General features: G+C 47.5%; 3 non-coding genes across 3 annotated transcripts; all 3 read left to right on the forward strand.

Moving 5' to 3' along the window:
- The first annotated feature begins 6712 nt into the window (after nucleotides 1-6712).
- Nucleotides 6713-6841, forward strand: LOC141175122 (small nucleolar RNA SNORA13). The gene has a single exon (XR_012253014.1). It is a non-coding gene; the product is annotated as a small nucleolar RNA SNORA13 (small nucleolar RNA).
- A 19988-nt stretch (nucleotides 6842-26829) lies between these two features.
- On the forward strand, nucleotides 26830-26959 carry LOC141175111 (small nucleolar RNA SNORA13). Its single transcript, XR_012253013.1, has one exon. It is a non-coding gene; the product is annotated as a small nucleolar RNA SNORA13 (small nucleolar RNA).
- A 1750-nt stretch (nucleotides 26960-28709) lies between these two features.
- On the forward strand, nucleotides 28710-28838 carry LOC141175078 (small nucleolar RNA SNORA13). Its single transcript, XR_012253010.1, has one exon. It is a non-coding gene; the product is annotated as a small nucleolar RNA SNORA13 (small nucleolar RNA).
- The last annotated feature ends 43251 nt before the right edge of the window (nucleotides 28839-72089 follow it).

Here is a 72089-nt window from a genome sequence, read left to right on the forward strand (position 1 = left end):
ACCTGTCAGCACTTGTCAATCACTTTTCCAAGTGATGCTAGCATCACTTAGAAAAGCGCTTGACAATACGCATGAACAGTAAACATGCCAAAATGATTGATTTAGGCGGGAAAAACGCATGCAAATTACGCATGCATTTTTCCCGCCAGGGAGATGCAGAAATGAAGCAGAAAATGTCTGCTTCATTTCTCCAACGTGGGCACATAGCCTGAGTTTCGGAGGAGCACCAAGGTGGTAGAAACGGGAGCATTAAGCAGGCTGTCATAGTAAACCGTCAGTGATCGTGTCAGAGATCGCAGATGGAAGCTGGCATTCCATTTAAATGCTGATTGTCAGAGATTGACAGCAGAAGTTAAATGGTTAACAGCAGCTGCTGGAGCTCATTACTGGCTGTTAGAAACAGATATTTAATATATTCCATATCTCCGTGTAGAGAGAGCCCAGCTCCTGACCCCATTCCACATGCCATCATCCCTGCAATCATGTACATGTATGTGATGTTGTGTTACAGGGTTAAATGGAGCTTCATTCAAATTATTAAATTGGAATAGCCCAGTATGAGCCAGGAAGTCACATGACTCGAAAGACAACCAGAGCCATGCTGAAAACCTGGGGAAGATGTCATTTGGTGAGAAATGAAATAAAAAAAATTAATGGGAGTGCTTCTTTAAGGAAGCTACCAAAATAATATTAATGTCTCTGCATAGATTTACAAGGTAAATGCAGTTGATGTACTTATTGCTGTGCCTCAGCATGAAATAGACTTAAAGTAGCCATGTGAATAAACCCTTATGTGAGATCACAAATATTATGTATTTAATTATTATTTTTTTTTTAAAAGGTACAACACTGTAGCAGTCACCTACAACACAGGAAATCATTTTGTGTGTTTCCACTGCATGAATGATAATCGGGAGTGGAAGTATTATGATGGAATAGCTGAACACTTCCGCCCAGGTGACGGCGTAAAACTTGTGACTCCAGAATTCTTGAAAACTGTTTTAAAACCTGGCGTTACACCCGGACATATTATTTTTGTGAGGCAAAATGGCGATAAACTCCATAACTAAGAAGAAATATTAGTTTGTTAAAATAAAAGTTCTCTGCACATGTGGTTGTTGTTTTATTTACAAAATGATCATAACTTTGTATTTAGATTTGAGAGTCCTCAGTGGTTGATACCTTTTAATGGCTAACTGAAAAGATGGTAACAAATTGCAGCTTTCTAGACTACTCAGGCCTCTTCATCAGGCTAGTATAACATGAAATCTGAAGAGTCACATATTTATATACAATAGGACACAGAAATAATGCAATACATGAGACAAGTGACGTGAAGCAGAACTTTGAGTATGGGAGAGGGATAAACAAATGTGGCCGTAAATATTGGAGCAGTTCATAGATAAGAAGTGTGAAAGTTTTATTGTCCTGTGATGCCCATTTTGATGCCCAGAACCCATTTGGGCCAGGCTGGAGTGACCTGAATTTGATGTAGGCCATCACTATGTATGAAATATTTGTGTGAGATCAGTGGCCCAAAGTCATTTAAACCCTGAAAAACACCAGTTACTTATTCAAATCTGTGAAAAGTGGCTATTTGCCCACTTTGATGCCCATTTTGATGCCCAGAACCCATTTGGGCCAGGCTGGAGTGACCTGAATTTGATGTGGACCATCACTATGTATGAAATACTGGTATGAGATCAGTGACCCAAAGTCATTTAACCAATGAAAAACACCAGTTACTTATTCAAATTTGTGAAAAGTGGCTATTTACCCACTTTGATGCCCATTTTGATGCCCAGAACCCATTTGGGCAAGGCTGGAGGAACCTGAATTTGATGTGGGCCATCACTATGTATGTAGTGGCAGTGTGAGATCAGTGGCCCAAAGTCATTTAACCCCTGAAAAACACCAGTTACGTATTCAAATCTGTGAAAAGTGGCTATTTGCCCGCTTTGATGCCCATTTTGATGCCCAGAACCCATTTGGGCCTGTCTGGAGTGACCTGATTTTGATGTGGGCTATCACTATGTATGAAATACTGGTATGAGATCAGTGGCCCAAAAGTCATTTAACCAATGAAAAACACCAGTTACTTATTCAAATCTGTGAAAAGTGGCTGTTTGCCCACTTTGATGCCCATTCTGATGCCCAGAACCCATTTGAGCCAGGCTGGAAGGAAATGAATTTCATGTGAGCCATCACTATGTATGTAATGGCAGTGTGAGATCAGTGGCCCAAAGTCATTTAACCCCTGAAAAACACCAGACTTATTCAAATCTGTGAAAAGTGGCTGCTTGCCCGCTTTGATGCCCATTTTGATGCCCAGAACCCATTTGGGCCAGGCTGGAGTAACCTGAATATTATGTGGGCCATCACTATGTATGTAGTGGTGGTGTGAGATTAATGGCCCAAAGTCATTTAACCCCTGAATTCTCTCACCTGTGTAATACTAAGGAGATCTTGAAAACATGACCTGTGAGGATGGAGTTTGGGAAACACTGGTTTTTATGGTCTAATGGTACGGCCCCTCTCCCTTCTTCACAGATGCAGCCCGAAATTAAATAGGCGTGATCAGCGGCTACTTCCTTTCTCTATGAGAACGTGGTGCCGGCAGGTGGTGTGAGGGCGCGGAGGAGTAGAGCACGTGCTCCAGGCATGGCAACTCCAAGTAGAAGAGTCAGAGGCACTATCTTTATGTGTGCCTTGAACACAGCGGTTCCTGGCCGGGGACGGAGCGGCTCTGCTGTCCGTCCCTGAGGCTGCACCGCGCCATGCTGTGGAATCTGGTTACACCGCACCGTGTAAGTTGTTCTACACCTCTGTAGCTGCAGGAGAGGACATACTGGCATGTGGTGCCCAGTGTAAGGGGAGGCAGCGCTGCCCGTGGTGTACACAGGCTCCTGGGATCTGTGATGCCCGCTATTTACCAGGGTTTACCACCTTTTGGTGATGAGCCTTGTCCTTGTATCGCACGCAATGTACACAGTGTGTGCACAGGGGCTAACCTGTCTGCAACCTCTCAAGGCTGTATGCTTCTGCTTCCTCTAGGTCAGCTGGCAGTGCCATGGCTCCATTATGTCCCCCTGTTTCCTCTAGATCGGCTGGCAGTGCCATGGCTCCATATGTCCCTCTGTTTCCTGTAGGTCGGCTGGCAGAGCCATGGCTCCATTATGTCACTCTAGGTTGGCTGGTAGTGCCATAGCTCCATTATATGTTACTCTAGGTCGACTGGCAGTGCCATGGCTACATTATATGTCCCTCTGTTTCCTCTAGGTCGGCTGGCAGTGCCATAGCTCCATTATATGTCCCTCTAAGTCGGCTGGCAGTGCCATGGCTCCGTTGTATCCCCATTTACTCTAGGTCGGCTGGCAGTGCCATGGCTCCATTATATGTCCCTCTAGGTCGGCTGGCAGTGCCATGGCTCCATTATATGTCCCTCTGTTTCCTCTAGGTCGGCTGGCAGTGCCATGGCTCCATTATATGTACCCCTGTTTCCTCTAGGTCGGCTGGCAGTGCCATGGCTCCATTATATGTCCCTCTAAGTCAGCTGGCAGTGCCATGGCTCCATTATATGTCCCTCTAGGTCGGCTGGCAGTGCCATGGCTCCGTTGTGTCCCCGTTTCCTCTAGGTCGACTGGCAGTGCCATGGCTCTATTATATGTCCCTCTGTTTCCCCTAGGTCGGCTGGCAGTGCCATGGCTCCATTATATGTCCCCCTCTTTCCTCTAGGTCTGCTGGCTGTGGCATGGCTCCATTATATGTCACTGTAGGTCGGCTGGCAGTGCCATGGCTCCATTATGTGTCCCTCTAGGTCTGCTGGCAGTGCCATGGCTCCATTATATGTCTCTCTAGGTCTGCTTGCAGTGCCATGGCTCCATTCTATGTCCCTCTAGGTCCTGCTGGCAGTGCCATGGCTCCATTATATGTCCCCCTGTTTCCTCTAGGTCGGCTGGCAGTGCCATGGCTCCATTATACACTGTGTGCAGAATTATTAGGTAAGTTGTATTTTAGAGGATTATTTTTATTATTGATCAACAACTATGTTCTCAATCAACCCAAAAGACTCATAAATATCCAAGCTTAATATTTTTGGAAGTTGGAGTGTTTTTTTTTTAGATTTGGCTATCTTAGGAAGATATCTGTTTGTGCAGGTAACTATTACTGTGCAGAATTATTAGGCAACTTAATAAAAAACAAATATAATCCCATCTCACTTGTTTATTTTCACCAGGTAAACCAATATCAGTGCGCAAAATTTAGAAATAAACATTTCTGACATGCAAAAACAAAAAACAAAAAAATGAGTGATCAATATAGCCACCTTTCTTTATGATGACACTCAATAGCCTTCCATCCATAGATTCTGTCAGTTGCTTGATCTGTGTTCGATCAACATTGCGTGCAGCAGCCACCACAGCCTCACAGATACTGTTCCGAGAGGTGTACTGTTTTCCCTCCCTGTAGATCTCACATTTTATGATGGACCACAGGTTCTCTATGGGGTTGAGATCAGGTGAACAAGGGGGCCATGTCATTATTTCTTCTTCTTTTAGACCTTTACTGGCCAGCCACGCTGTGGAGTAGTTGGATGCATGTGATGGAGCATTGTCCTGCATGAAAATCATGTTTTTCTTGAACGATACCGACTTCTTCCTGTACCACTGCTTGAAGAAGTTGTCTTCCAGAAACTGGCAGTAGGTCTGGGAGTTGAGCTTCACTCCATCCTCAAAACGAAAAGGTCCCACAAGTTCATCTTTGATGATACCAGCCCATACCAGTACCCCACCTCCACCTTGCTGGCGTCTGAGTCGGAGTGGAGCTCTCTGCCCTTTACTGATCCAGCCTCTGGCTCATCCATCTGGCCCATCAAGAGTCACTCTCAATTCATCAGTCCATAAAACCTTTGAAAAATCAGTCTTAAGATATTTCTTGGCCCGTTCTTGACATTTTATCTTATGTTTCTTGTTCAAAGGTGGTCGTTTTTCAGCCTTCCTTACCTTGGCCATGTCCCTGAGTATCGCACACCTTGTGCCTTTTGATACTCCAGTAACGTTGCAGCTCTGAAATATGGCAAAACTGGTGGCGAATGGCATCTTGGCAGCTTCACGCTTGATTTTCCTCAATTCATGGGCATTTATTTTGTGCCTTTTTTGGCCAAAACGCTTCTTGAGACCCTGTTGGCTATTTGCCATGAAACGCTTCATTGTTTGATGATCACGCTTCAAAAGTTTGGAAATTTCAAGACTGCTGCATCCCTCTGCAAGACATCTCACAATTTTCGACTTTTCAGAGCCCGTCAAATCTCTCTACTGACCCATTTTGCCAAAGGAAAGGAAGTTGCTTAATAATTAAGCACACCTTATATAGGGTGTTGATGTCATTAGACAACACCCCTCCTCATTACAGAGATGCACATCACCAGATTTACTTAATTGGTTCTAAAGCCTATGCAGCTTGGAGTAGGACAACATGTATAAAAAGTATCATGTAATCAAAATACTCATTTGCCTAATAATTCTGCACACAGTGTATGTCACTCTAGGTCTGCTGGCAGTGCCATGGCTCAGTTATATGTCCCCCTGTTTCCTCTAGGTCAGCTGGTAGTGCCATGGCTCCATTATATGTCCCTTTAGGTCGGCTGGTAGTGCCATGGCTCCATCATATGTCCCTCTAGGTCGGCTGGCAGTGCCATGGCTCCATATGTCCCTTTAGGTCGGCTGATAGTGCCATGGGTCCATATGTCCCTTTAGGTCGGCTGGCAGTGCCATGGCTCCATTATATGTCCCTTTAGGTCGGCTGGCAGTGCCATGGCTCCATTATATGTCCCTTTAGGTCGGCTGGTAGTGCCATGGCTCCATTATATGTCCCTCTAGATCGGCTGGCAGTGCCATGGCTCCATTATATGTCCCTCTAGGTCGGCTGGCAGTGCAATGGCTTCGTTGTGTCCCCGTTTCCTCTAGGTCGGCTGGCAGTGCCATGGCTCTATTATATGTCCCCCTGTTTCCTCTAGGTCAGCTGGCAGTTCCATGGCTCCATTATATGTCACTCTAGGTCTGCTGGCAGTGCCATGGCTCCATTATATGTCCCCCTGTTTCCTCTAGGTCGGCTGGCAGTGCCATGGCTCCATTATATGTCCCTATAGGTCGGCTGGCTGTGCCATGGCTCCATTATATGTCCCTCTGCTTCCGCTAGGTCGGCTGGCAGTGCCATGGCTCCATTATATGTCCCTCTAGGTCGGCTGGCAGTGCCATGGCTTCGTTGTGTCCCAGTTTCCTCTAGGTCGGCTGGCAGTGCCATGGCTTCATTATATGTCCCTCTGTTTCCTCTAGGTCGACTGGTAGTGCCATGGCTCCATTATATGTCCCTCTAGGTTGGCTGGCAGTACCATGGCTCCATTATATGTCCCTCTAGGTTGGCTGGCAGTACCATGGCTCCATTATATGTCCCTCTAGGTCGGCTGGCAGTGCCATGGCTCCATTATATGTCCCTCTGTTTCCTCTAGGTTGGCGGGCAGTGCTATGGCTCCATTATATGTCTCTCTGTTTCCTCTAGGTCGGCTGGCTGTGCCATGGCTCCATATGAAGGTCCCCACGTTCCTGGTCGCCTGCTGATACCCACCAGAAATAAGCGCTCCGTGGCTTCCTGTGGGGCTGGTACCGCTCTGGTAATGTCCAGTTACATCATTCCTCTGCTGTTTGATGCCCTCTGCCTTTGTGTTGCCCATTTACTGTATAATTGGTAACTGTGGTGTCAGAAAAGGCAGAAAGAAATGCCATCATGGCTGCCTGGCTCTGGGAGGTCTTCTCCCTGGGTATTTAGCTGTTCTGGGATACTCCTGTACCATCTATTGTGGCACCACAGAGGGTCTGGTTGCCATAATGGTAGAAATACCATGTCTGGGAGCAAAACAGGAGTTTCCTGGTCAGGGAACACACAGAGGAGCGAGGAATACACGGGATCCGAGTCGCCAGCCATACGGGTGAGCACAGCACGTCTCACTCAGGGACGTGGGCTACACACGACTATAAGCGGGATAGCCAAAGAGTACAGTCAGAACGGCAGGCCTACAACTCCACCTGGCCAGGGGGATTCTAGGATTGCTCCCAGACTTACCAGGCCCTCATCCCTAGCAAGTACTCCCGTTGGGGCCTATATAATTACCACCAGTAAAGACCCTAGGACTGCACTGCAAAGACTCCGTATTATTATTACTGATCCAGGCACTATCACCACCATCATCCATACATGCTGCCCTGAAGCTCCACTCTTCCTGTGGGGAGTCACATCACCTTGCTGCACACACCATCAGCTTCAGTGGACTGCTCCGCAGCGGCGGTTCCCAATAACCGCATCCCACAGGTGGCGTAGTCGGACTATACATAAACTACCCTGGTTTGACCGCCCTGGGTCACGGACCGGGTCACCGTCACGGTGACTACAACCCCCAGCATCTACAGGCCCGGCTCTGGGTACCCCAAGGCCCAGGGGGCGCATCAAGTTTGGCGTAGTCGGCAGGATTGCGTGCCCGCTACCACCGGGTACTGCGCGCCTTCACAGACTGTGTCGCATACCGTGGTGAAGATTTCCCGCCATCTGTCGCCGTTTTCCCGCCATCGTCCGCCATTTTCAAGTCACCGCGCGGGAAGAAGAGGGGCGTGATCGCTGAAAACGTGCAAAGTCCAAAGCCCCGCCCCACGCACTGACGCAGCGCCAGGTCCTGGAAGGAGCCACAGTGAGCGCTGACGTCAGAAGCATGCGATGCCAGGTCCTCGACGGAGACCATCACCTGCGGAACTGCCGCCTACGGAAGAAAAGTGAAAGAAGGTAGGCCACGGTTCGCTAGGGGGGAGGAAGACACCCGAAATGGAGGGAACTTCAACCACCAGCGCGGCCGCTGCCGCGGTAATGCCATTCACCATGCCTTATATACCGGGGGCAGCGTGGTTGCTCCAGTACTCAGGAGAGTCGCACAACCTGAGTGACTTCAAGGAGAGACTCAGCAGTTTATTTAAAGTATACCCCCTGTCCGAGGAGCAGAAAGTGAGCATCCTTATAAGCCATCCTTATGGTGCAGCCCAGAGAGAAGTAAAGTCCTGGTCAACCAGGGAAAAAGGGACTGTAAAAGAGATACTGGCCTGCTTAAAGGACACTTTTGACACCCATACTACCGCAGAGATAAAGATGAAGTTTTATGGGTGCAAACAATGGGCACAGGACAGTGTACGGGACTATGCTTTAAACCTGCAGGAGGCGCTGAGGGCCATCAAACAGGTAGACTCTGACAGTGTGATGAAAACAGACTGTTAACTGAACAATTTATTGAGGGTTTACTGTCCAGCGCCCACCGAACCCAGCTGCGCATAATGGCTCTGCAAAACCCTGACTTAGACTTTGCTCATTTTAAGGACAGGGCCATCCGGGTGCTACGAGAACCAGCACCAGGTGGCGCTACAGCTCACCGCCGCCCAGCTATCACCTACCACCAGGAGGTGGCACCCTTTTCCCCGGAGCCTGTAGGAGCTGATGCACAGACTCTGGACAATGCCCCGTCTACAGACCTGCACCATCAGGTCCAAGAGTTAACTAAAAGTGTAGCTGCACTAACCAAAACTGTGCAGTCCTTGCAGGTGTCTCCCAAAGCAAAGATCCAGCTGGCTTCCAGTCCAGAGGACGTCCCATGGCACCGACAGAAGAAGATTCCACCATCCAGAGGGAGGAACAGCGACCGCTACGACCAGGACGTACAACCCATCTGCCTCCGCTGCAACCAGCCAGGACATTATGCAAGGTACTGTCATTTAAACGAGCAAAACCTGGGGCAGCTGGCCAACCCCCAGGCATAAGACCACCAGGCCCATCAAGCTGGCGAGACAAATATGTGGGAGGACGACCGGTCCTACCTGTCGTGCTGGATGGCTTTCCAATGAGCGCGTTGCTGCACACTGGATCCCAGGTGACCACCATCCCCTACATTCTTTTCAAACGGTACTGGACTGACTCTGACATCACCCGCCGTCCAGATGAACATTTGAGCTTTTATGCCAGCAATGGTCAACCCGTACCTCAGGTGGGGTTCAAAGAAGTGACCATAAAGGTTGGCAAAGTCGAACTGCCAGCACAAGGACTGATTATTGTCGACATTGATCGCCGAGAAAGTCATCCCATGATAACCTTAAGCACTAATGTCATTGAAAATTGTCTTGCAGAAATAATTGTCTTGTTACAGCAGGTTGCGGAGACCGCCAGTTCCAGCCAGCAGCGGGTTCTACAAAGAGAGATCAGAGCTCTGATGAAAATACAACAGGTAGAACTGTCTGGTGGTGAGATTGGCAGTGTTAGGATGAGTGACCCATTCCCTATTGCCATGCCCCCAAGAAGTGAACTGCTGATATGGTGCCGGGCAGCCATCGGTCTAAGGGGTAGAGATTACCAGGCCCTGGTAGAGCCTGTCTACTCTGACAGTAGGCCCACCATTTTGACAGCCAGGGGGGTGGTTGATGTCCGCCATGGAAGAGTGCCAGTCTGCATCCTGAACATTGGGGAAAAAGAAGTCCATTTTTCCCGGTATGCCACCCTGGCCAAGCTATTCACCGTCAACCAAAATTCTATAAAGACAGTGGAACCCTTACCTCCATCCAAACAGGCGGAGGATAATGGCTCCAAGGGACAGATGGAGGACTGGTGCCAGAAGCTGCATGTGGGCACTGACTCCACCCCTCCACATCAAAAACAAGGAGTATACCGGGTGGTCCAGGAGTATGAGAGGGTCTTCAGTAAACACCCACTCGACTTCGGGCAGGTAAAGGGGGTTCAACACCATATCCCCACGGGAGACCATCCACCCATTAAAGAAAGGTACCAGCCTGTACCGCCAGCACACTACCAAAATGCCAAAGGGATGTTACGAGAGATGAAGGAGGCTGGGGTAATAAGAGACAGTTGTAGCCCCTGGGCACCTCCATTAGTTCTTGTAAAGAAAAAGGATGGCACAATGAGACTGTGTGTAGACTACAGGCAAATTAACCGTATAACTCATAAAGATGCATACCCGCTACCCAGGATAGAGGAGTCACTAGCTGCGTTAAAATCTGCTAATTATTTCTCTACCTTGGATCTTACTAGTGGGTATTGGGAGGTTCCTGTAGCAGAGGCGGATAAGGAAAAGACCGCATTCACCACCCCGATGGGCCTCAGCGAGTTCAACTGCATGCCATTCGGGCTCTGCAACGCTCCAGGAACCTTCCAGCGGTTGATGGAGTGCTGTCTAGGACATAAGAATTTCGAGACAGTCCTCCTGTACCTGGACGACGTCATAGTATACTCCAAGACATAAGAGGATCATCTGAAGCACCTGGCGGAAGTGTTTGAAGCCCTGGCTGGCTTTGGTCTGAAGGTGAAGCCGTCTAAGTGCCACCTGCTGAAGCCCAAAGTACAGTACTTAGGACATGTGGTAAGCGCTGACGGTGTAACACCAGACCCCGACAAGATCACTGTAATCAAGGACTGGCCGAGACCTTCCACCATCAAAGAAGTGCGGCAGTTCCTCGGGTTGGTAGGCTACTACCGAAGGTTTATACCAGGCTTCACCAAGATGGCGTCACCCATGCAGGACCTCCTGATAGGCCAGTCCAGGAAGGCCAAGAACCAGAAACCACCATTCAAATGGGACAAGCTGGAAGATGAGTCCTTCACCAGGTTGAAGAAGGCCCTAACAGGAGACGAGTTCCTGGCCTACCCTGATTATGGCCAACCCTTCATCCTCCACACGGACGCGAGCAACGTGGGACTAGGAGCGGTGCTGTCCCAGATCCAGCAAGGCAGAGAAAGGGTGATAGCCTGCGCCAGCAGGAAGCTCCGGCCCACAGAAAGAAACCCAGAGAACTACAGCTCCTTCAAATTGGAGTTCCTTGCCATCGTCTGGGCTATGACTGAGCGCTTCAAGCATTATCTCGCCTCTTCCAAATTCACTGTGTACACGGATAATAACCCGCTGACACACCTGGACACTGCAAAACTGTCACGCTGTCTCAGTATACTGGAGGTAGGGGGCCTAAGCTGACCCTAAGCTGGGGCCCTGACTAATCCCTCAACCTGGAGGTACTGTTAAAGGTACAGAGGTCCAGGCCGCCAGCGTAACCGCTACCTCCTGAGGATCCCTGCACCTAAGTAATCTAGTCCTGAGAAGGACCCCGATCACAACAAAAGGGGACAAGAAATAATATGCCCACACACAGTACTTAGACGAACGAGACAGTACAAGGGAAAAACCAAAACCACCTTGCATACAACAACTACACAACTACAACAGAGGGAACACCAACGGGAAAGGAGATAAATGATAAAGCGAGGAAGGGAAAAAACACTCCAAGTACACTTATCTCAGAAACTCCAAACACCACGATCCGCTCTGTAAGTCTGAATGAAATGCTTTCACCGACACTTCCCAAACAGACCAGCAGGCATTTGAAGGAGTCTCACTACAGAAGTATTGATTGCAGCTGGGCGAGGCTGGACCTCGTCTAGCACAGAGAGAGAGAGAATTAACTCCCTCACTGCCGAAAAACACAAAGCACCAACAAGTCAGCTGCGAGAAGTCAGGCTGTGTACTCGTGACGATCTTCGTGGCGACACACCCGTGACAGTACCCCCCCTTCTACGAGGGGCCTCCGGACCCTCAGGGCCAGGTTTATCCGGGTGAGTCGTGTGGAAGGCCCGAACTAATCGGTCTGCGTTAATATCCGACGCAGGAACCCACATCCTCTCCTCAGGACCATACCCTTTCCAATGAACCAGGTACTGAAGGGACCGGCGATTAAAGCGTGAATCGATGACCCTCGATACCTGGAACTCCAAGTTACCATTGACCACCACTGGAGGGGGAGGTAAAGGTGACGGTACCACCGGCGCCACATACCTCTTAAGCAATGATCTGTGGAACACGTTGTGAATTTTAAACGTAGGGGGGAGGTCAAGACGGAATGCCACCGGATTAATAATAGAACTGATTCTGTACGGCCCGATGAACCTGGGACCCAGTTTCCAGGAGGGAACCTTAAGTTTAATATTCCTGGTAGACAACCATACCCGATCGTTCACACTTAGGTCCGGACCAGACACTCTCCTCCTATCAGCCATACGTTTGTATCGGTTCCCTATAGTATTCAGATTCTTCAGCACCCCTCTCCATACTGAAGCGAGTGATGAGGAAAATCGTTCCTCCTCAGGAACCCCCGAAGAGCCCCCCCTACTGAAAGTACAAAACTGGGGGTGAAAACCATATGCCCCAAAAAACGGGGACTTACCAGTAGACTCGCTCCGCCTATTATTAAGAGCAAACTCTGCCAGAGGTAAGAAAGAAGCCCAGTCCTCCTGGTTCTCTGACACAAAACACCGGAGATATGTCTCCAAGCTCTGGTTCATACGTTCCGTCTGACCATTGGTCTGAGGATGAAAAGCCGATGAGAATGACAAATGCATCCCCCGCCGTGCACAAAACGCCTTCCAGAACTTGGACACAAACTGAGACCCCCGATCAGACACCACCTCGGAGGGTACCCCGTGAAGCCTCACAATCTCCCCAATGAACACCTGCGCAAGAGTTTTAGCATTAGGGAGAGCCGGAAGAGCGATAAAATGTGCCATCTTGCTGAACCTGTCCACTACAACGAGTATGACCGTTTTACCCGAAGACGGAGGGAGGTCCGTAATAAAGTCCATAGACAGATGAGTCCAAGGACGCTCCGGGATCTTCAAAGGTAAGAGGGCCCCAGACGGACGGGTATGTGAGGTCTTAGAGCGCGCACAAACCCCACAGAACGCGACAAAAGTTACCACCTCCTTATGTAAGTTAGGCCACCAAAACCGACGCGAGAGGAGATCCACAGTTGCTTTACTCCCCGGGTGTCCTGCAAAAACTGAGTTATGGTGTGCCTCGATCACCTTTTGTCGCAACTGATCTGGAACAAACAGTCTCCCCGGAGGTCCAACAGGGGCGTCCCCCTGAGCCTCCAATACCTCCTCCTCCAGCTCAGAGCATACTGCCGAAACCACCACCCCCTCCTGAAGGATAGGAATCGGGTCGTCCGTATTCCCGGCCCCAGGGAAACTACGAGATAAGGCATCCGCCTTTACATTTTTTGACCCAGGACGATATGTAACGACAAAATTAAACCTGGTAAAAAACAATGACCACCTAGCTTGTCTGGGATTCAGACGTTTCGCGGACTCCAGATATAGCAGGTTCTTGTGATCGGTGATGACGGTGACCGGATGGACTGCCCCCTCCAAAAAATGGCGCCACTCCTCAAAAGCTAACTTAATGGCCAAGAGTTCCCTATTGCCGACATCGTAATTCCTCTCAGCGGACGACAATTTTTTAGAGAAAAAGGCGCACGGATGCCACTTACCAGGGGACGAACCCTGTGACAATACTGCTCCCACCCCTACCTCGGAAGCGTCTACCTCTACAATGAATGGCTGTGACGCATCAGGTTGAATGAGTATGGGTGCCGAGGCAAAACATTTTTTCAAGGAGGAGAATGCTTGACAAGCCTTGTCAGACCACCTAGAAAAATCCGTCCCCTTTTTAGTCATGTCTGTGAGAGGCTTAACCATGGACGAGAAATTACGAATGAACTTCCGGTAATAATTAGCAAACCCCAGGAAACGTTGTAGTGCCTTAAGATTCTCTGGCCGATCCCACTCAAGAACTGCCCGCACTTTCCCAGGGTCCATACGAAAACCGGACGCTGAAACCAGGAAGCCTAAAAACTGGAGTTCCTGTACGGCGAACACACACTTTTCCCATTTGGCATACAGTTTATTATCCCGCAAGATCTGTAACACCTGCCTAATGTGCTCCTGATGAGACACCAGATCCGGCGAGTAAATTAAGATATCATCCAGATATATGACAACAAACTGTCCCACCAGGCGGCGAAAAATGTCATTAACAAAGTGTTGGAACACCGCCGGGGCATTAGTCAGACCGAATGGCATGACAAGGTTCTCATAATGCCCCTCCGGAGTGTTAAACGCCGTCTTCCACTCATCCCCCTCCTTCATCCTAATCAGATTGTACGCCCCCCTGAGATCCAACTTAGAGAACCATTTGGCGCCCACGATCTGATTAAAGAGATCGGGAATAAGTGGGAGCGGATACGGATCTCGGACCGTAATCCGATTAAGTTCACGGAAATCCAGGCAAGGGCGTAGGCCTCCATCTTTCTTCTTAACAAAGAAGAACCCCGCAGCCACCGGTGAAGATGAAGGTCTAATATGCCCCTTAGCCAGACTTTCTGAAATATAATCCTTCATGGCCTGCCTCTCAGGACCAGAAAGGTTATACAACCTAGCTTTAGGTAACTTGGCCTCAGGGAGCAGTTTTACAGAACAGTCATACTCGCGATGAGGAGGTAGTTCCTGACACCCTTTCTCCGAGAATACATCCTCAAAGTCCGCCAGAAATGGAGGTAAGACCCAAGGAGTAACCGCACCGATGACCGTGTTCATGCAGTTTTTATTACAGAATTTACTCCATTGGCTTATCTCTCTGGTTTGCCAATTAATAACCGGGTTATGCTTAGCTAACCAGGGAAGGCCCAACACTATAGGAGTGGGAAGACCCTCCAACACGTAGCAAGACAACAGTTCTTTATGTATCGCCCCCACTTGAAGTTTTACGTCATGCACAGCTTGCAAAAAACTTCCCTGACCGAGAGGCCTGGCATCGATCGAGAATATGGGGATGGGTTTAGCCAACTCACTCAATCGCATACCTTGAACCCGGGCAAACCGAGCATCAACCAGATTAGCCCCGGCCCCACTATCCAGAAGAACAGATATCCTCTCAGTTCTCGTACCCACCACCACCTCCGCCGGTACGAGAAACTGAGACGAACCTAGGGACGAAATACCTACTCCCAGATTGCCGTCCACCACACAACCTGGGATCAACAGTTTTCCGATGACTCTTCACTCTGCAAGGGACAGGATGGACACCCCCCAATAAAATGTCCCTTTCTCCCGCAGAAGAAACACCTTCCTGTCTTATGGCGCACCACCGGTCCCCTCTCCCGAAATGATGTCCCTCCTAATTGCATAGGCTCCTCTGGACTGACCAGGGGAACCACCATATGAGGGGACCTTGTAGGAAGTGGAGTCATCACAGGGCGTAGAGTTATCCCGCACCTCTCCCGAAGCCGTCTGTCAACGCGAATAGCAAGGGCCATAGCGGCTTCCAGTGACGCGGGAGAGTCATACTGTGCCAACACATCCTGTAATTTGTCGGATAAACCATGACAAAACTGGCTCCTAAGAGCCGGGTCATTCCACTGGGTGTCCGTGGCCCACCTACGGAACTCCGAACAGAATTCCTCCGCCGGACGATCTCCCTGCTGGATCCTACGTAACTTAGACTCAGCAAGGGAGATCTGATCTGGGTCATCATATACGAGTCCCAGAGCAGCGAAAAACCTATCCACTGACTGGAGAGCCGGGGAGCCCGGGGGAAGAGAGAACGCCCAAGATTGTGGGTCCCCTAGTAGGAGCGAGATAACAATTCCCACCCTTTGTTCTTCACTCCCCGATGACCGAGGCCGCAGCCGAAAGTACAACTTGCATGCCTCCCGGAAAACAAAAAACTTGTCCCGCCCCCCAGTGAACCTGTCAGGGAGAGCTACTTTAGGTTCTGGTCCGGCTTGCTCCTGAGGATGCAAAACCTTGGACCTAACGTCCGCCACCTCCATGGACAAACTCTGCAACTGCCGAGCTAGACCGGCTACTGGATCCATGGTAGCTGGAGAAAAACTAAGTGGGTCGGTGAAAATGTCACGCTGTCTCAGTATACTGGAGGTAGGGGGCCTAAGCTGACCCTAAGCTGGGGCCCTGACTAATCCCTCAACCTGGAGGTACTGTTAAAGGTACAGAGGTCCAGGCCGCCAGCGTAACCCCTACCTCCTGAGGATCCCTGCACCTAAGTAATCTAGTCCTGAGAAGGACCCCGATCACAACAAAAGGGGACAAGAAATAATATGCCCACACACAGTACTTAGACGAACGAGACAGTACAAGGGAAAAACCAAAACCACCTTGCATACAACAACTACACAACTACAACAGAGGGAACACCAACGGGAAAGGAGATAAATGATAAAGCGAGGAAGGGAAAAAACACTCCAAGTACACTTATCTCAGAAACTCCAAACACCACGATCCGCTCTGTAAGTCTGAATGAAATGCTTTCACCGACACTTCCCAAACAGACCAGCAGGCATTTGAAGGAGTCTCACTACAGAAGTATTGATTGCAGCTGGGCGAGGCTGGACCTCGTCTAGCACAGAGAGAGAGAGAATTAACTCCCTCACTGCCGAAAAACACAAAGCACCAACAAGTCAGCTGCGAGAAGTCAGGCTGTGTACTCGTGACGATCTTCGTGGCGACACACCCGTGACAAAAACTTGGTGCCCTGGAACAAACATGGATGGCCCGACTGTCTAATTACGAATTCACCATCAAGTACCGGGCTGGGCACAAGAATGCAAACGCAGATGCGCTGTCCAGGATGCCTAAATTGCCAGACGGGGGAGAAGACCCAGAGGAGCTGGAAGAGATATAAATCCCCGCGTTCCACCTCCATGGGATAAAGCAGTTCTCCCATTGTGTGAAGAACAGGTGCTCTGCCAACAGAAAAGCCACGTTCAATCCATTGCCCCACCATGGATGGGCAGAAACACAAGACAGTGACCCGGCTGTCCGCCTAGTCTTGCTGACACAAGCTGATTCATACCCTGATTCAGATGCTCCAGAAGAGACCAAACAGCTGTGAAAAGAAAAGAGCAAGCTGTTCATCTATGAAGGGAAGCTGTGTCGAAGAACTGTCAACTCCCGGACACATGAGCTGGTCTGGCAGGTAGTAGTCCCGAGGCGAGATGCGTCTATGGTCCTGGAAGCGTACCACGATGGAGCGGGACATTTTGAATGGAAGAAGCTGGAAGTCATGCTACGTGAACGGTTCTATTGGGTTGGCATGAGGAAAGCAGTCGAGAGGTGGTGTCGAGAATGCGGACCATGCAACCTGAGAAGAAAAGGCCGTGACAGCCATAGGGCTCCCCTGCAGCCCATCATCACCAAGCAGACACTCGAACTGGTAGCCCTGGACCATGTGAAGCTATCCCCGAGCAGGTCAGGCTATGTCTACGCTCTCACCATCGTAGACCACTACTCCCGGTTCCTGGTAGTAGTGCCAGTCAAGGACCAAACGGCTCAGACAGCAGCCAGAGCTTTCCAACAGCACTTCTGCCGCCCGCATGCTTACCCAGAACGTGTGCTAACTGACCAAGGTCCGGCCTTCGAAGCGGAGGTATTTCAGGAATTCTGCAACCTGTACGGCTGCAAGAAGATCAGGACAACGCCTTTTCACCCCCAGACCAACGGGATGTGTGAAAAGATGAACCAGGTGGTGATAGACCTACTGAAGACGTTGCCCCTGGAGGAACGCAGCCTGTGGCCAGAAAAGTTGCCAGACCTGGTGGATCTCTACAACCACATCCCAGTGAATACCACCAACTGCACACCAGCTTACCTGATGAGAGCAAGACCTGGTAAGCTGCCCATTGACCTGGATATGGGAGTTCTGACGAAACAGGACGCCTCACCAGACACAGATTGGGACACAGAGCGGCAACAGCAATACCGTAAGGTACAGGAAAGTATTGAAAGAAGTCTGTCCCAAGCAAGAGAAAGGCGAGAGAGGACTTACAATCAACATGCACCTGCTGTTCCCCTGTTACCTGGAGAGCAAGGCCTAAAGAAGAAGAGGCGACTCCACAAGTTGGATGACCAGTGGGAAAAAGAGCCGTACACCGTTCTACCCTCAAACCATGATAACACCAAGGTGTGCCTCATAAGTAAGGACGGAGGTGAGACAACAGCAACAGTTTCCAGAGACCACCTGAAGAAATGTCCCGAGCAGCTACAGCATGCTGAAGAAGGCCAAGATATCCCTCAACCTGCAGAGGAAGTGGAAGAAATGGTCAGCACAGTACTCGGAGAATTTCCCCGGTCATGGATGCAAGTGAATAATGCCATTATTGTGCCAGTCCTTACATTTCTCCAACCAGCCCCTCAAGAAGCTGTGGAAGTCCCAGTAGAGTTGGAAGAACCATTGGCCCAGGAGACAGAAGATTCCTCATCAGCAGACCAGGAGAATCTACCCTCTGCTAGTAGCGAGCCTGTCGTACCCACGGTAAGCCAAAGGATCCGTAGGAAGCTGCCCAACCTACCAGAGACACTTCCAAACACCTGTAGTGAGGTGAACATTGAGCCCACCACACCAGGGGTAAATACAGGGGACCAAGGTAGAACACAGACAGACAGTGTGTTACGTAGGTCTACCAGAATCACCAGAGGTCAGATCCCTGCTCGATGGAGAATTTAAAGTGTAATGTATAACTGTATTATTGCAAATGTTTTATGTGTGTATTAAATATGTTTTTTCCAGTTACCTAACAGGGTCCAAAAAGACTTTCAGGTTATGGACAATGGATAACCAAAAACTTTACCTTGTAAATAGTTGCACCTGGAAAGTGCCCCTTTTGTGCCAGACCACAGAACAAAAACCCGTGGAGGTGGCTGAAGACGTGGTCCAACATCCGGATCATCAATGCCCTGTAGCCACCCCAGGGCCTCCGTGGAGGGTTTGGTATGGGTCCTTCAAGCTACACCTTCAGTGAAATGGACACCTGGTTACGGATGATACCGTGACCTAAAAAGACAATAATGCCTGTAAATATGTTCATGTATTGTATATTGTTACCTGTTGTTTTTGCAAAATATGCTCAGTCCCGGAGTACTGAAATTTACTAGGGGGGAATGTGGAACACTAGAGGGTCTGGTTGCCACAATGGTAGAAATACCATGTCTGGGAGCAAAACAGGAGTTTCCTGGTCAGGGAACACACTACAAGCAACACCTCCTGCTCCAGACCAGAAAAGGGGAGGATCCTGCCCTATATAACTGGATCTGGAGGCGGGGTTAGCCTGTCTAAGTTTAGTCTGAGTTCAGTCAGTGTGAGGAGTTGCATAGGACACTAAGGAGCAAGGAGCTGAGGACTGGAGTTGGCAGAGCTCGTCCTAGCCGGAGTACATATGTGTCACCCTGGCCTGGATGCCACAAGTGTAATTAAAGCTGTGTCTGAGAGCAAGGGGGAGGTTCTCTGGTCAGGGGAACATTAGCATGCAATGCCTCCTGTCTCAGGCCAGTAGGGGGAGCTGGCTGCCCCTATAAAAGCTGGTACTGGGGGCAGGGTTAGAGAGAACTTGATGGCCTGTCTCAGCACTGAGACTTGTCCCAGAGCAGAGCAGGGACAGACAGTTGCACTGCACCTAAGAGGAAGTGTGGCAGGAGGAGAGCCACAAGCCAGAGACAAGAGGCGAAGCAAGCCTGTCTTGGCAGATAAGAGACTGACTTTACCAGACTTTGGTGTCTGAGGCTGGGAGGATTCTACATCCTCCAGCAGATAACCAGTCCGCAAGGGACTGTATATTCCTTGGCCTAAGAAGCCTGGAGGCCCTGCCACAACAGAAGGAACCAGCAAAGCCGTACAAGGCTGGGAGCAGAAAGTAACCCACGTCGCAGGCCATACAGGCGAGAATACACGGAAAGCTCGGAAACGTGGGCTGTTACCCTATAACGAGGAGATAGCCAGAAGGACACAGAAAGCACGGTAGGCCTACACCCTCACCCTGACCAGGGCCAATTTCCCCGTTGCTCTCAGACATCCAGGTCCCCTGCTAGCTGGGACTGTTTGTGGGTCAATTTACCTGTTCTAGTAAAGACCCTGGACTGCAACCTGTTGTCTGTGTGCTCCTTGCTCCTCCAGCACTATCAGCACTGGGACTCTCACTACCATCACTCCCACCATCCATTATACTGCCCTGGGGCTGCAATCTTCCCGTGGGGAGTCACACTACCCTAGCTGCACACCTCATCAGCCCCAGCGGTCTGCATGCAGCGGCAGTTCCTAATAACCACAATCCACGGGTGGCGTAGTCGGACATTATCAGCAGAACGTAGCAGACTACCATTGGCCTGACCACCCAGAGCCACGGAACCGGGTTGCCACTACTACTCCCATCGTTTCCCCTATTGCCCGGATCCGAGTGCCCCACGGCCCAGGGGGCGAGTCAGCTTTGGCGTAGTCGGCAGGATTTCGTGCCCGCAACCACCGGGTACTGCGTGCCTGAAAAAAGACTTTTGTAACTTACCTGTGGCGAAGTTTCCCGCCGTCCGGAGTCGTTTCCCGCCATCCGGAGCCGATTCCCGCCATCAGACGCCATCTTGGACCGTTTCCCGCCGTCTTCCCGCCATCCGCAGCTGTTTCCCGCCATCGGACGCCATCTTCAGGACGCCGCGCGGGAAGAAGAGGGGCGTGGACGTCAAAACCGCGCGAGATCCGAAGCTCCGCCCCACGCACCGACGCTGCGCAAGGTCCTGGAAGGGAGAGAGAGCGACGCTGACGTCATCAGGACGCGACGCCAGGTCCTCGTTCATAGCAGCAGCAGCGGAGCCGCGGCATACAGAAGAGGATCGTCGGAAGGTAGGCCATGCTTGACTAGGGGGGAGGAAAGGAAGATGTCGGACACAGAGGCCCCCACTACCACCAACGCAGCTGCAGCAGCGGTGATGCCCTTTTCCCTGCCCTACATCCCTGGAGCGGCCTGGCTGCCCAAGTACTCAGGGGAGCCCCATGCCCTAACTGACTTTAAGGAAAGGCTGTACAGTTTGTTCCAAGTCTACCCCCTGACAGAGGAACAGAAGGTCAGCATACTAACAGGGCAGTTAACTGGCGCAGCCCAAAGGGAGGTAAAATCATGGCCGAATGAGGAGAAAAGGACTGTGAAGGGTATTCTGGCCCGGCTGCGGGGTACCTTTGACACCCGTACCTCCGCTGAAATTAAAATGAGGTTCTATGGATGTAAGCAGCGGGCACAGGACAGCATCAGAGACTATGCCCTAAATCTGCAGGAAGCCCTAAGGGCCATCCAACAAGCTGACCCTGGCAGCGTGCATGAAACGGATAATCTACTAACAGAACAGTTTATAGAAGGTCTGCTGTCTAGCGCCCACAGGACCCAGCTGCGCCTCATGTTCTTTCAGAACCCTGATCTGACCTTTGCCCAATTCAAGGACAGGGCCATAAGGGTGCTCCACGAATCCGCAACAAGTGGCGCTATAAACCCCCGGCACCCTGCTCTCACCTACCACCAGGAGGCGGCGCCCTCGTCTATGGACCCCGTGGGGGCTGATGCACAGGCCCTGAACCAAGCCCCGTCGAAAGACCTGCACCACCAAGTCCAGGAGCTGACCAGGAGCATCGCGGCATTGACCAGGATCGTCCAGGCGTTGCAAGTGGACCCGTCAAGACCCATCGAGCTGGCTTCAAGTCCGGAGGATGTCCCGTGGCGTCGACAGAGGAGGATCCCGTCGTTCCGAGGGAGGCCCACAGACCGCTACGCAGAGGATGGACAGCCCATTTGCCGTCGATGCAACCAGCCCAGACACATTTCCAGGTACTGTAATTTAAACGGGTCCAACCTGGGGCAGAGGGCCAACCCCCAGGCATAAGATCACCAGGCCCTTATAATTGGCGTGATAAGTACGTTGGGGGGCGCCCGGTTTTACCCGTGGTGCTGGACGGCATCCCCATGAGCGCCTTGCTGGATACTGGGTCACAAGTAACCACTATCCCTTATGTACTTTTTAAGCAGTATTGGACTGATGCTGATATCACACGGTATCCAGACAGTAACTTGAGCATCATCGCCAGTAATGGCTTACCCGTGCCGCAGATGGGGTTCAAGGAGATGACCATAAAAATTGGTAAAGTTGAACTGCCGGCACAGGGAGTGATTATTGTGGACATTGACCGTCGTGAAAGTCACCCTAAAATAACTGTGGGTACTAATGTAATTGAAAATTGTCTTTCAGAGGTAATTGTAATCTTACAACAGGTGGCGGTGAATGCTAGTTCCAGCCAACAGAGAGTCCTCAACAAGGAGATAAAAGCCCTGATGAGACGGCAGCAGGTAGAACTGTCTGGTGGTGAGATCGGTAGCGTCAGACTGAGTGACCCATTCCCCATTTCCATGCCTCCCAAAAGTGAAATGATGATCTGGTGTCGGACTGCAATCGGGTTGAGAGGTAGAGACTACCAAGCCATGGTAGAACCCGTGTACTCAGACAGCAGGCCCACCATTTTGACAGTCCGGGGGGTGGTTGATGTCCGTCATGGGAGGGTGCCCGTCCGCATCCTCAACATTGGGGAGAGGGAGGTACACTTACCCAGGTACGCTACACTCGCCAAACTGTTTGTTGTCGAACACCAAGCTATCAGGGCCGTGGAACCCTTGCCTCCATCTCCACAGGCGAAGGGTAATGGCTCCCAGAAACAAAAGGAGGACTGGTGCCAGAAACTCCATGTGGGTGCTGACTCCACTCCCCTGCACCAAAAACAAGGAGTCTACCGGGTGGTACAGGAGTACGAGAGAGTCTTTAGTAAGCACCCGCTAGACTTCGGCAGAGTAAAGGGGATAGAACACCACATTCCCACAGGGAGCCACCCACCGATAAAATAAAGACACAGACCTGTACCCCCTGCACATTATCAGAATGCCAAGGGTATGCTGAGGGAAATGAAAGAAGCTGGGGTCATTAGAGATAGCTGTAGCCTGGGCAGCCCCCTTGGTTCTGGTGAAAAAGAAGGACAGCACCATGAGAATGTGCGTGGACTATAGACAAATCAACCGTATCACCCACAAAGACGCATATCCGCTGCCTAGAATAGAGGAGTCTTTAGCTGCACTAAAATCAGCTAACTTCTTTTCTACTTTGGACCTTACTAGCGGGTACTGGCAGGTTCCTGTGGCAGAGGCTGACAAGGAGAAGACCGCCTTCACCACCCCGATGGGACTGAGCGAATTCAACTGTATGCCTTTCGGGCTCTGCAACGCACCGGGGACCTTCCAGCGGCTGATGGAATGCTGTCTAGGGCACCGAAACTTCGAGACGGTCCTCCTTTACCTGGACGACGTGATCGTCTATTCAAAGACCTACGAGGACCATCTAAAGCACCTGGCCGAGGTGTTCGAAGCCCTGGCAGGCTATGGCCTGAAGGTGAAACCATCGAAGTGTCACCTGCTGAAACCAAAGGTCCAGTACCTAGGGCACGTGGTAAGCGCGGAAGGAGTGGCCCCCGACCCTGACAAGGTTACGGCAATCAAGAGCTGGCCAAGCCCCTCGAACATCAAAGAGGTGAGACAGTTTCTCGGGTTGGTAGGCTACTACCGAAGATTCATCCCCGGGTTTTTCAAGATGGCAGCTCCAATGCAGGACCTCCTGATCGGACAGTCTAAGTCCAGAAGTCAAAAGCCACCCTTCAAGTGGGATAAACCGGAAGAGGAATCCTTCCGCCAGTTGAAGATGGCCCTCACGGGGGATGAGATCCTGGCCTACCCTGATTATGGCCAGCCTTTTATTCTCCACACGGACGCCAGTAATGTGGGACTGGGAGCCGTACTGTCCCAAAACCAACAGGGCAGAGAACGGGTGATCGCATACGCCAGTCGGAAGCTGAGGCCCACCGAGAGGAACCCGGAGAATTACAGCTCCTTCAAGTTAGAATTCTTGGCGGTGGTGTGGGCCATGACGGAACGCTTCAAGCATTACCTGGCCTCCGCAAAGTTCACCGTGTACACGGACAACAACCCGTTGACACACCTGGACAATGCAAGACTGGGTGCCCTGGAACAGCGGTGGATGGCCCGTCTCTCCAACTATGACTTCGTGATCAAGTACCGGGCAGGCAAAACCAATGCCAATGCGGACGCCCTATCAAGAATGCCTCACTTACCTGAAGGTGACGAAGACCCAGAAGAGCTGGAGGAGGTAGAACTCCCTGCGTTTCACCGGTATGGAGCCGCTCAATACTCCCACCGCGTGAAGGAGGAGGATCTAACAACCGTGATGATCAATCCCCTACCTCACCACAGCTGGGCCGAGACCCAAGATAGTGACCCTGCAGTCCGCCTGGTGAAAGATCTGCTGACCCGGGAAGACGCCCGCTTAGATCCAGATGCCCCAGAGGAAGCCAAGCAGCTATGGAAGGAGAAGAGCAAGCTGTTCCTCTACGAAGTTGTGCAGAAGGATTGTCGGACGCACTAGCTGACCTGGCAAGTCGTGGTCCCAAGGCGGGATGCAGCAATGGTCCTGGGGGCTTACCATGACAGAGCGGGACACTTCGGTTGGAAGAAACTGGAGTTCCTACTAAGAGGAAGGTTCTTTTGGGTCGGCATGAGAGGAGCTGTAGAAAAATGGTGCAGAGACTGTGGCCCTTGTCACCTGAGGAGGAAGGACCGCACCAGCCAGAAGACACCCTTGAGGCCCATCGTCACCACGCAGCCTCTTGAGCTGGTAGCTCTGGACCACGTCAAATTGGCTCCAAGCCGGTCTGGATACATCTATGCCCTGACAATCGTGGACCACTATTCCCATTTTCTAGTGGTGGTCCCGGTAATGGATTTGACAGCCCAAACAGCGGCCAGAGCCTTCCAGCAACATTTCTGCCGTCCACACGGGTATCCGGAACAGGTCCTGACAGACCAGGGTCCAGCGTTCGAGGCTGAAATCTTCCAGGAGTTCTGCAACCTCTATGGCTGTAAGAAGATTCGTACAACGCCTTACCACCCCCAAACCAACGGGATGTGTGAGAAGATGAACAATATAGTCATTGATCTCCTGAAGACGTTGCCCCTGGAGGAACGCAGCCTGTGGCCAGAAAAACTGCCGGACCTGATAGACCTATACAACAATATCCCGGTGAATGCTACAAACTGCACCCCGGCTTACCTGATGCGAGCTAGACCAGGTAAGCTGCCAGTAGACCTGGAGATGGGAGTCCTAATACCTGAGGACACCTCCCCGGATGCGGACTGGGATACGGAAAGGCAACTGCAGTACAAGAAGGTACAGGAGAGTGTGGAGAAGAGCCTGGCCCAGGTGAGAGAGAGGCAAGAAAAACTCTTCAACCAACACGCCCCTGCTGGTCCCCTAGAACCTGGTGAGCAAGTCCTGAAGCGGAAGAGAAGGCTACATAAGTTGGACGACCAGTGGGAAAGGGAACCCTACACCGTACTGCAGTCTGACCACGACAACCCAAAGGTGTGCGTAATCACCAAGGACGGAGGAGAAACCACTAGTGTCGTCTCCAGAGACCACCTCAAAAGATGCCCCGAGCAACTCCGTAGTGCAGAAGAAGATCAGAGTGACCTTGAACCCGCAGAAGACAAGGAAGAAATGATCAGCACCGTTCTCGGAGAGTTCCCTCAGTCCTGGACTCGCATAAATGATGCCATAGTGGTACCCGTCCTGCATTTCCTACACGGGATCCGAGTTGCCAGCCATACGGGTGAGCACAGCACGTCACACTCAGGGACGTGGGCTACACACGACTATAAGCGGGATAGCCAAAGAGTACAGTCAGAACGGCAGGCCTACAACTCCACCTGGCCAGGGGGATTCTAGGATTGCTCACAGACTGACCAAGCCCTCATCCCTAGCAAGTACTCCCGTTGGGGCCTATATAATTACCACCAGTAAAGACCCTAGGACTGCACTGCAAATACTCTGTGCTATTATTACTGATCCAGGCACTATCACCACCATCATCCATACACGCTGCCCTGAAGATCCACTCTTCCTGTGGGGAGTCACATCACCTTGCTGCACACACCATCAGCTTCAGTGGACTGCTCCGCAGCGGCGGTTCCCAATAACTGCATCCCACAGGTGGCTAGTCTGACTATACATAAACTACCCTGGTTTGACCGCCCTGGGTCACGGACCGGGTCACCGCCACAGTGACTACAACCCCCAGCATCTACAGGCCCGTCTCCGGGTGCCCCACAGCCCAGGGGGCGCGTCATCTATCACTTGGTGGCACGCGATGCAGGTGTTACTTGTATACTAGTAGATGCTGTCCATCGCCACTAACTGACAGCGAGGAAAACATATCCAGTTTTCTTCCTGCGGGGGCAGCGCTGGTCTGTGCACGCTGGGTACTCTGACACCTCTCTGCTGCTGGGTCCTTACTGCTGATCTGAGCTGAGCTGACAGGGTGTGTGCTTATTGTGCACATTGTGCAGGGACTAGCCCAGCCTGTAAGGGTATGTTCCCACGATCGGGACCCGCTGCAGAATAGCCGCACCACTTCTGCCCCATTACAAATGAGCGTGTACACACTCTTTTTTTTTTTTTCCACATGCGGACTTTCCCCATTGATGCAAGACTATGGGGAAAGTCCACATGCGTATCTGCAAGAGAAATTGACATGCTGCGGATCTGAAAGACGTGCTGCCGCATGTCAATGATCTGCAGGTGTACATAGACTCATAGTGGACATAGGATTTCTACAAACCCCATCCACTATGCTGTAACATCTGGGAGCTGTGGGTTTCACACTGCATAAACACGCAGCGTCAAAACTGCAGCAAATCCTGAACATGAGAACCCACCCATAGACTGAGTCACTGACACTTGGTGTTCTTGTGGTCTTGTTTTTTACATACTATATAATAAGAATCTGTTTTCTTTGTTACTTCTAGGTCTGTTTTGCTGTGACATGAATCCCCACTCTCTATTCTTGAATGATGGATGACAATCCCCTGGGCACTTAATGATGCCCAACAGAAATAAAGGGTCAGTGATTTCCTGCTGAGATAAGGGCATTGCCTCGTTAATACTGGTCATGTACAGAACTAATGTAATTGTTGCCTTTGTTTTGCCCATTTGCTATATAAATGGTGAATGTGGTGTCAGGAAAGGCAGACAGTAATCCCATCATGGCCTGCCGCACCTCCCGATGTCTCCTCTCTAGGTGTATGGCTGTGCTGGAATAATTCTGCAGCTTCTCACTTGGCGGCACCAAATTACCATTATTGTACTGATAGAGGTTGTTCAGGAATACTTTGCCTTCCGATAAGTGAAGAATAAACACGTCGGCTTGCTTCTCTGCATGGGATGGTTACACCAGTGTCCATCTGCTTCACTTGCTGGTCTAGCAGTTAAAGGGAATCTGTCAGCAGGGTTTGCCACTTAATCTGAGAGCATCATAATATAGGGCACGAGAGCCTGATTCCAGGGATGCATTGGGCTATGAAAACTACACCAAGCAGCCCAGTGAGTGATACATCCCTGGAATAAGGCTTTCTTGCCCTATGTCACACTGCTCTCAGATTATATAGCTCATACCTGTTGACAGATTCCCTTTAATGGGAACCAGCCAGCAGGTTTTTTCCCCTATGAGGTAAGTCTAGTACCTTTCAGCCCTCATATACTGCATTCTAGAATGCTGTATATATGCCCCCAATCCAGCCTGCAAGACAAGAAAAATAGCTTTTATTATTCACCTATGGGGCGGTCTAGTTTGATCGATGTCGCTGGTTTTGATCCAGCGTCTCCTCTCTTCTTGATGTCACCCTCCTTCTCTGCTTCGTGTGGGTGACACGTCCTACGTCATCCAGTGTCCACCACCACGCTCCTGCGCAGGTGTTCTTTATGCCGTGGTGAGGGCAGAGCAAAGTACTGCGGTGCACATGCTCTGCGCTGTGTGGCCTTTCCCTGTGCACTGCGGTACTTGTACTTCTCTGCCCTGCTGAGAGCAGCCTGTACAGGAGTGCAATGCTGGACACTGGATGAAGTAGGATGCGTCATCCACACGAAGCAGAGGAGCTGTCAGGTCAAGACAAGCGACACCCATCGGACCGCCCCGTAGGAGAGTATAATAAAAGGTGTTTTCATTGTCTTGCAGGCCGGATTGGGGGCTTATATACAACATATTAGTATAGTTAAAAATACAAGCTACAAAAATTGATATAAAGTGCACACAAAGAAAGAAGAATAAAAAGCGCTTAGCCCAAATTTTCCATAATTCATACGAATGGTATCCCATGTTAATGAATACAGGACCATAAATATACTCATGCTGTCAAATATAGTGTAATAGAAAATCTTTATCCATGTTTTAGACCATCAGGTACCAACACTCAGCATGAGTGTCGTAAATCCAACATCTGGGAATGTAATTACAAATAATATGGAAAAATTGCATGTGACAATGAAGATTTCATTTTCTGTTTTGAGGATTCTCACATTTTTTTTCATATTTGTAGGTAAGGTAATCAACCCTTTACTTAATGCACAGCATAAGGAGCCTGTTAGGAGGTAAGCACAAACCATATTCTGACACTTTTTTACATTAAAATTATGGGAGGATTTCCCGATGGGACTCTCATTTGTAATTCTGGTAATAGATTAAGAGAAGCCATCACATGATGGCGGTACCATCCTCTGCAGCATCACCCGCAATGAAAAGTTGCTGGATTATTTAGGAATTTTCAATGTTTTCTTACTGTGGGGGTTTGAGTGGAAAACAATTGCAAAAAGACTTCATCAAAGTAATTCAGCCCCCAAATTTTTTTGCCACCACTCTAGAGCCCGATAAGTCTTATTAGTCCAACTTTTTGTGGACATCTGAGGACAATGTCATCCTGGTTACTCTTATTACTTGTGCTTCAACCCGTCTCTTATGAGAACCCATTTTCTATGTTCTAAGTTTACAAAATGTTCTGTTGTGCTGGAGCAGGGAGGTTTGCCTTTGTGTTACCCATTCATTTTATCAAAATGATGAATGTAGCGTCAAACAAGGCATACAGTAACTTCCATGTCCCTTGTCGTGCCCTGATATTATTGTGCGGGTACTAGGTTGAATGGGAACAGTTGTGTCCTAACGTACATTACCCATAGCAACCTGTCATATGCCTGCAGAACTTTTAGAGCTTTGGAAAAAAAAGCTGCTTTGACAGGCTGCCATGGGCAGCAAATACTTTTGGTTTATTTTTGACTGCTTTGCTAAATCTCCCCAATGAGGTCATTAGTATGGCACATGCACCAGGAAACTGCCCTGCTCTTTTTACAACTGTTCTGGACACTGTGCCTTCCCCATTGGTGCATGGCTTATCTTTAGTGATGAGTGCAAGTGCTCCTTACTCCTTTGCCGAGGGTGCTCGGGTATAGCGGGTGCTCGAGTGACATGTTCGAGTCCCTGCAGCTGCATATTTCGCGGCTGTTTGACCTCCACAAAACATGGGATTGCCTGCGTTTGTCAGACAATCCCTGTATTTTTTGTGGCGGTCTAAAAACTGCAAAACATGCGGCCACATGGACCCTAACATGTCACTCGAGCACCCGTGATACTTGGTGTATACCCGAGCACCTTGGGCAAACGAGTAACGAGCACTACTTCTCTTGTGATGCGGTTATGCCCGGTGACATGCACAATGCCAGCCTTAACGAACTGTGTTGTGTAATTTGGCTTATAAAGCAGAAAGGCACAATCTGGGTCAATCACAAACCCCATGAACCCTAACCTTTACATTTCTGGGAGCTTCAGTAAGATCTATAGGTCAATGTTAATAAGGGTGCATTCATATTGGCTGACAGTGGCCATTAAATATTTAATGGCCTATTTAGACTGGCCCACCACACTTTCATATGCACAGATTGATCGTTAGAGGTCTAAAATAAGTACAGCCTAAAGAGGTCTAGAGGTCTAAAATAAGTACAGTCACTGTGACTTGTTAATCCCCTCAGCGCGCACACTGCATGCATTGGCCAGTTTCTGAGCCTGGAATGGTGATGTATGTGATATGCCTACTCCCAGGAAGAAGCCGTCTAGTGGTCACGGCCTCGCTCCATACGAGTGTTATCGAGTGATGCTGCACCCACTAGACTACTAGAGTATCTGAAGAAGAATAACCTCATGACCCAATATCAACATGGGTTTACGAGGGACCGTTCCTGTGTACATGGACTTTTCAAAAGCTTTTGATACGGTTCCACACAAAAGGTTGATACATAAAATGAGAACAATGGGGATAGGGGAAAATATATGTATGTGGGTTAAAAACTGGCTCAGTGATAGGAAACAAAGGGTGGTTATTAATGGAAAACACTCAGACTGGGTCTCAGTTAACAGTGGGGTACCACAGGGGTTAGTATTGGGCCCGCTCTTTTTAACATATTTATTAATGATCTTGTAGGGGGCATACAGAGGAGTATTTCAATATTTGCAGATGACACTAAACTCTGCAGGGTAATCAATACAGAGGAGGACAATTTTATATTACAGGAGGATCTATGTAAACTAGAAGTGACGCGCCCCCTGGGCCTGTGTTGTGCAGGGGAACCCGGAACAGGGCCTGTTGTAGAATGCTGGGGGTTGTAGTCTCCGTGTGGCGGTGACCCGGTCCGTGCCCAGGGTGGTCAAACCAGTGGCAGTCTTAATGTATAGCAAATGTCCGACTACGCCACCCGTGGATTGCGGTCAGTGGGGACCGCCGCTGCGCTGCCGACCGCTGAGGCTGATGTTGTTTGCGCAGCTGAGTATGGGATAACTCCCCACGGGAGAAGTATTGCCTCAGGGCAGCTAATGTGAGAGATGATGGGAGTGATGGTGTGAGGGTCCCAGTGCTAATGGTGCTGGTGCGGCAAGGAATCACAGAGACATGAGGTGCAGTTCAGGGTCTTTACTGATGGTACAAGGCAGACCCTCCCGGGAGTACTGGCTAGTATAAGGGGCCTGGTCAGTCTGCGAGCAAGCAGGAGTTCCCCTGGCCAGGTGGAGTTGTAGGCCTCCCCGTTTATCTGCACTCTTCCTGGCTACCTTGCTGTCAGCGGTTACAAGTAGCCCACGTCCCTGAGTATACCGTGTGGTGCTCACCCGTATGGCTGGTGACTTGGGGCCTTCTGTTAGCCTCCGCTCCTGGATGGCGGTGCTGGTCCCTTCTTTGTGACTGAGCCTCCGGGCTTCTATGGCCAGAGGACCTGGAATCCCCTGCCGGCTGGTTTCTGCTGCTGGGTATATATCAGTCCCCACAGCCTCAGACTCCTGTGTCCGGTTTTAGTAACTTCAGCCAGGGCGAGCTATATCTCTGCTCACAGCCCCTGGCCTTCAGCTGCTGCTCCTACAGAGCTCCTGTTCTCACTTTCCCTCTCCAGGCTCTGACTGCTCTGCTTGTTCTGCAGGCTCTGTCTGTCTGCAGCTTCACTCACTAATCCCGCCCCAGACCCAGTTTATAAGGGCAGATTCCTCCCCTCCCAGGTCTGGGTGGGCCGTGTTGCATGCTTAGGGCTACTGACCAGAGAAACCTCCCACTTGCTCTCAGACATAATATCTCTATTACTGTGGCAACCAGACCCCTGGGGTGTCACATTCCCCCCTAGTAAATTTTAGTACTCCGGGACTAAACACATTTTTAAAACATAATAACAGGGTATAAACAATAATACGATAACATTTTTACAAGAAGCTTTAGTTCTTTAAAGGTCACGGCGTGTCCGCAACCGGGTGTCCATATCACCCAAGGTGAAGTTTTTGAAACAAGAGGGTGTCCATGTCACCCAAGGTGAAACTTTAAGCGAAGTAGGGGACCTGTCCAAAGCAAACCCCTTGCGTTGTCCTTGGGCGTGGCTGCAAGGCTGGAGCTAGCTACTTTGGGCCGCAAGTAGGCCACGCCAGACAGGTTTTCTCTTCCGCGGCCGTCTTCGCAAGAGGCACCAAGGTGCAACTATCTACAAAACTGTTCCGGTTATCCAGCGTCCATAACCTGTTAGTCCATAAAAATCTGCAGGGTAACTGAGAAACATAATTAATAACAGGCAACAAACATAAACCATAAACAGTTAACAGATAAATTCACAGTGCATTAGTTTAGATTCTCCAGCGAGCGGGTATCTGACCTCTAGTGACTCTAGTGGACCTACAGAGCTCACTAACTGGTTCTGTACTACAGGGTGTAGGAGGTGTTATGGGTAAGCTGGGCAGCTGTCTGCGCACTCTTTGGCTCACTAGGGGCACGGCAGGCTCACTACTAGCAGAGGGTTGATCCTCCTGTACTGCTGGTGTGGACTCTTCTGCCTCTTGGGCCGGCTGCTCTTCCAGCTCTACCGGTTCCTTTGTAGGCACTTGCGGGGCTGGCTGGAGAAAGGTGAGGACGGGTACCACGACAGCGCCGTTTACTTGTGTCCAAGACCGGGGGAAGTCTCCGAGTACGGTACTGATCATTTCTTCCCTTTCCTCTGCGGGTTGAGGGTTTTCTTGATCTTCTTCAGGGCTTTGCAGCTGCTCGGGACACTTCTTCAGGTGGTCTCTAGAGACAATGGCTGTGGTTTCTCCTCCATCCTTACTGATTACGCAGATTTTTGGGTTCTCATGGCTTGATGGCAGTACGGTGTACGGGTCCTTCTCCCACTGGTCGTCCAACTTGTGGAGCCGCCTCTTCCTCTTCAAGACCTGCTCTCCAGGCACCAGGGGAACAGCGGGAGCATACTGGTTATAAGCCTTCTCTTGCCTTTCTCTAGCTTGAGACAGACTTCGCTCGACGCTCTCCTGTACTTTCCGATACTGCTGCTGCTGTTCTGTATCCCAGTCTGCCTCTGGCGAGGTGTCCTCAGGCGTCAGGACTCCCATATCCAGGTCAATAGGCAGCTTACCAGGTCTTGCTCTCATTAGGTAAGCCGGGGTACAGTTGGTGAAACCTACAGGGATGTGGTTATACAGGTCCACCAGATCGGGCAGTTTCTCAGGCCACAGACTGCATTCTTCCAGGGGCAATGTTTTTAGCAGATCTATCACCACCTGGTTCATCTTCTCGCAGAGTCCATTGGTTTGAGGGTGATAGGGCGTTGTTCTTATCTTCTTGCAGCCATACAGGTTGCAGAACTCCTGGAAGACCTCCGCTTCGAAGGCTGGTCCTTGGTCTGTCAACACTTGGTCTGGGTACCCGTGTGGACGGCAGAAGTGCTGCTGGAAGGCTCTAGCTGCTGTTTGAGCCGTTAAGTCCTTGACCGGGACCACCACCAGGAACCGGGAGTAATGATCTACGATTGTGAGGGCGTAGACATACCCAGATCTGCTTGGAGCCAGTTTCACATGGTCCAGGGCTACCAGTTCCAGTGGCTGTCTGGTGATGATGGGCTGCAGGGGAGTCTTCTGGCTGGCTCGGTCTTTTCTTCTCAGGTGGCACGGGCCACAGTCTCTGCACCACCTCTCGATGGCTCCTCTCATGCCTACCCAGTAGAACCGTTCACGCAACAAGAACTCCAGCTTCTTCCATCCGAAATGCCCTGCTCCGTTGTGGTATGCCTCCAGAACCATAGCCGCGTCTCGTCTTGGGACCACTACCTGCCAGGTCAACTCATGTGTTCGAGAGTTAACCATTCTCCGGCACAGCTTCTCCCTGTAGAGGAACAGCTTACTTCTCTCCTTCCACAGTTTCTTGGTCTCCTCCGGAGCATCTGGGTCAAGACGGGCATCGGCCTGGGTCAGCATTTCCTTCACCAAATGGACTGCGGGATCACTGTCTTGCGTCTCCGCCCAGTTGTAGTGGGGCAAGGGATTGAATGTCACGGAGCGCCTGTCCTTCACACGGTGGGAATACAGGGTAATCCCATGACGGTGGAACGCAGGGAGCTCAACTTCTTCCAGATCTTCTGGATCTTCCCCTACGTCCGGTAAGTTCGGCATTCTAGACAGGGCATCCGCGTTGGCATTTGAGCGTCCTGCCCGGTATTTGATGGTGAATTCAAAGTTGGACAGGCGGGCCATCCATCTCTGTTCCAGGGCACCGAGCCTTGCAGTGTCCAAGTGAGTCAACGGGTTGTTATCCGTGTACACGGTGAATTTGGAGGAGGCAAGGTAATGCTTGAAACGTTCGGTCACTGCCCACACTACTGCCAGGAACTCCAGCTTGAATGAGCTATAATTCTCAGGGTTCCTCTCCGTGGGCCGTAGCTTTCGGCTGGCGTAAGCGATTACCCGTTCTTTCCCTTGCTGGATCTGGGACAGTACGGCTCCTAGCCCGATGTTGCTTGCGTCCGTGTGGAGGATAAAGGGCTGGCTGTAGTCTGGATATGCCAGGATTTCATCCCCCGTGAGGGCCATCTTCAGCTGGCAGAAGGACTCCTCTTCCAGCTTTTCCCACCTAAAGGGCGGCTTCTGGTTTTTGGCTTTCCGAGATTGACCTATCAGGAGGTCCTGCATAGGGGCTGCCATTTTGGTGAAACCGGGAATGAATCTTCGGTAGTAGCCTACCAACCCGAGGAACTGTCGCACTTCCTTTATGCTGGAGGGTCTTGGCCAGTCCTTAATCACGGTGATCTTATCAGGGTCAGGAGCCACTCCGTCAGCACTCACCACGTGTCCCAGGTATTGCAAATTTGGTTTCAGGAGGTGACACTTGGAGGGTTTCACCTTTAGGCCGTAGTTTGCCAGAGCTTCGAACACTTCTGCCAGGTGTTTCAGGTGGTCCTCGTAGGTCTTGGAATAGACGATAGCATCGTCCAGGTATAACAGGACCGTCTCGAAGTTCCGGTGTCCCAGACAGCATTCCATCAACCGTTGGAAGGTTCCTGGTGCGTTGCAGAGCCCGAACGGCATACAGTTAAATTCGCTGAGACCCATCGGGGTGGTGAATGCGGTCTTCTCCCGGTCTGCCTCTGCTACAGGAACCTGCCAGTACCCGCTAGTGAGATCCAAAGTAGAGAAGAAGTTAGCAGATTTTAATGCAGCTAAGGACTCTTCTATCCTTGGTAACGGGTGCGCATCTTTGTGTGTGATACGGTTGACCTTCCTGTAGTCTACACACATTCTCATGGTGTTATCTTTCTTTTTCACTAAGACTAGTGGAGCTGCCCAGGGGTTACAGCTGTCCCTGATTACCCCAGCCTCCTTCATGTCTCTAAGCATCCCCTTGGCGTGTTGGTAGTGTGCCGGGGGTACGGGTCGGTATCTCTCCTTTATGGGAGGATGGTCTCCCGTGGGGATGTGGTGTTCTACCCCCTTTACTCGCCCGAAGTCTAGCGGGTGTTTACTAAACACTCTCTCGTACTCTCGAACCACCCGATAGACTCCCTGTTTCTGGTGTGAGGGAGTGGAGTCAGTACCCAAATGCAGTTGCTGACACCAGTCCTCCATTGGTTTCTTAGAGCCGTTACCTTCCTCTGGTTGAGATGGAGGCAAGGGTTCCACGGCCTGTACAGAATTCTGGTTTATGGTGAACAATTTGGCTAGCGTGGCATACCGGGGCAGGTATACTTCTCTCTCCCCGATATTTATGATGCGAACGGGCACCCTCCCATGGCGTACATCGACCACCCCCCGTGCTGTCAAAATTGTGGGCCTACTGTCTGAGTAGACGGGTTCTACCATTGCTTGGTAGTCTCTACCTCTTAGACCAATAGCTGCCCGGCACCAAATCATCATCTCACTTTTTGGGGGCATGGCAATAGGGAACGGGTCACACATTCTCACGCTACCTATCTCACCACCAGATAGTTCCACCTGTTGCCGCTTCATCAGTGCCCGGATCTCTTTTTGGAGCACACGCTGCTGGCCGGAACTGGCATTCTTGGCAACCTGCTGTAAAATGAGAATCACCTCTGCAAGACAATTTTCAATCACATTAGCTCCCAAGGTTATTCTAGGGTGACTCTCATGACGGTCTATGTCCACTATAATCAGTCCTTGTGCCGCCAGTTCGACTTTACCGATCTTAATGGTCACCTCTTTGAATCCCACCTGCGGCATGGGCTCACCATTGCTGGCGATGATACTCAGGTCGTCATCTGGGTAGCGGGTTATGTTCGAGTCATTCCAGTACTGTTTAAAGAGCACGTACGGGATGGTGGTCACCTGTGACCCAGTGTCTAGTAGGGCACTCATAGGAATGCCATCCAGTACCACAGGCAAGATTGGACGTCCCCCTACGTATTTATCACGCCAGTTTGATGGGCCTGATGGTCTTATGCCTGGGGGTTGGCCCTCTACCCCAGGTTGTGCCCGTTTAAATGACAGTACCTTGCCACATGTCCGGGTTGATTGCAGCGGCGGCAGATGGGTCGTCCGTCCTCGTTGTATCTGTCGCTGGGTCTTCCTCTGGCCGGTGGGGTCCTCCTCAGTCGGCGCCACGGGACGTCCTCCGGTCCGGATGCCAGCTGGATCTTTCCTGGAGAAGAGACCTGTAAAGACTGCACAGTTCTGGTTAGCGCGGCAACGCTCTTAGTCAGCTCTTGGACCTGATGGTGCAGGACTGTAGCCGGGTAACTGTTTAAAGCCTGTGCATCAGCTCCCACAGGCCCTGCAGACAAGGGCGCCGTCTCCTGGTGGTAAGTGATAGCAGGGGGCCTGTGGGTCACAGCGCCACCTGGTGCCGGTTCTCGGAGCACCCGGATGGCTCTGTCCTTGAACTGTGCAAAGTCCAGGTCAGGGTCCTGTAAGGCCATTGCCCGCAACTGGGTTCGGTGGGCATTGCACAGTAGACCCTCAATAAATTGTTCAGTCAACAGCTTATCTTCATTTCCCACGCTGTCAGGGTCTGCCTGCTTAATGGCTCTCAGGGCCTCTTGTAGGTTTAGAGCATAGTCTCTTATACTCTCATGTGCCCGCTGTTTACACCCGTAAAATCTGAGCTTTATTTTGGCTGAGGTGCGGGTATCAAATGTGTCTTTCAGCCAGGCTAGTATTTCTCTGACAGTCCTCTTCCTCCCAGGTGGCCAGAACTTTACCTCCCTTTGGGCTGCCCCGATTAATTGGGCCACCAGGATGCTCACTTTTTGCTCTTCTGTGAGGGGGTACACCTGGAAGAGGCTATCCAGTCTTTCTCTAAAGTCATTTAGAGTATGTGACTCCCCTGAGTACTGGGGTAGCCAGGTTGCCCCCGGGATATAGGGCATGGTGAATGGCATGACTGCTGCAGCGGTTGCGCTGGCGGTGGCTGTGGCAGTGGAGCTCCCCTCGGTATCCGGCATCCTCCTCCCCCCTAGTGGACCGTGGCCTACCTTGCGATGCTCTTCTTCCGTAGGCCACGGCTCCGCAGTCGATTGTCGGGGTTGAGGACCTGGCGTCGCGCTCCGATGACGTCAGCGTCGCTCTTCCTCCCTTCCAGGACCTTGCGCAGCGTCATAGCGTGGGGCGGAGCGTGGGGCGAAGCTTCGGATCTCGCGCACTTTCGGCGTCCACGCCCCTCTTCTTCCCCTTGCAGCGTCCCGAAGATGGCGTCCGAAGGCGGGAAGCAGCTGCGGATGGCGGGAAGAAGGCAGAAGACGGCGGGAAACGGTCCAAGATGGCATCTGATGGCAGGAATCGGCTCCGAGCGGCGGGAAACTTCACCACAGGTAAGTATAAAAGTCTCTTTTTCAGGCACGCAGTACCCGGTGGTTGCGGGCACGAAATCCTGCCGACTACGCCAAAGTTGACGCGCCCCCTGGGCCTGTGTTGTGCAGGGGAACCCGGAACAGGGCCTGTTGTAGAATACTGGGGGTCGTAGTCTCCGTGTGGCGGTGACCCGGTCCGTGCCCAGGGTGGTCAAACCAGTGGCAGTCTTAATGTATAGCAAATGTCTGACTACGCCACCCGTGGATTGCGGTCAGTGGGGAGCGCCGCTGCGCTGCCGACCGCTGAGGCTGACGTTGTTTGCGCAGCCGAGTATGGGATAACTCCCCACGGGAGAAGTATTGCCTCAGGGCAGCTAATGTGAGAGATGATGGGAGTGATGGTGTGAGGGTCCCAGTGCTAATGGTGCTGGTGCGGCAAGGAATCACAGAGACGTGAGGTGCAGTTCAGGGTCTTTACTGATGGTACAAGGCAGACCCTCCCAGGAGTACTGGCTAGTATAAGGGGCCTGGTCAGTCTGCGAGCAAGCAGGAGTTCCCCTGGCCAGGTGGAGCTGTAGGCCTCCCCGTTTATCTGCACTCTTCCTGGCTACCTTGCTGACAGCGGTTACAAGTAGCCCACGTCCCTGAGTATACCGTGTGGTGCTCACCCGTATGGCTGGTGACTTGGGGCCTTCTGTTAGCCTCCGCTCCTGGATGGCGGTGCTGGTCCCTTCTTTGTGACTGAGCCTCCGGGCTTCTATGGCCAGAGGACCTGGAATCCCCTGCCGGCTGGTTTCTGCTGCTGGGTATATATCAGTCCCCACAGCCTCAGACTCCTGTGTCCGGTTTTAGTAACTTCAGCCAGGGCGAGCTATATCTCTGCTCACAGCCCCTGGCCTTCAGCTGCTGCTCCTACAGAGCTCCTGTTCTCACTTTCCCTCTCCAGGCTCTGACTGCTCTGCTTGTTCTGCAGGCTCTGTCTCTGTCTGCAGCTTCACTCACTAATCCCGCCCCAGACCCAGTTTATAAGGGCAGATTCCTCCCCTCCCAGGTCTGGGTGGGCCATGTTGCATGCTTAGGGCTCCTGACCAGAGAAACCTCCCACTTGCTCTCAGACATAATATCTCTATTACTGTGGCAACCAGACCCCTGGGGTGTCACAGAAGCTTGGGCTGATAAATGGCAAATGAGCTTTAATGGGGATAAATGTAAGGTAATGCACTTGGGCCGAGACAATAATTATATGCTTAATTGTAAAACACTGGGCAAAACTGTCACTGAAGAAGACCTGGGTGTATTGGCGGACGACAAGCTCACGTTTCGTGGCCAGTCTCAGGCAGCTGCTGCAAAGGCAAATAAAATAATGGGATGCATTAAAAGAGGCATAGATGCTCATGAGGAGAACATAATTTTACCTCTATACAAGTCATTAGTGCGACCACACTTAGAATACTGTGTACAGTTCTGGTCTCCGGTGTATAAGAAAGACATAGCTGAACTAGAGCGGGTGCAGAGAAGAGCGACCAAGGTTATTAGAGGACTGGGGGGTCTGCAATACCAAGACAGGTTATTACACTTGGGGTTATTTACTGTGGAAAAACAAAGGATTAGGGGTGATCTTATTTCTATGTACAAGTATATGAGGGGACAGTACAAAGACCTTTCTACTGATCTTTTTACTCTGAGGCCTGAGACGGGGACAAGGGGGCATCTTCTACGTCTGGAGGAAAGAAGGTTTAATCATAATCACAGACGCAGATTCTTTACTGTAAGAGCAGTGAGACTATGGAACTCTCTGCCGCATGATGTTGTAATGAGTGATTCACTACTAAAATTTAAGAAGGGCAAGGATGACTTTCTTGAAAAGTATAATATTACAGGTTATATATACTAGATTCCTTGATAGGGTGTTGATCCAGGGAACTAGTCTGATTGTCGTATGGAGTCAGGAAGGAATTTTTTTTCCCAATATGAAGGTTAGTGTTTGCCACACAGGATATTTTCGCCTTCCTCTGGATCAACATGTTAGGCTATGGGTTGAATTAGTTGGACTTAGTTTTTAAGGTTGAAGGAAGACTATGTTACTATGTTATCATTTGAGACTGGACAAACCAAAGTAATTTTCGGTATCCAGAAACCTGGCCCAAAGCTGCAGTTTGTTTTTTTAATATAAAAACTTTTTTATTTAACCTATCCAGGTCCAGCACGGAGTCTGTGCCCCTGGTATACTGCAGCTGGGGGACAAAGGTTTTCTGAAATGGAAAACCTCTAGAATTTCAAGTGTTCTGAGTTCTAGAATATTCTTGACAGCACATCCTGTTTACATAGGACATGTGCCACCAATAAGCTCCAAGCTTAAAAATCATTGCACGCTACAAATGAGTAAACCGCTTGGGTGTTGGCAGCCTGCTTATCCAGGCCAACAGTCGGGAAACGAGCATTTCCAGGAGCACTGGTTTTCTCATTATAATTGGACCTCAACCCTGACTACATTATTCCTATAGCTTGGACATGATCAAAACTCTTGCACTAAAACCTCGAATGAATCCCTGCTCCCTTGGCAGTCACGATAGTGCTGTGCACCATTGTGCGAAGGTAGGAGGCAGGCAAGGCTGGGAAGGCAGCGGCTGCTACAACCTGGAACTTGTTACCATATTGCTTTTATACAGTATTGGTTACCTGCCAAACTAAAATTGTCACATTTTCTTGACATCATTCTGTACTTACACCACTTTTTTCCTTATTCTTTCTAGATCGTCAGGAATTGTACATGAGCAGCTTGTAAATACGAAGAACTTGTCCATCCTGATCTCAGATGTGTTTCTGACCATTTGGAATTCATTAAATTACATTAAAACCTTATAAACTGTAATTGGATCTTGTCTTTATTTGCATAATGTTATGTATGCGTATGAGGCTGAAACGTTCTGGTCAGGAGACCTGCAGCCGGTCCAGGAATCAGTCTGTACTTACACCTTTGTCACGGTCTGTGTGACTGCAGGATTACACGGTCTGTGACGTGCAGTTCCCGGCCGCATCTTGCGCCTGCGCTGTTTCCCCTGTACGGACGGCGCTCTTCTCCCTGCCGTCCGTACAGCCTTGTGGAGCAGGGAACTTGTGTGCAGGCGCTGGGAAGGCCGGGAACTTAGCAGAAATCATTTAATAAAAATGCGATTACACAGAAACCAGACCGCTAATATGGGCCATACAGGTAAGTATAAATTCACATTTCTATCACCTGTATGCCCATAGTGGCAGTCTGAAAAGTCCCAGGGGATGACAGATTCCCTTTAAAGGGTCGATAATGACTTGTAGGACTGCTACATTCAATAGGTGGCGCTAGAGATCAAGTCTTCTTCCTCTCTGAAGAGACAATTTGCATATTTTCCCAGAGGAGCATGCAAGGCGTTTTAAGTCTCCTCATAATGGCATGCCAGACCTGACATGTCACTTTTCACAAGGAGAATCGAATAAGTGAACGTGCAAATGCATAATTTACATCTGTTTTCTCCTAAAGGATGATATAGCAAACTAGAATAAGTGAAGTCTTTAAAGCATCAAGCATTTAACCCCTTAACCGCCGATATGCATTAAAACGGCAGTCGTTAAGGGGCCTTATTTCCTCATCGATCGGGAATAGCGGCAACCGGCGGCCGCAATTCCCTCGTGTGTTGGCTGTATATGACAGCTGACCCTGTAGTGGCTGCCTCGGTCAGTTTTGAATCGCGAAAGTGGTATTTAAGTGGTTGCAAGACCCCCTATGTAATAATCGGAACCCGGGGATGAGAATCGCGAGTGCCAATGGGTACCGTGATGACCTCAGGGTATGGTGGCCTGTTAGATCCAGCTATAAGCTGGGTCTCACAGGCTGAGTCAGTGACTCATTGCTCTTATGCACTTCAGTGTATGAGACCAGCTATCAAAGTAACAAAAATATATATATGTCCCACAGTGGGACTAAATAAGGTGAAAAAAAACACAAACGCGCAAACAAATCACAAAGAGCCGTTACGGCATACAACACAGCTTTTGTAATTAAACAAAAATAATCAAAAAAGTACACAATTGCTGGTTTTTGGTCATTGTTAAAAAATCTGAATAAAAAGCGATCAAAAAACATGTACCCCAAAATGGTACCAAAAAAATCTGCAACTTGTCCCACAAAAAATAAGCCCTCATACTGCTCTGTTCATCAAAAAATAGTTACAGCTTAAAATATGGCGACAAAAAAAAACTACTTTTTTTTATATAAAAGCATTTTTACTCTATGATAGAAGGAAAACCTTTAAAAAAAAAAAAAGCTATAAATCTGGTATCGCTGTAATCTCACCGACCTGAAGAATAAATCTGCCTCGTCGCTTATACCGCATGATGAACAGCGCAAAAATAAAAGCTATTCTTGTACTGCTATTTGTTTATTCTGCCTCCCAAAATTTGGAATAAGGCTCGGCTCACATGTAAGCACTCAGCGGAGAGTGCAGGATAAGTTTGGGTTTCTGTGTAAATTCCCCCAAAGCACAATTCAGACGGAGCCACTCACTTATGAGGTTGATGGAGTTCCTTTGGATTCCGTCTGGTCTGTGTTCCGGCGGTGTGCCACCATTTTAGAAGTCTTTTTAGCTCACAAGTGTGGTCAACCACAGACCTGTTATGCCTAAAAATATGGACACCACCGGAGCAGACGCGAAACCGGAGTCCAAAGCGTCTCCATCTGCCTCATTATGGTGGGTGGTTTCGTCGGAATTGCATTTTTGAAATTTACACGGAAACCCTGACGTAAGTGCTCAACACAGAACACAGGATTGTGATGCCAGCCTTATACTGAAAGTGATCAAAAAATGTTATGTACCCCAAAATGTTACCAATAAAAACCCTAACTTATCCCGCACAAAACCAACCCTCACTCAGGTCTGTCACTGGAACTATAGGGGTTTCCCATGTTACTGGTAGAAAAAAGACTCTATAAAAGTGACATGGCTCCCGCCCCCTCAAATGAAATCCAGTGAATTCTGCGCTCACAAATCCAAATGCCCCACTGTGCCTAAATCATAGTAAGCGGCCACATGTTTGTCATTATTGTGTGGGGAAAGCACTTAATTTATGGAGTGTGTGTCGCCAGAAGCACAAGCTGGGCACAATGTATGGGGGCACTATACTGTATGGGGGCACAATGTATAGGCACTAAATTGGCATATTTGCAATTCTCTAGAAAACAAAGAACCGCATGGATGTTACAAAATAGTCACTGCAGCCGTAGATGAATTCATTGAGAGGTGCAATTTCTACAATGGGGTCACTTTGGGGGGGTTTCTGCTGTTCTGGCACCTTTGGGGCTCCACAAATGTTGCCAGCAATCTATTCTACCAAAATCTGTTCTCCAAAAACAAATAGCGCTCCTTCCTGGTCAGCCCGGACGTGTAGGCTAACAGTAATTTCTGACGACATATGGGGCATCACCGCTTTCGGGAGAAATTGTGCAATAAATTATGGAGTCCAGTTTAACCTATTAACCCTTGTGTTACATGATAAATTTGCAGCAAATACAAAGATTACATTTTTACCAAAAAAATGTCATATTTCCTGTCTCAATGTTATAAAATTCTGTGAGGCACCGTGTGTTCAAAATACTCACTACACCCCTAGATGTATTCCTTAGGCAGTGAAGTTTCCAATATGGGGACAGCTGGGGGGTTTCTGCTGTTCTGACACCTCAGGGGTTCGGCTAATCGAGCCCATAATCTATTAAAACAAAATCTGCGTTCTAAAAGTCAAGTCACGCTCCTTCCCATCCATCCGGTGTGCTCAAACAGTAGTGTACATCCACATATGGGGTACTGCCACATTCTGGAGAAATTGCATAACAAATTGTGGGGTCCAATTTCTCCCATTACCCCTCGTGTAAATTATAAATTTGGTGCTAGAACAGTATTTTAATGGAAAAAAAATATTTTGTTCTCACATCTAAATGTTATAAAGTTTCGTGAATCACTTGTAGGTTAAAAGTACACCCCTAGATGAATTCCTTGAGGGGTCTAGTTTCCAAAATGAGGTGGGGGGTTTCCACTGTTTAGGCGCATTAGGGGCTCTCCAAACGCGACATGGCATCCACTATCTATTCCAGCCATTTTTGGGTTCAAAAAGTCAAACGGTGCTCCTTCCCTTCCAAGCCCTGGCATGAGCTCAAACAGTAGTTTTCCCCCACATATGGGGTATTGGCATACTCAGAAGAAAATGGAACACAAAATTTGCTGTGAAATTTCTTCTGTTACCCTTGTGAAAATAAAAAGTTTGAGGCTTAAAGTACATTTTTGTGGGAAAAATGTAGAGCCGTGAAAACAAAAATTACATTTTTCCCACAAGAATGTACGTTTAGCCCCAAACTTTTTTTCACAAGGGTAACAGAAGGAAATGGACCCCTAAATTTGTTGTGAAAAAAATTTCATTTTTTCCTTCCACATTGATTTAGTTCCTGTGAAGCATCTGAAGGGTTAATAAACTTCTTGAATGTGGTTTTGAGCACCTTGAGGGGTGCAGTTTTTAGAATGGTGTCATTTTTGGGTATTTTCTGTCATATAGGTCCCCTAAAGTCACTTCAAATGTGATGTGGTCCCCAGAAAAATGGTTTTGTAAATTTTGTTGAAAAAATAAGAAATTGCTGATCAACTTTTAACCCTTATAACTTCCTAACAAAAAAAAAAAGTGCAAGCAGTTATGATGCTGGGGCCCAAGTAGGGTGGAGGCTGAGGTCCTTTTTCAATGAGCGTGCCTCCAGGCCGGCAGAGGTCAGTAGGTTTTAGACACGGTTGTTTGGGGTCTCAGCAGAGCTTTTTGTACCATCCCCATAGTAAGGTTAATAGAAATAAAAGTGGGTGCAAGGGACCAAGCTGTGATACAAAGGGAAGTTCTAGATTTGTTCGGTCAGAGTGCCAAAAGCACCTCATCTTGTTGCTTAAAAAAAATATTGTTTGCACACCAATTGTTTTTTTTGCACAATTGTTTGGTATGTTTTTAACTTTATATCTTAATAAATATATAATTTTAAAATGTCTTCCCTTTAGTTTATATACTTATCTAGCACCATCATAGTCCACAGCGTTTCAGATATTATCCCATACAGCTTTGTTGACAGAAAAATGTTGAACTTACGAATCTCAGAACAAGGTGACACAAACTTTTTTTCAAACAGTATTGTATGAAAGTAATAAAACAATCACTGTGACATTGACATAATCCTGCTGATCCACAGAATTGCAGCAAATAAAAGAGCGTCACATTTTAACTATCAAAAAACAGCAGAATTGCTGGGTAAGGGGTGTTGTTATGCGCATAAAAAGTTAATAAAAATTAAGCAACATGTTGTTTGCACCCCAAAATGGTGACACTGACCAATAAAACTCATCCTGCAAAAAAAACAAGCTTTCGTATAGAGCTACGTCACCAAGAAATAAGCTATGGCTCCTGGATTGCAACGATGAAAAACAAATTGTGGACATTCAAGGGTCATTTTCAAGTTGTCTCCTGAGCAGCTCACAACTCTACAGTCTCCTTACTGCCTGGTTAGCAGAGCTGTAATACTAGTAGAACTACAGTATATAGCTCTGCACAACTTCTGCTGTAACACATTCAGCTATCAGTGGTTTGTTCTGAGTCTACACTTTTAAAATTAGCTGTAGACAGGGATGTCAAACTTAAACATATAGAGGGCCAAAATGAAAACCTTGGACAAAATCGTGGGGCAACCAGTATACAGTATAATGGGCACACACAGTCTTCCATACAGAATAATGCCGGCGGTTCTGGTGTTGTAGGTCAAATATAATCAATCCCCTGTGGGCCAGATTTGGCCCAAGGGCCAAAGTATGACACTTATGCTGTAGAGCCATGGCAACATCTACTTGAAGGACCCAAGTTCCCAGTGACTATACTGACCATAAAAATCTGGAATGCCTTCAGTTGGTCCATAAGGCTGAACCCTGGTCAAGATCGATGGTTAATCTCCTTATCATGGTTTGACTTAATCCTCACTTACTGTGCTGCCAAGAAAAATCACAGGGCTGATGCATTATATAATCCTTTGATCCTTGTGATGCCTGTGAAGATGCACCTCACATATAATTGAACCTGAATATATCCTAGCTACCATCTTTTCGATTCTCCACCTAAATGACTTTCGAAAGCACTCTACTGGAAAGTCTCATCGTGGGCCCATTTTTCTATTCACTCTGGTCACCCAGGAGTTACACAAACTGCTAAACTACTTTCCTATTTCTACAGGTGGCACAAATAGAAACAAGATGTGAAAGAATTCGTAGTATCTTGCCCACAGTGTGTGCAGTTTAATCCATCAAGTCACGCACCTCTCAGTCCTCTTCAGCCTCTTCCTATACCACAAAAACCTTGGGCCGAGATTTAAATCTAGATGTTTTGAATATTGTATTTCCATTTTTTCATCATTTGCTCATCATTAATATGTCCATCGACCCTTTGATTTCCATAATTCCATGACTTTTTCTTATTGGTGTTGCAATTTTAATGATGGCAAATGTATATAAGATTTGTATACAAGATTCAGTAAAATATATGAATGTGATGTGACCGACTATACAGAACAAATAGAATATAGATGTAAAGGCTAAAGCCTTCCAATTACATTCAATATTTTCCCTAAAAAAAATATTGAAGCAAAAAAACACAGACATGTGAATAGCCACACGGACTTTAATTGGTTCGTGTTCTATCCATGAAAACCACGAAAAGAACAAGTATGTGAAAAACGGAGGTCGGAATGAGATCGAACTCTTATAGACAATAATACTTTAAAACTTCCCAACCAGGCGATGTTCTGTTTTTGCACTTTCGATCTTTCTTCCCTCTTCTTTAAAGAGCCATAACTTTTAACTTTCTGTCAACATTGCAATAGGAGTGTTTGTTTTTGCCGAATGAATTGAGATGTAGTTTTGAATGATATCATTCATTTTCCCATTCAATGTACTGAAAAATGTGAAAAGACTTCCAAATGATCTGGGACTGCAAAAAAAAACACAAATGCAATTCTGCATTTTTGCTGCACAATTAATGCCATGAAAATAAATGAAAAAACCAAATGTCGAAATTTTGTTTTTTCTTTTCACCATTTCACCACTCGTGGAATTTTTTTTCCATTTCCTCTTACTCTATAATGGTGAAATGAATGGTATCATTCAGAACTACAACTCAACAGGCAAAAAAAAAACAAGCCCTCATATGTTTATATTGACAGAAAACTAAAAATGTCATGGCTATTTGAAAAAGGGGAGGAAAGAATGAAAACTGTAAAGATTAAAATTGTCTGCTTCTGATGGGTTAACAGCAGTGGACCATCATCTGCCAGGTATGATGCAGACTCGATCGGCATCATAAATGGGGCCCGATATAGGACGCACCAATATGCTCAATATTGGGAAGGGGCTAAAATACCATCTATTTCAAAGTATTATGGAAGCAATAAAACTACTGTTGCTTCAAGTACAATTACAATTATTAAAGGTTTTTTTTTTTTGCAAAGTATAATCTAAGATCAGCTATTTTACTGGATGGTAAACAAAAAAAAAATAAAGAAAAAAACAAGCAATTGCATTTTTTTTTTGCATCTCTCCCATGAATAGTTGTATCAGTTACTGAATAATGCAGATGCAGGTGCATCTCACTAAATTAGAATATCATTATAGTGATATATTTCAAGTGTTTATTTCTGTTAATGTTGATGATTATGGCTTACAGCCAATGAAAACACAAAAGTCATTATCTCAGTAAATTAAAATAATTAACAAAAAACACCTGCAAAGGCTTCCTAAGAGTTTAAAAAGGTCACTTAGTCTGTTTCAGTAGGCTCCACAATCATGAAGAAGACTGCTGACTTGACAGATGTCCAGAAGGTAGTCATTGACACACTCCACAAGGTCACAGAGTTCCAGTTTTCATTTGGAAATCAAGGTCTCAGAGTCTGTAGTAAGAGTGGAGAGGCACACAATCCAAGCTGCTTGAGGTCTAGTTTGAAGTTTCCACAATCAGTGATGGTTTGGGGAGCGATGTCATCTGCTGGTGTACTGAGTTTTATCAAGACCAAAGTCAGCGCAGCCGTCTACCAGGACATTTTAGAGCACTTCATGCTTCCCTCTGCCGACAAGCTATTTGGAGATGGAAATTTCATTCTCCAGCAGGACTTGGCACCTGTCCACACTGCCAAAAGTACCAATACCTGGTTTAAAAACAACAGTATCACTGTGCTTGATTGGCCAGCAAACTCGCCTGACCTTAAGCCCATAGAGAATCTATGGGGTATTGTCAAGGGGAATATGAGACACCAGACCCAACAATGCAGATGAGCTGAATGCTGCTATCAAATCAACCTGGACTTCCATAACACCTCAGCAGTGCCACAGGCGGATCGTCTCCATGCCACTCCGCATTGATGCAGTAATTGATGCAAAAGGAGCCTCGACCAAGTATTGAGTGCATTTACTGAAGATACATTTCAGTAGGCCAACATTTCGGATTTTAAAAACATTTTTCAAGCTGTTATAAGGTATTCTAATTTACTGAGATAATGACTTTTGTGTTTTCATTGGCTGTAAGCCATAATCATCAACATTAACAGAAATGAACACTTGAAATAGATCACTCTGTTTCTAATGACTCTATATAATATATGAGTTTCACTTTTTGTATTCAAGAACTGAAATAAATTACTGTATTTTTCGGACTATAAGACGCACTTTTTTCCTCCAAAATTTTGGAGGAAAATGGGGGGTGTGTCTTATAGTCCGAATGTTGGGGGGGGGGGGTGTATATATATATGTGGGGTGTGGGGGGAGCGGTAGCGGTGGAGGAGCAGGGCACAGGAGGCAGCAGCTGCCCGCTGCAGCCTACACTGTCCCAGCTGCTAAAGAAAATGAATATTCACTGAATATTCATGCTCCTTAATAGCGGCACACAGTGTAGCCGCGCTGCGGCTCCTGCTGCTGCCGGAATCGCCTGTGCCCGCTGTTAAAGGACATGAATATTCAACCTCTCTCCACGCCCATGGGCGTGGGGAGGGGTGAATATTCATGCCCTTTAATAAGTGGGCACATGCGATAGCCGGCAGCAGCAAGAGCTGCAGCGTGGCTAAGCTGTGTGCCGGCTATGAAGGAGAGTGAAGTCACTGCTCCCCGCGCACACAGACCCCGCGTGGGGAGCAGTGACTTCCGGCAGCTGATCTCTCCATGTGAGCCGCTCATGGCAGTGACGTCATGCGCGGCTCACATGGAGAGATCAGTGCGGGCAGACAGGACGCAGCGCTGGAGGAGAGAAAAGAAAGGTGAGTAGAAGTGTTTATTTTTTTTTATGTGCAGCCTGATGGGGATTAGGGGGACCATGCATACTAGGGTATGGATGAGGGGGCCATACAAACCAGGGTAAGGATGAGGGGGCCATACATACCAGGGTAAGGATGAGGGGACCATACATAACAGGATAAAGATGAGGTGGCCATGCATACCAGGGTAGGGATTAGGGGTGCCATGCATACCAGGATAGGGATTAGGGGTGCCATGCATACCAGGATAGGGATTAGGGGTGCCATGCATACCAGGATAGGGATTAGGGGTGCCATGCATACCAGGATAGGGATTAGGTGTGCCATGCATACCAGGATGGGGATTAGGAGTGCCATGCATACCAGGACGGGGATGAGGGGTGCCACACATACCAGGATAGGGATGAGGGGTGCCTTGCATACAAGGATGGAGGGGTTCCATGCATACCAGGATGGAGGGATGCCAGACATACCAGGATGGGGATGGGGACCACGTATAAAAGGAAGGGGTGCCATGCATACCAGGATGGGGATTACTGTGCCATGCATACTAGGATGGGGATTACTGTGCCATGCATACCAGGATGGGGATTGCTGTGCCATGCATACCAGGACAGGGATGAGGGGTGCCATGCATACCAGGATGGGGATTACTGTGCCATGCATACTAGGATGGGGATTACTGTGCCATGGATACCAGGATGGGGATTGCTGTGCCATGCATATGACGCGCCCCCTGGGCCAGTGTTGTTGGGGATACCCGGAGCCGGATCAGATGGGGGTTGTAGTCTCCGAGTGGCTGTGACCCGGTCCGTGCCCAGGGTGTCAAGCTCAGTGTGTGGTAGTCCTTATGATGTTACTAGATGTTCTTTTGTGTCGACTACGCCACCCGTTGATTTGCGGTCAAAAGGCCGCCGCTGCAGCAGGGTCCACTGAGGCTGATGATGTGAGTGCAGCTTAGGTAGTATAACCCCCAACGGGAGGGGTATAGCCTCAGGGGGTCAGTTGCAGAGGATGGGGGTTGTGGTGGTGCAGCGGGGATGGAAATGAGACTCAGAGTCGGGCTGTGCAGTTCAGGGTTTGTTTACTTACTGCAGTTGTTCTTGTGGTCACTCTGGCCTTAAGTGACCACCCGAGCCGTGCTGCGTCCACCAGGTCCTGGACTCAGCCAACCCCCAGGCAGTTCTGGAGCGTGGTCCTGAGCTCCCTTTCTGTCCTGTCCTCTTCTCTGGCCTTCCCCACCAGGGATCCACCTATGTCCGGCTCCCTCGGGCCTCTTGGTGGTAAACCCTTGTCTCTGGGTTCCCTGACCCTATTCCTGGTCTGCCTTCCGGGTGGATTTAGTGGGTGATCGTGGCAGATCGGTCCTGCCCACGACCTCCGGTTCCTGGCTAAGGTGTGCTGTAGCCTCTGCCAGCTTGGGATCCGGTACCCTGTTGCCAACTCTTCACCCTCTGGTCTAATTTGGGCTCTTGGAGTTCCTTCTTTCTCCCCCTCTGGGTCTTTCTTTCTCCTCTCTCTCTCTGGGCCTTGGAGCTGCTCTTCTCCTCTGCTCTGCTCTGACAGACTGACCTCACTCTGCAAAAGACCCTGTCCTAAGATGGTGCCCACCTTATATACTCCCTCTATGTGTGAGCTCAGGTGACCAGCACCCAATGAGCTCCTAGCTTTACCCAGACTGCTCCCCCTATCTGCCCCTACACTACTGGGATGTTCCACCCCCCTCCCACTCCAGCCAGGAACAGACACTGTCGTACCTGCACATTTCTCTAGTGGGAGTACCATCGGTCTGTTCCTCGGAAATGGGATGTGTGTAGTGCATGCAGCCTACTGAGCTCAGTTCCACACTCCATCCTTACCCGGGAGTGGAATATCACACCTCTGGCTTGAGGTGCAATACCCCTGTAGCAGCCGAATCCTCAGGGTGCTACACATATCAGGATAGGGATTAGGGGTGCCATGCATGCCAGGATAGGGATTATGGGTGCCATGCATACCAGGATAGGGATTAGGGGTGCCATGCATACCAGGATAGGGATTAGGGGTGTCATGCATACCAGGATAGGGATTAGGGGTGCCATGCATACCAGGACAGGGATGAGGGGTGCCACACATACCAGGATAGGGATGAGGGGTGCCTTGCATACCAGGATGGAGGGGTTCCATGCATACCAGGATGGAGGGATGCCAGACATACCAGGATGGGGATGGGGACCACGTATAAAAGGAAGGGGGGGAATATATACCAGGATAGGGGATATTGTCAGAATTGGGGGATATTACCCCTATACCAGTGTCAGCAGAAGACCCCCTCCCCCTTAAAAGTGCATCATTTTTTTTTGATTTTCCTCCTCTAAAACCTAGGTGCGTCTTATGGTCCGGTGCGTCTTATAGTCCGAAAAATACGGTAACTTTTTAATGATATTCTAATTTAGTGAGATGCACCTGTATGTTGATAAATTTGTTGCATCTCCAAATGTCTAGAGATGTTTTTGAAGGTTTACACTCAACACCGTAATAAAAAAAATATGCTTGTGTTGCCTTAAAAAAAGAGGAAAACATTCCATATATTTAAATAAAAATGAACAAGACACACTAGTGCCCCCTAAAAGGTCCTGGCAGGTCGAACGGCTCTGTGTAATAGCCTGTCAAAATCTTGATCTTATTCATTCCATATACAGTCATGGTCGAAACTGTTGGCACCCTTAACATTGTTCCAGAAAATGAAATATTTCTCCCAGAAAACTATTGCAATTACACACTTCTTGTCATACATATATTTATTTCCTTTATGTGTTTTGGAACAACACAAAAAAACTGAGAAAAAAGGCAAATTAGACATAATTTGACACAAAACCCCGAAAGTGGCCGGACAAAATTGTTGGCACCCACAACTTAATATTTGGTTGCACACCCTTTGAAACACATAACTGCAATCAATCGCTTCCTATAACCATCAAATAGCTTCTTACACCTCTCAACTGAAATTTTGGACCACTCTCCTTTTACAAACTGCTCTAGGTCTCCCATATTTGAAGGGTGCCTTCTCCAAATAGCAATTTTAAAATCTCTCCACAGGTGTTCAAATGGGATTTAGATCTGGATTCATTGCTGGCCACTTAATAACTCTCCAGCGCTTTGTTTCCATCCATTTCTGGGTGCTTTTTGAAGTATGTTTGGGTCATTATTCTGCTGGAAGATCCATGATCTAGGATGCAAAACTAGCTTTCTGACACTGGGTACTATATTGCAAACCAAAATCCTTTGGTACTCTTCAGATTCTTCAAGATGCCTTGCACACAGTCAAGGCACCCAGTGCCTGAGGCAGCAAAACAACCCCAAAACATCTATAACATCTGGTATACCTGTCCCCCTACCTGGTATACATGCCCCCCATCCTGGTATACATGTCCCCCATCCTGGTATACATGTCCTCCATTAAGGTATATATGACCTCCCATCCTGGTATCTGTGCCTCTCATTCTGGTGTACTTGTCCCTCATGCTGATATACATGTTACCCATCCTGGTATACATGTCCCTCTTCCTGGTATACATGTCCACCTTCCTGGTATACATGTCCCTCTTCCTGGTATACATGTCCCCCTTCCTGGTATACATGTCTCTCAATTTGGTATACATGTCCTTCATACTGGTATACATGTCCTCCATTCTGCTTCTACTTAAAAAAAAAAAAAACATTCTTCTCACCTTCTTCCAATCCTATGACGTGCGGTGTCCTTGTCTGTCAGCGGCGCCGAGGCCGGCAGCTGACATCGTCGTTCCTGCCATAGTAAGGCATGACTTCACTGCCAAGCGACACTGACGTCAGCTGCTGGCCTCTGATTGGCCAACAGCGTGTTTTGCAGCGCAGGAAGTCGGAGTGTCTCTGAGCTGCAATACACTTCAGCTGAATGTGCGCCTCGGAAACACATCCAACTGAAGTTGGCACTGGGGTCGGCGGACACCCATCCTGTACAGGCTTAGTTGTGGTTGCCCCCTCTGCAACTGCGATCGTTACGCCCCTGTGTACCTCCATTCAATGTGTAGCTGCCACTGGTGGCCACTGCAGAACAGCTTCTTTTCTCCTGTGTAAATCTGGCTGCCGCCAGAGCTGATAGCGGCTGCATGGTGGAGGTGCTGGGTGTCGGACTTCCACAGAGCCAATATTGATGATCTATTCTATAGATAGATCATCAATATGTTGTGAAGTCGGCCACTCCCGCCAACTTATAAAGGACCAACTGACCATTAGATGTCTATTGAGACAGTAGACTCTTCCGTTACATATTTAAATACCCGTTCCATTGCATATTGGGAGATGAGACCAGAGGTGTCTAGTAGAGATGAGCAGATACTTTCGCGGGACTCTGTTCCAGTGTCCAGGTCAGCAGTACCTAGCAGCAAAACGGAAGTCCTGCGAATCTCTTACCTTCCGGCTTAGCTTTTGTTTAGCCAGGGCTTGCACAAATGATGTCACGCCAGCCCTGACTAATCAAATGCTGCACTGGGGACGTCGAAAGGTAATTGATTTTTGGGCCTTCTGTCCAACTGCCAGGTACCACTGACCTGGACGCTGAACTGAAGTCTCGCACATCAATCTGCTCATCTCTAGTGTCTAGCAGTGGCTTTCCCTATTGACTACACATAAACCCTCAGTCATACTGATCATTCTATTATATGGGGAAGTGAGAAAAGATATGTGTTGGCAGGACAAGTGTCTTGTCAATAGTAACTCGTGTCTATGGCCACCTTAGCATCCAAAAAGCCATTCTCCAACCTACCATAAAAACGGAGGATAGTTAAAGGATGTTACACCCTCAGCTAAGCCTCACTTAAAAGAAGTCATGTAACAAATATTTTAAAATAGTAATGTAAATAAGACACAAGTCAAGATAAATGTCATTTTCCAAAACTTTTTTTAGCATTTACTCAGAAAATTAAAATCATTAACCCCTTTAAAGCCCGAGACGTATTAATACGTATCTGCGCCCTGGGCTTTAAGAGCCTGATACGTATTAGTACGTCTTTGCGATCGCGCCCGCACACAAGCTGTGCAGGCACGATCGCCGTCGGGTGTCAGCTGATTGTCACTATCCCGCACCGCTCCCGGCACATTAACCCCCGCAATGCTGCGATCGAAGCCCTGTGCAGCGCTGACAGCCTGCATAGCACAGGTATGGTGCTCCATTCCTGTGCTATGCAGGCGATCAGAATAAAAAAAGTGACAGTCCCATAGTGGGACAAAGTATAAAAGTAAAAAAACTGTCAGAAAGTGAAAAAAAAATTTTTTTTTAAATATTAAAGAAAATTTTAAAAAAATCCACTAAAAATAAAAATATAATGTACCCATCAATAAATATTATTATGAAAAAAAAAAAAAAAACAATAAAAGTACACATATTTGGTATCGCCGCGTCCGGAACGACCTGACCTATAAAATTGTCCCACTAGTTAACCCCTTCAGTGAACACGGTGTAAAAAAAAAAAAACAAAGCAAAAAAAAATGCTTTATCATCATACCGCCAAACAAAAAATGGAATAACACGCGATCAAACAGACAAATATAAATAAAAATGGTACCGCTGAAAACGTCATCTCGTCCCGCAAAAAACAAGCCACCATACAGCTCCATCAGCCGAAAAATAAAAAAGTTATAGCTCTCAGAATAAAGCGATGCAAAAAAATATTTTTTTCTATAAAATTGCTTTTATTATGTAAAAGTGCCAAAACATAGAAAAACTATATAAATGTGGTACCGCTGTAAACATACTGACCCGAAGAATAAAGCTACCTTATCAATTTTACCACACACGGAGCAGAATAAAAAAATTAAAAAAAAAACAATTCCTGAATTGTTGGTTTTTGTTTATTCTGCCTCCCAAAAATCGGAATAGAAAGCGATCAAAAAATGTCACGTGCCTGAAAATGGTACCAATAAAAACATCAACTCATCCCGCAAAAAAACAAGCTATCACATGACTCTGTCGGCCAAAATATGGAAAAATTATAGCTTTCAAATTATGGCGATGCAAAAACTAGATTTTACAAAAAAAAAAAAGTGTGTGACAGCTGTCAATCATAAAAACCCGATATGATTCTGGTATCTCTGTAGTCGCACCGACCCGAAGAATAAAGTCGTCTAATCACTTATACTGCATGAGGAACAGCGTAAAAAATAAACTCTCGTGTTAGGGTTAGGGTTAGGGTTGGGGTTAGGGTTGTGCTAGGGTTAGGGTTGGGGTTAGAGTTGGGCTAGGGTTGGGCTAGGGTTAGAGTTGGGCTAGGGATAGGGTAGGGTTAGGGTTGGGCTAGGGTTGTGCTAGGGTTAGGGTTGGGGTTAGGGTTGGGGTTAGGGTTAGGGCTAGGGCTAGGGTTGGGGTTAGGGCTAGGGTTGGGCTAGGGTTAGGATTTTTTTCAAAAGTAAAAATAAAAAAGATGACGATATGGCAACTAGGGTTGAGCGCAAGTGCTCGCTACTTGAGTTTGCATCGGGTGCTCGGGTATGCATTGAGTATCGTGGGTGCTCGAGTGACATGCTCGAGTCTCCACCCCATATGCTTCGTGGCCAAAAAAACCTTGTGGGGATTGCCTGCCATGCACGAGCGATCCCCGCATATTTTCTTTTGGGTGTCTAATAACCGTGAAACATGCGGACGGGGGCTCGAGCATGTCACTCGAGCACCCTTGATACATGGTGCATTCCCGAGTACCCGATGCAAACTCAAGTAGCGAGCCCTTGCGCTCAAGACTAATGACAACTCATTCAATATAATGACCTAATGTTATCAAATTCTGTGTCGTACCTCTGGGTTCAAAATGTTCACTATAACCCTTGATAAAATCCTTGAGGGGTGTATTTTCCAAAATGAGGTCACTTGTGGGGGGTTTCCACTATTTAGGAGCATCAGGGGCTCTCCAAACGCGACATGGCGTCCGCTCTCGATTCCAGCCGATTTGCGTTCAAAAAGTCACACAGTGCTCCTTCCCTTCTGAACTCTGCCGTGCGCCCAAACACTGTATTTTCCCCACATATGAGGTATTGGCGTACTCAGGAAAAATTGCACAAAAGTTTTTGGGGTCCATTTTCTACTCTTACCCTTGTGAAAATAAAAAAATTGGGGCTAAAACATAATTTTTGTGGAAAAAGTTTGATTTTTTTATTTTCACGGCTTCATGTTATAAACTTCCGTAAAGGACTTGGGGGTTCAGGGTGCTCACCACACATCTAGATAAGTTCTCTGAGGGGTCTAGTTTCCAAAATGGTGTCACTTGTGGGGGGTTTCCACTGTTTAGGCACATCAGGGGCACATCCGCTAATTATTCAAGCAAATATTACATTCAAAAAGTCAAATGGTGCTCCTTCCCTTCCGAACCCTGCCGTTTGCCCAAGCAGTGGTTTTCCCCCACATATGGGGTATCTGCTTACTCAGGAGAAATTGCACAACAAACTGCATGTTGCAATTTCTCCTGTTACTCTTATGAAAATGCAAAATTGGGGGCTGAAAAACATTTTTGTGGGAAAAATGTGAAAATTGTATTTTCACGGCTCAATGTTATAAACTTCTGTTAAGCACCTGGGGGTTCAAGGTGCTCACCACACATCTAGATAAGTTCCCTGAGGGGTCTAGTTTCTAAAGTGATGTCACTTGTGGGGGGTTTCCACTGTTTAGGCACATCAGGGGCTCTCCAAACGCAACATGGCGTCCGCTAATTATTCAAGCAAATTTTACATTCAAAAAGTCAAATGGCGCTCCTTCCCTTCCGAACCCTGCTGTGCGCCCAAACTGTGTTTTTTCTCCACATATGGGGTATATGCATGCCCAGGGGAAATTGCACAACTAATTTTGGGGTCCATTTTTTCCTGTCACCTCTGCAAAAATAAAAAAAATTGGGTCTAAATTAACATTTCTGTGAAAAAAGTTAAATGTTCATTTTTTTCTTCCACATTCCAAAAATTCCTGTGAAGCACCTGAAGGGTTAATAAAGTTCTTGAATGTGGTTTTGAGCACCTTGAGGGGTGCAGTTTTTAGAATGGTGTCACTTTTGGGTATTTTCTGTCATAAAGACCCCTCAAAGTGACTTCAAATGTGATGTGGTCCCTAAAAAAATGGTTTTGTAAATTTTGGTGGAAAAATGAGAAATCGCTGGTCAACTTTTAACCCTTATAGCTCCCTAATAAAAAAAAATGTTGGTTCCAAGATTGTGCTTATGTAAAGTAGACATGTTGGAAATGTTATTTATTAACTATTTTGTGTGACATATCTCTCTGATTTAAGGGCATAAAAATTCAAATTTTGAAAATTGCAAAATTTTAAAATTTTTTGCCAAATTTCCTTTTTTTTCACAAATAAACGCAAGTGATATCGAAGAAATTTTACCACAATCATGAAGTACAATATGTCACGAAAAAACAATCTCAGAATCAGTGGGATCCGTTGAAGCGTTTCAGAGTAATTACCTCATAAAGTGACAGTGGTCAGAATTGTAAAAATTGGCCTGGTCATTAACGTGCAAACCACCTTGGGTTGTAAAGGGGTTAAAGGGCTCCCCAGCGATTGTTTCTTTGGATGCAGAAAAAGCTTTTGATAATATAAATTGGGATTGGCTACATATGGTCTTAACAAAAATGACCCTAGCAGACCCCTTCTTTAACTACATTCATAATCTATATTCACCTCCAAGGGCTTAGGTTTACACTCCGGGTTTCTTGTCCACGACATTGCCCCTTGAGAAAGGAACGAGGCAGGGTTGTCCGTTGTCCCCCTTCCTCTTCAACTTAGCTCTGGAGCCCTTAGTCTGCATTTTGTCTGATCCAAGCACCTTCACAGGCATTCAGTTTACTAGGAAATCAATTCAGGCGGCTTTTTTTGCTGACGATGTCATTTTATTTATGTCTGACCCCACCCAACATCTACCTATAGTATTAGACTTACTTAAAAGTTTTGGCTCTTACTCAGGGTTTAAAATCAATGTTAAAAAATTTGAAATACTCCCATTAACCGAAAAGGGAACAAAACTCTGCCCAGATGGTTCTTTAAATGGTATATCCCTAGCACCCTCACATATCATTAAAATAGGCCATTTGCCTTCATCTATATACACCTTAAACTACCCTCCTCTTATAAAAAAAATCGTCAATCAATTAAAGTCATGGCATGATTTGCCTCTATCTTTTATGGGTAGGGCACATCTAGTAAAAATGATCAGTACAGCCAGGATTATGTATCAACTACAAACTTTACCATTACTCCTGAAACACACGGACATAACTATACTCAATAGGGCCTTCAGTCACTTTATTTGGAAAGGAAAACGTCCCAGGATTAGTATGAGCAAACTCATGGCTTCCAAATACGATGGAGGCATTAATTTACCAAGCATCAGAAATTACAATCTTGCTTGCCTTTTCCGGTATATAATAGATTGGTTCCATAAGAGACATACATATTCTGACTACACGATGGAAGCAGATCATGCGTACCCCCTTGACCTGGTTGCCCTCCTTCATTCTCGATTCACCTCCCTTCCCTTGGCAGTTAAAAGGTCAAGAATCCTTAGGGACACTATTTCCGCTTGGAAGGCAATTAGGAAAAAATACGGCCTTTCTTTCAGGATTTTAAAGCACCTCCTGATATGGCAAAACCCAGAATTCCCCCAGGGTAATGAAAATAAACTATTTCTGAAATGGCGACAAGCAGGTGTAGACAACGTATCTCATCTTCTTCATCCAACTGAGCAGAGATGGATGACATGTACCAAGTGGTTAGACAGATACAATCTACCTCCCCAACATTATTTCCAATATGAACAAATCAAACTATCCATTATGGTCAATTTAAAAGATGTGACCTTTAAGGTCTCCCAAAATGTCTTGGATGTCATTCTGTTGTCTCCAATGGGTACCCCTTCAATTTCTGTCCTTTATTCTGTAATGAGATCCAATCTACTAGGAGTTCACCCAGATACTTTCTTCAAATATTGGAGACAACAGTTGGAGGATGTGGAAATCTCTGATAAGATCAGGTCAGGCTGGAATTTAATAAGAAAACACAATCTAAATGAAGCATGGAGAGAAACGCAATATAAAATTATACATGGCGCCATCTATGCATTTAACATACCTAAAAAAAGATCCGCTTTCAAACAGGCTAACAGCTTGCCCTAAATGCCACCTTCCACTCTCCGACCTCATGCACGGCCTATGGTCATGCCCGGCCTCAGTTTCATATTGGGGACAAGTATCAGCTATGATTGACACCATATGGGGCCCGGGTTATACTCTTTCCTCTTATCTAGCCTTGTTACATTTTTGGAACAACACAGAAAACCCTGAGGGGAAGAGGGGAAACCCTCCGAAATTGCTCCACACCCTACTTATCCTGGCAAAAAAACAATTACTTAAATATTGGCTAGAACACCCCCCCCCAACCCCCCATTAAAGAGTTAACAGCTCAAATGAAACATTTTATGGGAATACAGCAACAAGACTCCCTTAGCAATAAGGGAATGCAGGCTGGCAAATTTCTTTCGAAATGGAAACAGTTTATTGTAAATTGCTGCTCATTAAATGAAAAAAAAAGAAAATGGTGGAACCCTTCACTTCCACAGCGTGGTACATTCTGGAAGATCTTGGGGATAGCCTAGGTCCATTACGCCTGGATTGAGGGGGAGGAGGGGGAGAGAGTGGAATGGAGGGATCATTTGGTGAAGGTCTATAATACTAACATAGGTGGTGTAATCTAACAAGATGGCTTCAATAAATCAGAGTATCAACTGGATTGCATGTTAATTAAACTGATGTAAGTTACATTGTTATTAAGTTCTTATATTATATTGTTTTGCTTTACCAATCAAATATGTAAGAACTATCTCTTTATACCCTGTCTGCGAACAGGTATCTGATTATCACCTTAATCTGGTATGTTTTGTTTCTTTTTGAAAAAGTTAATAAAAGTTATATATAATAAAAAAAAAAAAAAGAGGGAGTATGGAGCATGTGGGGGACATTAGGGACGTTGAGGGACCATAGTTGGTGGTCTGTGAGAGAAGGGATTATTGAGAAAGTTGGGGAACGATGAGGAGTGGTCTGACAGAACAATTTATGGGGAAAGTGGAAGGACCATGTGGAGGAGTTTGTGATAGGAAGGACTATGGGGAAACCATGGGACATGGTCTATGAAAGGAGGCCTATAGAGAAGTGGAAGATGAGAGTCTGTAAGAGATCAAAGGCTTGGGGGACAGTCTGTAAAAGTGGGGGTACCACAGGGAGCCGTCAGTTAATTTGGCCAGTGCGGAATGGGGGGAACAGTGGTCAGCGGTCAGTTTGTGTTAATTGAGAGACAATCGGGATCACAAGATGAGAGGAGTGACTGAGAGGAGAGGTCAGGTGCTCATCATATAGATTAATGGCTGAGTGTACGGGATGTGATGTGATGAATATAAAGTCTGCACTGTTGCATCATGATGTTCTTTATGAGGTTCTGTCTGATAAGTGACAGTGAGCCCTGGACCCAAAGGTACAAACCTACTGCACACTGCCCCTGCCCCCCAGTTCTAAATTACCCTAGGTACAAGCCCCCTGCACACAGCTCCTGCCCCCCAGTTCTAAATTACCCTAGGCACAAGCCCCCTGCACACAGCTCCTGCCCCTCAGTTCTGCATTACCCAAAGTACAAGCCCCCTGCCCCCCATTTCTGCATTACCCAAGGTACAAGCTCCCTGCACACAGCTCCTGCCCCTCAGTTCTATATTACCCTAGGTACAAGCCCCCTGCACACAGCTCCTGCCCCTCAGTTCTGCATTACCCAAAGTACAAGCCCACTGACCCCCATTTCTGCATTACCCAAGGTACAAGCCCCCTTCACACAGCCCCTGCTGCCCAGTTTTGCATTACCCACAGGTACAAGCCCCCTGCCCCCAGGTCTGCATTACCTAAGATGCAAGTCCCCTGTACACATTCTCTGCCTCACATTTCTGCATTACCTAAGATACAAGCCCCCTGCACACAGCCCCTGCCCCCCAGCTCTGCATTACTCACAGGTACAAGCCCCCTGCACACAGCCCCTACCCCCCAGGGCTGCATTACCCACAGGTACAAGACCCCTGCACACAGCCCCTGCCCCCCAGGTCTGCATTACCTAAGGTACAAGACCCCTGCATACAGCTCGTGCCCACCAGATCTGCATTACCCTAGGTACAAAACCATGCCCCCCAGGTCTGCATTATCCACTGGTGTAAGCCCCCTTCACACAGCTCCTGCCCCTCAGTTCTGCATTACACAAGGTACAAGCCCCTTCACACAGCCTCTATGCTCCAGTTCTGTTATATCATGCATTTGTTATAGTATTATGGCACACGTTATTGATTCTTTATGTACCATCTTGCAGACAGACGGATTAGACCCAAACAATATAATGCTGTGGTCTGGGATATTGTTATGGCCACTTTTATTTTTTAAGTGGCTTGTTTGTTAATAAATTACTATTTTACTTACTATGCAAATTGCCCCTTCAGAGAGGAAGAGGACTTGAAATCTATAGCGCCGCCTGTGGAAAGCAGCAATCCTACAAGTCACAATCGACCCTTTAACAAGTCGTGCAATATGACTTAGGATAAAAGTCAAATCAGAATCTCAATTTGCAGACACGGTGTTTCGGGCTATTGGCCCTCGTCAGTGCAAAGTATGAGAACTGATTTCGCTAGGGGAGAGGCTCTATCTTACGTAGGTGATCCTTGCCCTTGATACTTGTCGTTTTTTCTGTTCACATGATTATCTTTTGATATGTGACAGGTAGATCCTGGTTGTACTTAGGATGGTACTCTCTTCTATTTTTTATTTATCTATAGCCTACAGTATACGTCTGGAAACTTTTCCAGACGTATACTGTAACAACAAGTTGGCTGACCATTCACCAGACGCAAGGCTAAAAGTGTGATATTTCAGTCACGTCTTAGCCGGCATGCAGTTATGTAACAGTATAGGAAAGCGCAGCTGATTGCACTTTCCTATACAGGGGACACTGCAAAGAGATGTATACCGTGCAGTATACATCTCTTTACAGTGGGTCCCTATGGTGGACGGATGTGTAGCACCCTGAGGATTCGGCTGCTACAGGGGTATTGCACCTCAACCCAGAGGTGTGATATTCCACTCCCGGGTAAGGATGGAGTGTGGACCTGAGCTCGGTAGGCTGCATGCACTACACACATCCCATTTCCGAGGAGCAGACCAACGGTACTCCCACTTAGAAATGTGCAGGTACGACCGAGTCTGTTCCTGGCTGGAGTGGGAGGGGGGTGGTACATCCCAAGTAGTGTAGGGGCAGATAGGGGGAGCAGCCTGGGTAAAGATAGGAGCTCATTGGGTGCTGGTCACCTGAGCTCACACATAGAGGGAGTATATAAGGTGGGCACCATCTTAGATCAGGGTCAGTCTGTCAGAGTAAGAAGCAGAGGTCCAGATGAGCCTGCAGAGAGAGAGTGGAGCAGAGAAGGAAAGACCCAGAGAGGGAAAAAGCAAGGACTCTGAGAACCCAAATTCAATCCCCGGGTGAAGAGTCGGCATTAGGGTACCGGATCCCAAACTGGTGGGGGCAAAAGCACACCCTAGCCAGAGACCGGAGGCCGTGGGCAGGATCTGCCACGGCCACCCACCACATCCACCCCGAAGGCAAACCACGTGGAGGGTCAGGGAACCCAAGGCCAAGGGTCTCCCAACAGAAGGCCCGAGGGAGCTGGACCTAGGTGGATCACTAGTGGGGACGGCCAGAGGAAAGGACAGAAGGAGAGCTCAGGGTCACGCTCCGGACTTGTTTGGGGGTTTGCTGAATCCAGGACCTGGTGGACGCAGCACGGCTCGGGTGGTCACTTGAAGCTGGAGTGACCGGAACATCAGCAGTGAGTAAATACCCTAAACTGCACAACCCGACTCTGTCTTTAATAACCATCTATGCTGCACCACCACAACCCCCATCCTCTGCACCTGACCCCCTGAGGCTATACCCCACCCGTTGGGGGTTATACTACCAAAAGCTGCACCAACACCATCAGCCTCAGCGGACCCTGCTGCAGCGGCGGCCATAGTGACCGCAATACAACGGGTGGCGTAGTCGACATTAAGAACTTTATAACATCTGTAGGACTGCCACATACTCTGAGCTTGACACCCTGGGCACGGACCGGGTCACAGCCACTCGGAAGACTACAACTCCCATCTGATCCGGCTCCGGGTATTCCCCTAAAGAATATGGCCCAGGGGGCGCGTCAGATGCTTCAGTATCCATCCTGACAGTGCACACTGATGGGTCCATACCTCTCAAGCGTATATACGCAACAGTGTCCACAAGTGCACTGTTAGTTCAGGCCGCTGCCGGAGAAGTTTCAGCTGGTCGTGAGAGTGTCGGACCCCCACCAATCTTATATTTAGATGAGTCATCAATTGTTAGGTCCTGGTCAACCCTTTTAACAATCTATGCGGCACATGTGTCTGGAAGCGCAAACTGGATACTATGTATGAGGCACTATTTGCAATTTTCACTCTACAACATCCATTACACATTAATTTCTGGAAAACGCTAGTGGGGTCAAAATAGTTACTACACCCGTAGTTGATGTACCTGAATATAATTTTCAAAATGGGGTAACTTTTTCTGGATTTCTGCTGTTTTGGAAGCTTTGGGGCTCTGTAAATGACGCCAACAAACTACTCCAGGAAACTCTGCACCCTAAAAGTCAAATGGTGCGCATTCTCTTCTTAGTCCTGCTATACGCCCAAAAAAAGTGTGTGACCACATATAGGGTTCTGCTGCATTCAGAAAAAAAGTGCTTTATAAATGTTTGGGCCCATTTCCTCCTATTATTGTTTGTGAAAATTAAAAATTTGGGGCTAACACAACATTTTGGTGTAAAAAAACGTAATTTTTCATCTTCACGTCCCAATGTTATAAAATTCAGTAAAGCACCTGTTTGTTCAATATGCTCAACACATCCCTAGATAATTTCCTTGAGGGGTGTAGTTTCTAAAATGGGGTCATTTGTGAAGGTTACTGCTCTTCTGGCAGTACATGAGCTCTACAAATATGGTATGGCGCCCACAAACCATATGAGCAAAGTCTGCTTCCCAAAACTGTACTACTTTCTTTTGGAGCTCTACTATATGCCCAAACAGTAGTTTTCAACAACAAAAGGGGGAATTGGTGTACTCAGGAGAAATTGCACAACAAATTGGGTGGTCTATATTCTCTTGCTTACCTTGTAAAAATGAAAAATCTGGGGCTAATGCAACATTTTTGAGGAAAAATTTTTTTTTTTAGGTTTCATAGCTCAATATTATAAAATTCTGTGAAGCGCCTGTGGGTTCAAGGTGCTCACCACTCCTCTAGATAAATTCCTTGAGGGGTGTAGTTTCCACAATATGGACACTTATAGGGGTTTTCCACTGTTTAAAAGGATTGTCCACTACTTTAGATTACCCCCCAATGTATCCCCCCGGGGCCCCTAAGACTTTTTGTAAATACCTTCCGTTGCAGATAATGCCTGTGAGCGGCACTATCACTGGCCGCTCACAGGCATCACGTGACCCCTGGCTGCAGCCGGCTATGACATCCGCTGATGTCACGACAAGTGCTGGCAGCAGCTGGGGGTCTTTGTCTTCCTGGTTCCACGGTGGATGCCAGGCTGTGGGCGGGGTTACCCCCCCCGCGTCACACCCGGCATCCACCGCGCCCTCTGCCTCTCCCCATTCATTGGGAAAGCGCGCAGTGGATGCTGGGTGTGACGCGGGGGGTAACCCCGCCCACAACCCAGCAGCCACTGTGGGGACCCAAGCGCTGAATCACGCCTCACTTGTCGTGACGTCAGCATGGGGTCACGTGATGCCTGTGAGCGGCCACTGATAGCGCCGCTCACAGGCATTATCTGCAACGGAAGGTATTTACAAAAAGTCTTAGGGGCCCTGGGGGGATACATTGGGGGAATAATATAAAGTAGCGCACAACTTCTTTAAGCAAATCAGGGGCTCTGCAAATACTACATGGCGCCCGCTATCTATTGCAGCAAATTTTGCACTCCAAAAGTTAAACGGTGCTCCTTCCCTTCCGAGCCCTGCTGTATGCCCAAACAGTAATTTTCTACCAAATATGGGGCATGCATGTACTCAGGAGAAATTGTACAACAAATTTTGGGGTCCATTTTCTCCTGTTAACCTTGTGAAAATGAAAAAATTGGGGCTAAGGCAACATTTTTGTGGGAAAAATTTAAATTTACATTTTTCCTTCCACATTGCTTTTATTCCTATAAAAATAAATTTCTTGAATGTGTTTTTCAGCACTTTGAGGGGTGTTATTTGTAGAATGATGTCACTTTTGGGCATTTTCAGTCATATAGGCCCCTCAAAATCACTTCAAATGTGGTCCATAAAAAAATTTGATTTTGTAAATGTTGTTGGAAAAATGAAAAATTGTTGATAAACTTTTAACCCTTCTAACTTCCTAAAAAAAAATATGTTTCAAAATGATACTAATGTAAAGTAGAGATATGGGAAATGTTATTTATTAACTATTTTGTCTCAGAATCACTGGGATCCATTGAAGCATTCCAGAGTTTTTACCACATAAAGTCACACTGGTAAGAATTGACAAAATTTGGCCTGGTCAGGAAGGTGAAAACAGGCTATAGAAGTAAGATCTACTGAAAGGGATAGTAAAATATAACCTTTATTTCAAATGTATAAAATCCAAATAACCTATACTTAATTCAGCATGGTGCACTCATGTGTTTCAATTCCTCGAGTGACATATAGAATCGACTAGACAAAACACAAAACAATAACCATCCCCAAGGGATCAACGTTAAAACACAATGTCTTTGTCTTGACGCATTTTGTTGCTCCAGTTCAAGCAACTCATCAGGAGACACACTAAAATAAGTTGAAGACAACCTGGAACTAAAAGGAATTGCAGTGGATTCCAATCCTACTTTAATGTCTGTATCTCACGTGTAACTGATATAGGATATCCACTCTTGGGTAGGGGGTAGAAATTGAGCAGTATATATGTAGTTGGCTGTATAGAGCCTGAATGGTACAGCTCAATTTGATTCACAAAGATAGTGATAGGTTAATACGTGGCAAATAGTGTTGTACGAGCACGCTTGGGTGCTGCCTGAGTATTTTCGGCGTGCTTGGCATCTATGCTCGAGCCGCCGCGGCTGCATGTGTTGTGGCTGTTAGACAGCGGTGACACATGCAGGGATTGTTAGGCAATCCCTGCATGTGTCACAGCTAACAGCCGCGAGACATGCAGCTGCGGCGGCTCGAGCATAGATGCCAAGTACGCCGAAAATACTCAGGCAGCACCCGAGCGTGCTCTGTAATAGGGTTAACCGAGCATGCTCGTGCAACACTAGTGGCAAACTCAAAAAGTGCATTGGATAGAGGTTAATTTCTATATACTAGCTCTCTATATTTATCACTCTGCAACAGAGATAGAGCCTGCATTATATATATATACCTAAATCTCTCAGAGACTTTGGCTCCTTTTTCAGGGGTCAAAGCCTTATCACCCTTACAGGTTAGCACTCTTAATCTCCTATCAACCTCACGCTTTCTGTATAGACCTCTATATTGCACTTTGCCCTTATCGCCTCATCAGTGATTTAATGCCATCTCTTAAGGCTTATATCCACCATTATATCCCCCCATACAGAACACCTGGCCCCCTCACCCTTCGGTATATAACATCCGGCCACTCGCATCATTGTATAACATCTGGTCCCCTTGCCCTCCAGTATATAACATCCGGTCCCTCGCCCTCCAGTGTATAACGTCTTGTCCCTCGTCCCCGATGTATAACATCCATCCCCTCACCATGGGTCTATAACCTCTGGCCCCTCACCATGCCGTCTACCTTTACTAACATGTGACAGAATGTCTGGTGGTAAAGGGATCACCGATACCAGTGCAGTAATGTAATAGGAGCCACCAGTGTAACAAGTCAGGTCGTGACACTTCTTCCTCCTAAATCTTCCCACATCACCTGTGAGCGATATTATTGAAACCTGGAAGGAACCGCAGCAACTCCGTCATGAAGTGCAGACCCGGTAATGTTACAGAGTGGGTCACCGAGGGCTGAGGAACAGAGAGCAGAAAAATTACCAACACTTTGTTGACTCCATAACTGCACAGTCCAGACTTCCTCTGCTATTAACATCAGCACAAACACTGTGCCCCCTTCATGGCCAAACAGCTGCATGTAGACTTACATCACCAAGCACAATGCCGAGTGTCGGATGGAGTGGTGTAAAGCCGCCGCCACCACTGGACTCTGGAGGAAACGTGTTCTGTGCAGTGACAGATCACACTTCTCTATCTGGCATCTGATGGATGAGTCTGGGTTTGGTGAAGAAGAACGTTACCCGTCTGACTGCATTGTGCCTGCTGCACAGTTTGGTGGTTGTTATCAGAGGTTGATTTTGGCCCTTTAGTTCCAATGAATGGAAATCTTAATCCTTCAGCACAAGACATTGTGGACAATTGTAGCTTCCAGCTTTGTGGGAACAGTTTGGGGAAGGTCTTTTTCTGTTCCCCATGACTGTGCCCAGAGCACAAGGTTCATACAGACATGATTGGGCGAGTTTGCTGTGGAAGAGCATGACCGGTGTGACATGTATCGAATGCTGATAATTTATAATGTATAAGGGCCCAAGATCAGGTGAACACCAGCTCCTTACTCCTTTCACGAATGAAACTGAGCAGAGCATATGACTGCACTTCTACGAAAAACTGTGGTTTTCAGGTCCCAGGATAGTCTGTTGTTATGGCATGTAATTTTGTACCATGACTTTGAGTAAAAAGGAAGAAGCAGCTGATAAAAACCCCTAGCAGTGACATATCTTCTTTGAGATTGAACATGCCCTATCCTATGGTCTCCTGACACACACACATTTATAAAAAAAATATATATATATATATATATATACAGTGGGTACGGAAATTATTCAGACCCCTTTACATTTTTCACTCTTTGTTTCATTGCAGCCATTTGGTAAATTCTAAAAAGTTCATTTTTTTTCTCATGAAAGTACACTCTGCATCCCATCTTGACTGAAAAAAAAACAGAAATGTAGAAATTTTTGCAAATTTATTAAAAAAGAAAAACTGAAATATCACATGGTCATAAGTATTCACACCCTTTGCTCAGTATTGAGTAGAAGCACCCTTTTGAGCTAGTACAACCATGAGTCTTCTTGGGAATGATGCAACAAGTTTTTCACACCTGGATTTGGGGATCCTCTGCCATTCTTCCTTGCAGATCCTCTCCAGTTCCGTCAGGTTGGATGGTGAACATTGGTGGACAGCCATTTTCAGGTCTCTCCTGAGATGCTCAATTGGGTTTAGGTCAGGGCTCTGGCTGGGCCAGTCAAGAATGGTCACAGAGTTGTTCTGAAGCCACTCCTTTGTTATTTTAGCTGTGTGCTTAGGGTCATTGTCTTGTTGGAAGGTGAACCTTCGGCCAAGTCTGAGGTCCAGAGCACTCTGGAAGAGGTTTTCATCCAGGATATCTCTGTACTTGGCCGCTTTCATGTTTCCTTCAATTGCAACCAGTTATCCTGTCCCTGCAGCTGAAAAACACCCCCATAGCATGATGCTGCCACCACCATGTTTCACTATTGGGATTGTATTGGGCAGGTGATGAGCAGTGCCTGGTTTTCTCTACACATACCGCTTAGAATTATCACCAAAAAGTTCTATCTTCGTCTCATCAGACCAGAGAATCTTATTTCTCATGGTCTGGGAGTCCTTTATGTCTTTTTGAGCAAACTCTATTCGGGTTTTCATATGTCTTGCAATGTGGATAGACTTCCGTCGGGCCACTCTGCCATAAAGGTTCAACTGGTGGAGGGCTGCAGTGATAGTTGACTTTGTGGAACTTTCTCCCATCTCCCTACTGCATCCCTAGAGCTCAGCCACAGTGATCTTGGGGTTCTTCTTTATGTTATGATCTGCAACATGTACTAAGGAAAGATAGGGGAAAGCTGTCCCTACAGTAAGACTAAGCTGAATCCCTACGATGTAGCGGGCTGCCTGTTCCTAGTGAACAGACCCGCCTTAGTCCTCGGCTAGTCTGAACGAAGACCTATAGAATAAAGGGAGGGGTCCCTAAAAGAACTAAGGACTGGGACAAAAATGGGACACCTCCTAAACAGAGAAGTTGTTGCAGAACACAAAAAGACAAACTGACAAAAATGTACTAGAGGTCCCAGAGGACCAAGCAAACTTGACAGAGAAAGGCACCGAAGCACCTGGCAAGAGAAACAGTCAGACACTGAAGTCCAGCACAGCCACAAGGGCGGAGCTGGAATATAAAGGCAGATGGTCACGTGACCGCAAAACACAAGATAGGAAAAACAAACAGGAGGGTTCTAACAGTACCCCCTCTTTTATGAGGATCCTCCGGATCCTCCAGGCCCAGGCCTATCCGGAAACCTCCTGTGGAAAGCTTTAACAAGCCTAGGAGCAGAGACATCATCTGTCCTTACCCAGGAGTTGTCTTCGGGACCGAAACCCTTCCAGGAGACAAGATACTGTAATCTCCCTCTATGCCATCTAGAATTCAAGATATGAGAAATTTCATATTCGCCGTCTTCCACAACAGGAGGAACTGTGACAGTGGCGTCCCTATCAGATACATCAGCCTTTTTCAACAAGGAAACATGAAACACAGGATTAATCTTCCAGGAAGTAGGGACATCAAACCTAACAGCAGACGGGTTAAAAACCTGAAGCACTTTAAATGGACCCACAAACTTAGGACCCAGTTTGTTAGAGGGAATCCTCAACCGCAGGTTCTTCGAGGACAACCAAACCATGTCACCCACAGTAAACAAAACCTCCTTACGTTTCCTGTCAAAATACTTCTTGCACTTCTTGTTAGCCTCTTGAAGGTTGCAACGTACATTAGTCCAAACTCTCTCTAAATCACCGGAAAAATTCTCCTCCTCCGGCACCGCCGACCTGAATTTGGAGAACAAACCAAAAGACGGATGTCTCCCAGTACAACAAAAAAAAAGGAGAACACCCAGCAGAGGAGGATGTATGATTGTTAAGAGCAAATTCTGCGAAAACCCTCGGATACAGGAAGATCAGTAATAAAATCCATTGTGAGATGCGTCCAAGGCGCACTAGGAACCTCCAGAGGGCAAAGCAACCCCGCAGCAGGAGTATGTGAAGCCTTTGACCTAGCACACACAGTACACTGACGCACCCACTTGATGACTTCCTTCTGCCATCCAGGCCACCAAAAACTGCGACTCATCAGAAGAGCTTTAAACTAGAACAATGTGGGAAGGAAAGCAAAAGGCCAGAAAAAGCCATACAGCTGACAAATACTATTGAGATCTCTGCTACTGGAAGTGGAAAAGAAGAACAAAGACAAAAAAATCTAAATAATAAAAATATGGGAGGAAGAGAAACCAATCACAAACTAAAATGTTTTTATACAAATGCACAAAGCATGGGCAACAAACAAGGAGAATTGGAACTACTAATGCAGGAAAAGGAATATGATGTCATTGGAATCACTGAAACTTGGTGGGACGATACACATGATTGGAATAAAAGGCTAAAAGGATACAACTTATTTGCAAGAAACAGACTTGATAAACGAGGAGGAGGTGTTGCATTGTATGTTAGAAAAGCGTATATCTGCACAGAGATTGAAGCTTCAGAGACTGGGAGTTCTGTGGAAACTGTTTGGGTAAGAATACAAGGAGAGAACAATGGAAAGGACACCATTGTAGGCATTTACTACAGGCCACCTGGGCAAGCTGAAGATATGGATGAACTCTTTATGTATCAAATGACCAAGTTCTCCAAAAAATATGACGTAGTGGTCATGGGAGATTTTAACTATCCAGACATTTGTTGGGAATCTCTCTCAAGTAAAACTAACAGGTCAAGCAAATTCTTATTCTCTCTTGCTGACAACTTTATCTTCCAAAAGGTAGGGGAGAAAACAAGGGGATCTGCTACTTTGGATCTAATCCTTATAAACAGGGAGGAAATGGTTGAGGAGGTAAAAGTGGCTGGGACCCTAGGAGGCAGCGATCATGCTATTATAGAATTTTGGATAACTAGAGGAGGAAGACATGTGAAGACTCAAACTTCAAGGTTAGATTTTAGAAAGGCAGATTTTAAGAGACTCAGAAAGAGAATAGGAGGGATCCAATGGCTGGATGTCCTTAAGGACAAAAATGTCCAGGAAGGATGGGAAATTTTTAAAAATGAGATTCTCAAAGCACAATCGTTAACAATCCCGAAAAGTAGGAAGAATGGGAAGCATTTAAGGAAACCAGGATGGATGAACACAGAACTTAAACACATGCTAAAAAGAAAGAAAGAAATGTTTATTAAATGGAAAGAGGGAGGCATATCTAAAGAAGATTATAATGCAGTCTGCAGATCCTGCAGGGCACGTATCAGGTTAGCTAAAGCTGACAATGAATTAAGGCTTGCAAGAGATGTCAAAAGCAATAAAAAAGGATTTTGGGGGTATGTCAAAAGTAAAAGAAAAGTCAAAGATGCTATAGGATTTTTACAGGATGAAAATGGAGAAATGGTAAGAGAGGATGTTGAGAAGGCCGAACTTTTTAATTCCTATTTTGCATCTGTTTTCTCTCAGAAAGAAAATGTAACATCAACTGATCTTCACTGTCCTTTTAAAGGAATAGAGGAATCCAAGTTATCTGTAAACAGAAAGATTGTGAGGGAATATTTAGCTAACATAAATGAGTTCAAGTCTCCAGGTCCAGATGAATTACACCCCAGAGTACTGAAGGAGATCGTAGAAGAAATTTTAGAACCACTCTCCATAATCTTTGAAAATTCTTGGAGAACAGGAGAAGTCCCAGAAGACTGGAGAAGAGCAAATGTTGTTCCTATCTTTAAAAAGGGGAAGAAGGTGGACCCAGGGAACTATAGGCCGGTGAGTCTGACTTCTATACCAGGAAAGATCTTTGAACAAATTATTAAACAACATGTATGCAAGTACATGGATAAGAATGAAGTGATTAACCAGAGTCAGCATGGGTTTGTAACTAACAAGTCATGTCAGACTAACTTAATTTCCTTCTATGACAGAATCACTGACTGGGTGGATCAGGGAAATGCTGTAGATATAGTATATCTTGACTTCAGCAAAGCATTTGACAAAGTATCTCACACCATCCTTATTGAAAAAATGACCAAGTATGCAATGGACCAGGCAACTGTTAGGTGGATTCATAACTGGCTTAGTGATCGGACTCAAAGGGTGGTTGTAAATGGCTTCACATCCAGCTGGATGAATGTCTCAAGTGGGGTACCACAGGGCTCCGTCCTGGGACCTGTATTGTTCAACATCTTTATCAATGATTTAGATGAAGGAATTGAGGGTAAACTGATTAAATTTGCTGATGACACAAAGCTAGGAGGGATAGCTAATACTAGA

This window comes from Phyllobates terribilis, unplaced genomic scaffold (assembly GCF_046119375.1).
Source record: "Phyllobates terribilis strain yellow unplaced genomic scaffold, ASM4611937v1 Scaffold_1__5_contigs__length_1240528914, whole genome shotgun sequence".
Taxonomy (NCBI): Eukaryota; Metazoa; Chordata; class Amphibia; order Anura; family Dendrobatidae; genus Phyllobates; species Phyllobates terribilis.